Below are 70,913 nucleotides of genomic sequence, written 5' to 3'. Positions count from 1 at the left end.
CTTAAACTTCTCTCTGATTATTAACTATTTTCAGTCTACTGTTGTTAGATCTGGTTTTTCTCTTTCGCTATAATTTAACATCGTTCTTGTTTGGTCCCTTCACTGAAAATTGAAATGACATAGATGCTGGGTTCGTGTTTGTTTTTGCTTCAGATTGTATTGATATTTTCATGCTTGAAGTCTACTGATGCAAAAACTTCGGAACACCCACTACTAAATTGGCAAGCCCCGGAAAAGGGAACTGAAAGTATTGTGTCGCATTCGTGCATTCATGACCAAATAGTCGAACAAAGGAGGCAACCTGGTCGGAAAGTATACACTGTTACCCCACAAGTTTATGATCAGTCAGGCATACTGAAACCAGTTCACCGTAATGGTAGGGCACTGCTTGGTATTTCTGAGTCATTAGAACAACAGAAGGATGCTAAACAGCCCATCAGGATATATCTAAATTATGATGCAGTCGGCCATTCACCTGATAGAGATTGCCGTAATATTGGTGACATTGTCAAAGTGAGTTTTTATGATCTTTATTACAATAAAAATCTGTGAGTGTATATGTGGCTATTAAATGTAAACCTGTATAACTGATTTTGGTTCCTTTTATTTCATTTTATATTAATTTTGTTTGATTTTGTTTTTAACCAGCTAGGAGAGCCCCCTGTGTCTTCTCTTCCTGGATCTCCCTCTTGCAATCCTCATGGAGATCCTCCGATCTCTGGTGACTGCTGGTATAATTGCACTTTGGATGATATAGCGGGGGACGACAAAAGGCATCGACTTCGCAAGGTTTATTTCTAGTTGGTTCTTTTCAATGTTTATTATTTATTCTCAAGCTTTTCACAACTTAAATTAACAGTGGGATGGTTATTATAGTTTTCTTCAGTTTTTTCATACATTTGCTCTTTTGACGTTTTCTTAAGTCATTTTTATCAAGTCTGTTGTACAGGCTTTTTAGTGTATTTGTGTGTATATAGATTATGACTTATGAAACTCGTAATGATCACTTGTGGAATTATAATTTCATCCTTCTGTTCCAGGCTTTAGGACAGACAGCAGACTGGTTCAGGAGAGCCTTAGCTGTTGAACCGGTAAAAGGGAACCTGAGGTTAAGTGGTTATTCAGCATGTGGTCAAGATGGAGGTGTACAACTGCCTCGTAAATATGTTGAAGGTAATATTATGAACACCTGACCATGACCTATGATCTTTGTTTTCTGGACTCTCTACTTTCCCCCCTCAGAGATTACATTAACATATGCTGACAGATTAATTATTACATATGTTGATTTGTCAGAGGGTGTTGCTGAGGCAGATTTGGTTCTTTTGGTGACAACAAGGCCTACAACTGGTAATACCCTTGCTTGGGCAGTGGCTTGTGAGCGTGATCAATGGGGCCGTGCAATTGCTGGTAATTTTACTTTGTAATTTTGTATTCTATTAGCTGACCTGATTGTTTACGCCTCCCAATTAGAACTTGTAGCACATAACCTTTTATTTTATTTTATGCTTTCCCACAGGCCATGTAAATGTTGCTCCTCGTCATTTGACTGCTGAAGCAGAGACTTTACTTTCGGCAACACTCATACATGAGGTCTGTTAACGACTTTTTTTTTTTCTTCTTTAGTTACAATTATGAATATGAAAAAAAATGATTCATTTCTAAGTGAGAATTGTGATCTTGTCCAGGTTATGCATGTTCTAGGCTTTGACCCCCATGCCTTTGCACATTTTAGGGATGAGAGGAAAAGAAGGCGTAGTCAGGTTGCTCTTACAAAGTGTTTACTTTTTCAACATTACCCATTTACAGGAACTTCTTTCATGGTGAAAACTAAACTATTGTCTATTTCTGTTTGCAGGTTACAGAACATGTCATGGATGAGAAGCTTGGGCGTACTGTGACACGTGTGGTGCTTCCACGTGTGGTCATGCACTCACGACATCATTATGCGGTATTGAATTTTTTCCCCGTTGCTGAATGCGTAGTTGCCAAAATTACTTTGCCCGTTTATTTGTAATCTACAAGGAGAACAATAAATGATTGATATTGATGTTCATGTTTTTATTTCTTATTATTTTCTGGCAGGCATTTTCTGTGAATTTCACTGGTTTAGAGCTAGAAGATGGAGGAGGACGAGGTACATCAGGTATGACTGTTTGTTTCTTTTACATTATTTTTCAAACCACTTAGTTGTTTTCATGTTTTTATTTATATTTGGGAGTTTAATCATAAGTTTTATGATGGGGCTTTCATCGTGTAAATTATGCCGAGGAGATATTTAAGACATTCATAGAAATAATGTGAAATTATAATACCCAGGACCAGTGTGCTTATGTTATGGTAGAGAAGATAGTTATGCATGTATATTAATTGACGTGTAATAATGTAAAATTGATCTTGTTTGGTCTAGGCTGGGTATAGCATAAGTTGTATGAATGCAAGTATTTGATGTTATTATTTTTATTTAATTTCAAAGTACGAGAAAGAATCATCCAATGGTCTTGGTGATATCCTTGTGCCGTCACTTATTTTTATTATATAGTAATAAATTTTGACACACTATTCATTGATTGTAGGTTCACATTGGGAAAAAAGGTTAATGATGAATGAGATCATGACAGGTTCAGTGGATACTAGATCTGTGGTCTCAAAAATGACATTAGCTTTGTTGGAAGATAGTGGATGGTACCAGGCCAATTATAGTATGGCAGACCACCTTGATTGGGGCCGCAATCAAGGAACTGACTTTGTTACCTTTCCTTGCAATCTCTGGAAGGGAGCTTACCATTGCAACACAACTCAGGCGTCTGGTTGTACATATAATAGGGAGGCTGAGGGTTATTGTCCGATTGTAAGTTACAGTGGAGACCTTCCTCAGTGGGCACGTTACTTCCCACAGGCTAACAAAGGTAAATACTCCGTGGATGTATGATGGCGATTCTGTCAATGATCTGATTATATATAAATTGATTATATTTATTTGTTAACAATTGTGATTATACTTTGCTGCAAGTTATTTGTCCCTGATAAGTTGTATTTTAACATTCTTTCAGACTGTGTGACAAAATCCTTGTAACATATAAAACATGTGGCTATTAATTGTATGAATGCTTGTAATTTAGATGTTATATAAGCTATCTGCTAATCAAGTGATTTATTCCTTGATGCTAAATTTTGCTGTTTTGTTAACTTATCATATTTATATTTTTCAGGTGGACAGTCCTCATTAGCTGATTACTGCACCTACTTTGTAGCTTACTCTGATGGATCATGTACAGATGCTAACAGTGCGCGAGCACCTGATAGGATGTTGGGTGAAGTCCGTGGAAGTAACTCTAGGTTAACATCTAGTGCACTTGAACAAGTAGTGTTTTTTATGTTGAGAACCTTAATATGTTAGATAATTCTTATTCTCTTTCTCCACCTCACAGGTGTATGGCGTCATCGTTAGTAAGAACTGGCTTTGTACGGGGTTCAGTGACTCAAGGAAATGGATGTTATCAGCACAAATGCGTTAATAATTCGTTAGAGGTATATTTTGGAGGTTTTAATACATGTGGTGTGCATTTATTGGTGCTATAGTTACCATAATGGTTATTTACCTGATACATTCGGGAATGTAGAAGAACTGTTTGGTTGCTACCATTTTTCCACTGCAATCCTGTTTTACTTTATTAATCCAATTTTTCCTTCAGGTTGCTGTTGATGGTGTATGGAAAGTATGCCCTGAAGCTGGTGGACCTATTCAATTTCCTGGATTTAACGGTAAATCTTTGTTTCTATGTATTATATCTACATTGATTTGAAATGTAGGTTGATTTAAATTTAATGATATGTTAAATATGTTTTCTGTAGGTGAATTAGTATGCCCTGCGTATCATGAACTCTGTAGCAGAAACTTACTTCCTGTGTCTGGACAATGTCCTAAATCATGCAATTTCAATGGAGACTGTGTTGACGGAAGGTGTCACTGTTTTCTAGGATTTCATGGCTCTGATTGTAGTGAACGTGAGCTCATTTCCTACCAGCTATAAAGAGCAACTACAAATTTTTGTGATTTTGAATAATTTCTGATTGACAATATTTCTTGCAGGATCTTGTCCTAATAGTTGTAGTGGACATGGCAATTGCCTTTCAAATGGGATGTGTGAATGTCAAAATGGTTACACCGGTGTTGACTGCTCAACAGGTAATTCAGATAATTTTTCCGTTTCAACAGATATAAACACTTCTACCTTAGTTTGGGTAATTTACTTTCATTTCCGTAAACAATAAAGCATTATATTCAGTAGACCCTTGATAGAGCACAATATATATAACATTATGCTTAGTAGACCATTGATAGAGCACAATATATAACATTATTGTTATTTACATTGGTGTTTGCCTTGTCATGCAGCTGTGTGTGATGAGCAATGCAGCCTTCATGGAGGTGTCTGTGACAATGGAGTCTGTGAATTCCGCTGCTCTGACTATGCCGGTTACTCATGCCAGAATAGTTCTACACTTCTTTCTAGTCTTTCAGTTTGCAAAAATGTGCTGGAGAGTGATAGTTCTGGCCAGCACTGTGCTCCCAGTGAACCCAGTATACTGCAGCAATTAGAAGAAGTTGTTGTCATGCCAAATTACCATCGTTTATTTCCAGGTGGTGCTAGGAAGTTATTTAATATTTTTGGAAGCAAATACTGCGATTCGGCTGCAAAACGTTTAGCCTGCTGGGTAAGTTCCTTTCCTTTCCTTTCCCTTCCTATGTTCTTTTTTCATATTACCATTAATCGAAAATTAAAGAGACCGTACAATGTAATATTCTATATTTATCTGAAATTTACTCGGAACACATCCCTCCCCCTGCTGTTTAGGATACTTAGTTTCTGTTGTCAAAGGGTCGTTTCAATTTGGAATAATATACAGTCTGTGCCAACTATCTCCTACCTGAATTTACACTATTTATCAAAAAACTGAATTTGCACTATGCATTATCAGATCTCAATTCAAAAATGTGACAAGGATGGAGACAACAGGCTAAGGGTGTGTTATTCAGCATGCCAGTCATATAATATAGCTTGTGGAGCTTCACTTGACTGCTCTGACCAAACCCTCTTCAGCAGCGCCGAGGAAGGTGAAGGTCAATGCACAGGCTCTGGTGAGATGCAATTGTCTTGGTTTAGTCGCTTCCACAATGCTCTTTCTTTCAAATCCTTAAAGGGATTGGCTGTATAATATAGGTAGCTCTAGTGTTCTCTACCCCCTCACCTCAATTTTAATTTTGGCTTGTAATTTTTCTAGGTGTTAGATGGCACCTATTGCATGTGCCTTAGAAATGTAGGTTTCCTTCTGCATGACCCAATAATGATTAAGAAAAAAAATGTTGGGTTTGAAGGTTATGAGTCGTGGCATTCGAAGCGAAAGCCACTTGTAGAGAAATTGAAATTGTATGCGAAAGCATCAGAAAAAAAAAAGGAAAGTAAAGAAAGGTTTCTTTATATGTGTGAACAGATATTTGGCCGAAGGCCTTTAAATGAAAAGGAAAAATTACAAAAGACATATCTTGCATTTCTTCGGCATTTTCTTGATCATCATTTTATATGAAACAATTGCTATGCTGGATGTAAATAAACAAAGCAAACGCTATACAAGTGCTAGGTGAGCTTAATTTTGTAGGTCTTTAAAAGATATAAAAAAATTATTTAAACCTGAAAAGCAATCTCATTGTTTTATCAAATTTTATGCAACATCAGCCAAATATAATTGCAAATGATCTTTTGACATTTATTTTGATATTTTTTTTAATCCTCTAAAATCATGTTTTGATGATTGTTTTCACCAAGTTTTTACCGAACTAACGCAAGCTATCGTTTTTGGCATCTTAGATCATGTTTTAGTAGATCATCGTTGCATATTATGTTTTGTTACTACGATCAACTTTCATGGGAGCATCGCAAACTATCATTTTAGAGCGGAAAATTATATTTTGATGGACAAACGTTGAACAATTGAAAAAAAAAAGTTTTTATGAGATCATTGCAAAATATCGCACTATTATTTTTCATTTTGGTTTCAAAATTATGTTTTAACGCAAGACTAAACCATCATTTTAACACGTTTTGCCTCTAAAAAGTTAAAGTTTTCATAGAATAATCACAAGATCAACGCAAACCATCATTTAACCATTTTTTTTTTTTTAAAAAAAAACTTTGTAGATTTGAATTTTTAGATTTGGAGAAAAAATTACGATCAAAACAAAAAAAATCATACGAATTATGTTTGAAACCTATAAATTAGTATCATAAGTTAATAAATTTTGGGAAATTAAAACATTAAAGAAAAGCTCTCTATCATTCTCTCTCTTCGAGAGAAAACTTAGTTGTCGCTCACAATAAGAGTCCATTATTGTGATGTTAAGGGCATGCACAATAATAAGCTTGGCTTTTCTCGGTTGGAGAGCTCCTTTTTCTTGGTTATCCTTTCTTCCATTGTTGTGATGTTAAGGGTGCTCACTCCTCCAATTGTGGCTATTCCTTGTCCTTGTTGGTTGCATCACCGTGGGTTTCGAAGGTAGCATCCTATTGTTGCATTGGTGGGTGCTTTTGTTTTGAGGTCATCGAATTTCAAGGTGGTTTAGACGATACTTTGGTGTGTGTGTTTTCCTAGAGTGCCTTGGACATTCGGGAGATTGGTGCCACGCTCTTTGGGGGTGTGCTGTTGGGTTTCTTTAGTAGAGCTGCATTATTGTTAGGCATTGTTTTAAGTTTTCAAAATTGTATTTTCATAAATAATAACAAAAAAATAATTTTTGCAGTTTTCAAAATACAAAACACGTTTGGCTAATATTTTCTAAAAGGTATTTTTAGATTTTTTTTTTTTGAGAAAAATAATTCAATGTTTCACACCTTGACATGAACCAACCCCACCTCGATCTTGACAAGGACTCTAGACATTAGCCCGATCCTGATCCTGGGCCTAAGACCACGACCCAATCGTGGACCCAGTCTTTGACCCGACTCGAATTGGACCTGGACCCAACCCTGACCCCAGCTTGGACTCGGACCTAAACCTCAAAACTAGTATTCGAACCCCAGACCCTGGATGCTGCCTTGGCCTGGACCCCAGATTAGGCCCTAAACTCAACCAAAAACATGTCTCGGCCTGGACCCCGGACATCCTTCTTCATCTCGCACCACAAATAGAAGGGTTTTAAAATCCTGATACATTTTGGTAGTGTCAGGATAAAATGAATAAGGAGTGGTGTGAGCTTCCTCGAGAATTTCATTCTTAAGTACCACACTGCTTGGAACACAAACTCTGGTTTTATACAACAACATCCCATTACCTGACACTGTGAAGTCTTTAGCTTAAATAGATAAAACTTCTTCTCGAATCTTCACCATTCGGGATCAACTAGCTAGGCAGTTCTAATTCTATCTAACAAATATGATTGTAGTGTCAAATTATTAAGTTTACCCACAACAAACTCAATCCTTGATCTGACCTTGTCATTTGCTAGCTGAGGTAAAATCGTAACCATGCTAAATACTTGTTCGGGACCCTTTCTACTTAGGGCATCTGCCACTACATTGACCTTCCTCAAATGACAAAGGATTTTACAATCATAATCTTTAACTAGCTCCAACCACTGCCTCTATCTCATATTCAGATCTTTCTGAGTAAAAAAAAATTTGAGGCTCTTGCGATCGGTTTAAATCTCACACTTTTCTCTGTAGAGATAGTGTCGCCATATCTTCAAGGAAAAAACCACTACATCAAGCTCTAAATTGTGAGTTGGGTATCGTTGTTCATGCTCCTTTAATTGACAGGAGGCATAAATGATTACTCGATCAAGTTGCATCAAAACGCACCCTAGACCCTGTCTGGATGCATCACAGTAAACCACAAACTTCTTTATCTGATGGTAGTGCTAATACCGGAGTTGTAGTCAATCGCTGTTTCAACTCTTGAAAGCTTGTTTCACACTTGTCTGTCCATAACAACCGTTGATTCCTTTTGGTTAGTTCTATTAAGGGCGTTGAGATCCTAGAAAATCCCTCAATGAACTGATGATAATAACCAGCTAAACCCAGAAAACTTTTGACTTCTGTAACTATCTTTGGCCTTGGCCGATCCCTGACGGATTCAATCTTCCCTGAATCAACCATGATCCTATCTTTAGTGACAATGTGTCTGAGAAAAGACACCTGGGACAGCCAAAATTCACAATTTTTAAATTTAGCATAAAGCTTGTGTTCTCGTAATCGTTGCAAAACCATTCAGAGGTGTTGTTCATGCTCCACTTCTGATTGGGAGTACATAAGGATATCGTCGACAAACACTATAACACATATATAGAGGAAATCCTTGAATGCCCTATTCATCAGATCCATAAAAGTTGTCAGAGTGGTTAGTCCAAAAGACATAACCAAAAATTCATAGTGCCCATACCTAGTGCGGAAACCAGTCTTTGGAATGTCCTCCTCTCAGATTCTCAATTGATGATAGCCCAATCGGAGATCAATCTTAGAAAAGACCATCTTCCCTTGAAGTTGATCGAACAAATCATTGATCCTGGGTAAATGATACTTATTCTTGATAGTTAATTTGTTTAGTTCCCGATAGTCAATACACATGCGTAGGGATCTGTCTTTCTTCTTAACAAACAACACTGGAGGTCCCCAGGGTGACACACTGGGTCTAGAAAACCCTAAATCAATCATCCTCAGAAGTTGAATCTTCAATTCCTTAAGTTCAGCTGGAGCCATTCTCTAAAGTGCTTTAGAGACTGGCTCTGCTCTAGGTGCTAGGTCAATAACAAAATCTATCTCCCGTTGCGTTCGTAAATCCAGAAGTTCATCAGGAAATACATCTAAAAATTCTTAAACCACTTTAATGTCTTCTGGCTGAACTGATTCAGGTCGTGTGGTATCTAATACCATTGCCAAAAACGCTAGGCATCCATCTTGTAACAACTTTCTAGCTTTCAATACCAAGATCACTGGGATTCAGGATCCCTAAACTGATCCCACAAACACAAATGGTTCCTCGCTCTCGGGTTGGATGATCACCATCTTTTGCTTACAGTCAATACTAGCAGAGTACATGGACAAGAAATTCATTCCAAGTATGATATCAAAATTTGTTAAACTCAATTCCACTAAGTCAGCACTCAACTCTCTACCCTTGATTCGGATCGACATAGACCTAACCTACCTTTTGGAGATAACTAATTCTCCGCGAGGCAGTAGGGTTCCAAACCCTTTATCATAACTGTCAATCGGTCTACCCAATTTATCAAAAATTCAGGCCGCCACATACGAGTGAGTGGCCCCAGAGTCAAATAAAATAGAGAAATAAGAGTTGTTGACCGAGAGCTGACCTGTAACAACAGAGGGACTAGTTTTTGCATTAGCCTGAGTAAGAGTAAACACCCTTGCTGGAGCGAGCTTTGCTTTTATCTTTGACTCTTCTTTCTTTAGTTGCGGACAGTCTTTTTTGTAATGCTCAGGCATACCACACTCAAAACATCCCCACCATCTACACTCACTCAGATGGTGCTTCTTACAGTTGGGACACTCTGGATACGTGTATCAGGTTTCAAAACCACCTTAACGGTTGCCATGACCGTGGTTCCTTCGAAACCTCTTCAACTTACTCGAGCTACTAGATGCAGATAGTTTCTTTCTGTTCTAATCAGAGGTTGAGTCACGACCACCCCTACCATAACTAGAGGTAGGAAGAGTAGTGGCTCCACCAATAATCTGTGTCCCTCGGGACTCCTGAACGCACTCAACTGCGCCCTCTGCTCACAGTGCTTTTCCTACCATGTCGACATAGGTGGTATTATCATCTGTTATGATCATCAGGTTGTGTTTGATCTTGGGAACCCATCCAAATACTTTTCTTTCTTACTGAAATCAGTTGGCACAATTCTTGAGGCCAACCTAGCCAACCTATCGAACTGGGTTGTATACTCTTTAACAGACATATTCTCTTTTTAAGTTAGTTGAGTAAATTCTTTTCATTTTGCCCTACGGACTGCCTTGTTGTAGTACTTTGCATTAAATAACTCCCGAAACTCTTCCCAGGTAATTGTAGTGACATCTCAAGAAAGAGGCACCATATCCCATTAGACCAGGGCATCCTCTTGGAATTGGAAGGTTGCACAAGCTACTCTATCATTACCGGTGACTCCCATAAAATTCAAAATTTGAGTAATAACGGTCAGCCACTATTCGACTTTCATAACATCTGGACCTCCCAAAAAGACTGGAGGTGCCTACTTGCAGAACTTTTTGTACAGTGGTCCCATCCGATTCATAACAACAACTGGCCCTGCCTGCACAACAGAGGCAGGAGCCACCTACACCACAGGAGCAGGCATTGCAAGAGCACCCTGCTACCTCAGACGTCTGATCTCCCTCATCTTGCTCATTAATTCTTCCTTGTATCGCTGCAAACATGTTCTCCCAATCCTGAGTAGCCCGCGGTGGGTTAACATTTCCCCAACCGCGTGCTGTGCCTCTTGGGCCTCTGCCTCAGCCACGAATATTCACGGGAAACTGAACTCCATGATTGCCATTGGATCCGACTAAATTACCCTGGCTTCTCGTGTTTTGCCTAGCGTCCATTCTAATAGAACATCATGCGAAACCAAGAAATAGTCTGGTCAGATCGCGATCAAGAATAAATTACTAATTACCGCTTACTTCAGAAATTAAAATATGTGCCTATTCAACTATCGGGCTATAACATGCTTCCTATCAGGCTTTTCTTACAACATACTAATAAAACAAGCTACTAAATGAATAAAGGCTTACTGAACCTTGAGTCGAGCTTATCTCTGATGATGATTGTACATGTCGTGACTATCTTCAGAAGATAACCTGGTGGCTCTAATACAAAATTGTAACACCCTACTAGATTAGGCGTGTTATCGTGATTTTATATTAATTGTTCAATCCGTTGCTAATCAACGAGTTTGTTAAAAAACGTGATTAATTAAAAGTTTGCTGAATTACTCTTTAATTTGAAAGTAAATAACTTTTATATAAACCGGGATCCCGTATTTAAAATATTTACAACTATGATACAAAATGTTCGATACAAAAGTTGTCGCCTGACAACTATACAAAATACAGCCTGCTGTCCCAAAGATCGTATGCTCTAGGCCTAACTGTTCCGACATGTACAATCTTTATCCGCTCGCACTCACTGCTGTTCAGTTTTAGCTTTGCCCTTACCTACACATGTAAACAATAACTGTGAATTGACAGACTCTGTAAGAAAAACATAATCATAATATAAATATAACTCGGATTACAATTAGGCACCATACACCTAATCATAACCCTATCCCCGCATCCCACGAGATACTGAGTTTAGAATGTTCATACGACGGTACTATTAACCATAATATCAGCATATATTCAGTACTCTAGTCGTACTGATGTGATAGCGTCAATCAATACTTATACCAAACATACATTCATCGGTATCCAATATAACTTTATGTATACTGATACCGCTATTTCAATGTAATCTAGCAGGCAAACATAAACATGTATGCTAAACATATAATCACATATGCATATAATCATACTAATCTTACCGCGATTCTGAATTCAAGTGTGCCAGTCATCTTGAGTGGAACAGCTGCTCGACAATTTACAGGCCTCTAAGTCACAACATTCGTAAAATTGATAACTGATACGCTAAATTACTTTTCGGGGACTTAAAATTAAAACTAAAAGTTTCCCTATCGATGGATAACATGGCAATACCCTAAATATTGTAAAAACATGAAAATCTAGGGTACCCTAAACTGCCCCAACCAGTAAATCGGTTCCCAACCGAAAAACCAGTTCTGAAGGGTCTGTCTGGGGAGGAACTGGTAGACCAGTTCGACAGTACCAAACTGAACCGGTTGATCGGTTCAGTGTCTGTACCCCCCAAAACCACATAAAAACCTCAAATTAACCCCAAATCGTACCAAAACTTCCAGAGTACCTAAAAGGTCCATAACAAACCTAATCCAAGCAAAAGAAACAAGTAATAGCCTCTGAAATTGAAATCACCATTGAAGAGCAAAGTTTGAGCTCTAAAACTCAAACTTTGTTCAACCACCACAAAAAGCAACAAATCAAACTTGAATAAACTTAAACAACCACAAAATACCCTTTGAAAACATAATCAAAACAAATTTAAACCTACAGAACCCTAACCTTAAAAATCATGCAACAAAACTTAGTTTTTCTACCTTAAACTCAAGGAAAAAGAGAGAAGAGTCTTACCTCACAACCTACTTGAGCTACATCAGCTCAAAACTTCAGGAATTGATCAACAAAGAGGAAGAATCTTGTTGGGTTTCTTGGTGCCCTTGTGACTGACCAAAAGAGAGAGAAAGAGAGACTTGGATTTTCTTAATTTTTTCTAACTTGAATAAAGTGAAATAAGCTAATATTTACTTAATATCAATCTCAATAAATCAGATTATAATACTTAGTATTACTTTACTAATTTAACAAAAGACAAAAGCTAACATAAGGCAAAAGGCTATTTTGTCCTTATTTCAACAAGAAGTAATCTTGCCACCCAATGGCATTTTGGTCAAATTTAAAATCACAAATATTCTCGATATTTTCAATATCAATCTAAGTTGTCCCACTATTTTTAAAGTACTATACCATAAGAAGAAGTGACTCTACTGGCCAAACATCGCATTCCACTGTTACCGAGCATAAAATATGAAAAACATGAAATTTTACATATTGCAAAATTAGCACACCTAAAATTCAAATATATCTCCATAATTATGTAAATAATAATTAAAAGTCTAATTCTAAATTAAACTCTAATTATCTGCTAATTCTCATACTAAAATTAAGCGGTCATTACACAAGTAGTTTGTTGGACACTTGGACCAGATCTCGGTCTTGGTCATAATGATAATCATCTTTATAGTAGCTATCTTTGACGTACCCATCATCTTCTTCCACGTCACCCTCGACTTTAGGGTCTTCATCTTCAACTTGCTTGTGATGACGATCAGGGTCATCCCTTATGTTGCCAACTTCAGATGTATCCTCTCCTCACATGGCTCGGTTGGGAGTGCCCAGAGGGTGAGATTTTACATCATCCATGACAACATTGTGGTCTGCCTGAGGAATTTTTTCTATCACCATTTTTTTTGTGCAGCCACCATGGTTGAAGAAATGTAATGGCTCAAATCTTTTCTCACCTCTCAATGAAGGCACTAAAATATTTACCGAGATTTTGGAAAACTAATTAAGTGAAAGCTTTAGGAATTAAATAACTATTAAATAAATGAGACAAAGGATTTTACTTAGTTCGAAAGTTAATTATCCCTAGTCCATGAGTTAGTATATTAGCCTTATAGGCATTTGAATGTATTAGAAGTGGTGTGTATACTAAAAACCCTAACTCTGGTTCTCTATGTTTCTCTTGAAGAAGATGAAAGCTTAGAGAGTATTTTAGCAGAGCTTCAGCTATGTAATTTTTTGATCCCCCCTTTGTGAAGAAATAAAGGGGTTTATATAGGCTGAAGTTTGGGTACAAGTATACCCATGACCCGTCTATGATTTTCTGTAAAAACCCCACCCACTATTGAGGTAAAATACATAAGAATACAGACTGTTGGGCCCTTAAAAAGGTTTTTTCTCGTGGGGCAAAGGGTCTGTAAAAATGGCACCACTGTTGGTGTAGGGCACGTGTCGGGAAGAGGTTGCACCTAGTAGACAATACGCTCAGAGGAGCCGTCAGACAAAAAGGCATATTCAGAGGTGGTACACACACTACTATGGTCTGACACATAGGATAAGATTTGATCTTGTGTCAGAAAAGTATATCTATCATTATGTTCATCCGACTTTTGCCTCGTGACAAGCTTCTAGTTTTCCTTGTGCAATTGGCAAATATATTTAGTTTGTATAATGTTATTGTATTTTCAATAAATTTATTTATTGCTTTAAAAAATATCATACTTTTACTCAAGTTGGAGGTGCAATTTGTATTTGCATTGTCAAAGAATTATTTATTTCAAGTAAATATTTGCATAAAATATTAATTAACCATACATTTAATAATTATGTTAAAATAAAATTCGAAATTTATAAACAGATTACCATGTTTAACAATTTTGTTTATTTTATTTTATTTTATTTCAAAATCCAAAACCATATGACCTATTTATTTTGTACGGGATTGTTGCCTTTTGGCCCAAGAAGAAAGAAAACATATGAAACATGTTATTATTTTATTAAATAAATTTAATTATAAATAATAATTTTTAAAAAAATATTAAATTATTAAATTTTGATTAAATAGCGAATAATAAAGTTTTTAATTTAGTTACTAAATTTAAAAATATATCAATTTTTTTTACACTATATAAAAAATATGTTTGAATAAAAATATTTAAATCAAATTCAATTGTTTTTCAATCAATGAAACAATAAAAATGAGCAATTTTTTTTAATTAAATAAAAAAAAATTAAACATAAAAACTCTTAATTTTTTTTAATAATATCCATTTATTGATAATAAATTAAAAGTACACTCATATTTTTTTATATGTAAATATAATGCCAATAATGAAAACAAATGTGAAGATAAAATATCGTAAATAATAAATTAATGTCAATGATACGGTAGATCTTAGTATTTAATTATCAGATCCAATCCAATACATAAAAAAATAAAATATTTAGTTTTATCCGATCACATAGGAATGCTAATTAAAATTCGTACTAACACTTTCCTAAAAAAAAAAAAGAAAAAAACTCGTACTAACACATAATTTAATTTAAGAAAGCTTCCTACAATAGAATATATATATTAATAATTAATTAATTAATCAAAGGGATGACCCGGTTGGGCAAAAGGTGATCAAGTAATTCGACCCGGAACAGGTACAGGTACTGGAGGCATCGTCGTAAGCGTAACTGTACGCGGTTGGACACGCGCTCTTGAACATGGCCGAGTACTGAGTCGGCGAGCATGTTTGCGGCGTCGCGTGATCCCCAGTGCAGCAAAACTCCGGCGCGTTGAAAGCCGCGCACGCGCTTTTGCACGCGATTGTAGAACCCGAACCCGATTCCGTCACTCGGAGCTCGGCGGGGCAGTTCCCATTTAAGTCGTTGACGCAACCTGCGTACTGGCAATCTCCGGTTCCTCCGACGGCCTTGACTCCCATACCGACGTTGTAACCGTCGACGAGGCTAACGTCGTAGAAATCCTTGTCGGTTGAGGTCGACCCGATTGTGAACTCCACTAGGGTTACGGGCGGGGCCCCACCTCCGGTGCATTTTAGCGGGCCACAGTCTCCGGTCTCGCACTTTCCATTACCAGACTCGTCGAAGTTGCATTGGGTCCTGCCCCAGAACCGACCCGACCATCCCGGTGGTGCTGTGAGATGGACCGACTCACCGGACTGTAACACGAAACCTCCATCCCCTAGAATCCCCGCTCCGTTTCCGGATAGCGTCCCTGGCCATACTGTGTAGCTGCATTGGTTTTGGAGAGTGAATACAGTTCCATACCCCACATTTCCTGCAAAAGTATGTATTAGTACGTAAAAAACGTATATATATATATTAACGTAAAGATATATATGTAGTCTAGTACTACTAATAATATAGAAACAAATTAAAATAATTAATAGTAGTCAAAATATTACCTAAAGAGAAAAGAAGGAGCAGAAGAAGGTGAAAGGTGGGAGTGCTGGTAATGGCCATGGATGAGATGACTTTGGTGAAGAAGAAGAGCACTGTACGTAGGTGGGAGAAGAGAAGCTGAGGAAAAAGTTTGTAAATTGTGTTTGGTTTGGTGAAGATGGAAGTTGAAATTCGGGATTTGGAGGCTTTTTAACGTTGAAATTTGTGGGGCCTATTAAATGGTTATTTGGGCATGTCAACTTCGTCCTATCTTTACGTGATCAATTAAAGTTGTGGGTTCCTTTTTTTCCTAACAAATTATTATGGTGGTTTTTGTAGGAACACGTACGTAAGGAATTCTTTTTTTCCTTTTTTTTCTTTTGGTTTTTTTTTTTTTTTTAGGAAAAATGGTAACTTTATTAATAAGAAGATTCAACTATTACAATAGAAAGAAAATCAGCGGGAACATTATCTTCGCTAAAAATACGATCTGGATACAAACAAGAGCTACGAGCAGTTATTAACGTACTATTATTTAACATTTAAAAAAATTAATTGTGACTAACGGCAAATCGGCCATAAGAGAACGACAAGCCGCCACTTGAAGGCCCATAACCTATTCTTTTTTGACATCCCTCCATCCCTACTAACTTAGCTTTAGTATCTTAACTTGGGAATAAAAATTAATTGTATGGTATTAATTCTCTTTCAATTGGTTACTAAATATTATAATAGAAGAAATTAGTAGGGTCTACTTAAATTAAAAAGAAAAAAAGGAAAATATTCTCCATCCATATTTATAAGGAATATTTTCCCTTTTTTAACTTATTTTTTTATTTTTTATTTTATTAATTAAAAAATAATAAAAAAATATATCCTTCAAAAAATTATAAATAAAATCTAATTATATTTTTAAACAATGACAATTTAGTTAAATTTTAGCATTCTGATTATATTTATTAATTATATAAATAAAATAAAATAATTCTGTATGTTTAGCATAATAAAATATTATTTTAATTATTTTATATTTTAAACTCATTTATTTTTTTAATTAATTATTCTTATTCTAATTACAGTTTAATAATTGAATATCGAGTAATTATTTATTACACCGATAATTATATCTAGGAGTCATTCCCCTCCTATCATATTAACACTTTGGTCACCGGAATAATAATAGCAATAGAATCAAATTAAATTTAAAATGCTTACAAAAATTAATAAAAAAATTATTAATTATTTTTTTTTTAAAATAAAAAATTATTTTACCCCTTAAACTGTCACTAGAAAAATAATGCCCTTTTTACTTATAGGGTGTTAAATATACTCATTAAATTTTAGATAATTATAAACAATTATAGTATTATATTACATTCGGTCAATTTTCTTAATTATCTTATCGATACAGCATAATATTATATAATATTATCTAATTTAGTTTCTTACCTAAGCAATCTAAAAAAAAAAATTACAAATTTTATTTTGATTTAATCTTTAATATAATATATTTGAACTTTTTTACTTTGGTAATCAAATTTGTTTCCATTTTCAAGTTTTTCTAGAAAGTTTAGTTTATAAATATAATTTTTACGTTAAAATAGAGTTTTTAGTATATATTAGTAATTTAAGAGAGAAGTCTTAATTTTACTAATTGATAAAGTTAAAGGAGTATTTTTAATAATACTAATATTACAAAATCGCATAAGTGATATTTTAATTTTATTCTTTAAGAAAATTTTAAATTTTGCTAACTGATAAAGTTAAGGAGATATTTTTGATAACTTTAATATTACAAAGAACACAATCATATAAATGATAAAGTTGAGTGAGCAAAATATTTTGTTTTTCTGGCATTAGAATAATTTTTCATATTATTCTAAAATGAACTAGTGAACAATCCACTAAAATATTATACTTTAAAATATGAGCAAATAAAAATAATAAAATTATCTTTTTTCTATTCCATTGCATTTTATTATGTCCAATTAATCGTTTTCTTAATGTAGTAACTCCGTACACCTTTTAATTTTTTTTTTTATTAATTGTTTCTGGATTATTAAGAACTCCAACGTTTTAATTATCGTACGATAGAAAAATGATGGTGTTTTCTAAATGGGGTGGGGAAATCATAATGTGAAAATTGAAAAATCAAACGGCTAGAAATGGCATGGGTAAAACTATAGTATACACATATAATTAAAGGGTAAATACCATTTTGGACCCTGTGTTTTACAAAAGTTACAGATTGGATCCTGTGTTTTGTTAAATGACAAAATGGACCCTGCATTTTTTAAAATAGTAAAAATAAGACCCTGAGCTTAATTTTCGACAACTTTTTTTTTAATACAACCAACTTTAAGACAATGCTTAATACGAACAGATACAAAAAATGTAAACAGTTTTGTTATAGCACTTTTAGATCGGATTATAATTGAACTTTATTTTGACAAAAAATCAATTCAAGGTCCTATTTGTACTATTTTAGAAAATACAGGGTCCATTTTGTTATTTAAAAAAACACAGGGTCCAATTGGTAACTTTTACAAAACAGAGAGTTTAAAATGGTATTTACCCATAATTAAATGAACGCTTTATTTCAAGAAAGAAATACACATATAATTAAGCAAGCAAGAGTGCACGTGACAGGGAAGGAGGAAAGTATCATGTGACGTGACATGAACTCTTATCTAGGTGAAAAATCGTGGCAAACGTCAGCTTCTTCTAAGGCATTCTCTTATAAAACACCCACATGCTCAATGGTACTATATATATATTAATCCATTTTTTTTAATCATGTTTTCATCAATCAAATTGAATTATCATTTATGATCAATAAATTAATCTGAGTTTTTGAACGTTTATTGATACTGTAACATTTCCTTTGTGCAATATTGAATATTATCGATCATGATGACATGAAATATTCTCAAATAACAACTGGGAAAAAAAAATTACATAAATAAAAGACACAAATGGAAGTAACATATAATAATATATAGTCGTGGAACGCGTTTTTAGGTGTCTCTTATTTTTGTAAGGTGGTCACGAGTACTTGAATTATTATTATTACGGCCACATGATTGTAACATCTCTTGGGCTTAATTCGCCAAATTCCACCTAATTAAGCCTTTATAATTATATTTACATACAAACTTAACAAATGTACACCATTTGGACCCTTAATAATAGAGTGGTCTGAACAGTACTTATTGTCTTTTTTACTTTTTCACACGATTGTGTGATCTATATTATACAAAAAGTCCATGCAATATAAAACTTTGCCATCATTAAAATATGGTAGGGTTAGGTTAATACCGTCATAATCTTGTACCTTATAACCTAACTGGTTAATGTAAATATTAAAAAAGTCAACAAATGAAGGAGGAGTAGTCTGCACCACGCAAAGAGAGGTTTTGTTACTGTTTCTCACACTTTATTCTTTCCTATATATGTATGTTGAATATATTACAATTTATTGCCACCATTTTTAGTTTTCTTTCCAAGGCCACCAGTTCACAACCTTTCTCTTACTATTTGTTTTCTTTCTTGAAATTAAATGAGCTTGATTCATGCCTCAACACAGGCTTATTATAATGCCACTTTTTGTCCTTTTCGTATGTTAATTAGAAAATATTTAGGTTAATTAGTAATTTTTCTCTCTAAACTTTGACATGTAGTAAATTGTGCTCTTGAACTTTTTTGGCCGTTAAAAATTCCTCCCGAAGTATTGAGATTGTTAAATTTAAGGACTTTTGTCTAATTTTATTCAATTTTACTGTTTCAGTGATTGTTTATATACTAAAACATGCTCCCCAGACTTTGATATCTACCAAATCATGCCCCTCAAACTTTGATATGTACTAAATCATACCCCTTGAACTTTCATCTATGCTAGAATTTTTTTTACGAAAATTAGACAAAAATCCTTAAATTTAACAATCTCAATAGTTCGAGAGGAATTTTTAACGGCTAAAAAAATTCAAGGGCATGATTTAGTACATGTCAAAGTTCAGGTAGAAAAATTATTAACTAGCCAAATATTTAAGCCAATTTAACTAGAAATGGTTCAAACTTTTGGCAGGTCATGAGATGAAATTATCTAAAGGGAAAATTCGTGAAAATTAAAAGACAATTTAATTACATATATAACTTCATATAATAATCTTACTTTACAGCAAGCGAAAATTAATTAAAAGCAGAGGATTTGTAAATATATGTAAGCACAAACAACATATGTAGTTCGATCATCAAAAAAAAAAAAAAAAACAAAAAAAAAAGAAAGAAAAAGAAAACAAACAAGATATGTAGTTTATTTGGCTATCTTTTACTTCATCGATAAGTATATAGTCATTTCTTGTTTGTCTTGAAACAAAACAAAGCTCTAATAGAGCCTAGAAATGGCTTAGGCCGAATGTTCAGATTAGTAGCCGAAGCAAGGTATGCACAAGATAAAAAAATGTAGATTTTGGACCAAAGAAATGAAAAGGTAAGGTAACCAAATACGACAGTCAAAAAAATTACAAGCATGAAATTTGCCAAGCACTTGAAAGAAGAAAGTTCCTCTTGTGAAACTGGGTCAGGGAAATGGCTCTGAATCTTGAAATTTGAGAGTAACTTGTCCTTAAGATGGAATGAATCAATTAGCCAAGCACTGGAATCGGCCTCAGATGATGGAATATCTGTAACTGGGATACGCCTAACATGGATATGAACTTCTGAAGGATCTAACCCAAACACATTGTCTAAGAAAGAAGGGCAATTATTCTTGTAGGCAATAGTCACATCATAAACTGCAGCAATCAAATTGAGAAGAATAAGTTTAAACCCAAATAAAGAAAAAGAAAAAAGATTGTCCTTGTCATGATGTTTAAAAGTAATGGACAGAGTGAGGCTATTTGATTAGTAACCATGCACCAAATATGATTAGATCCTGTTATCCAAATCTCAAATATATGTGATATTTTAGTGAGGTGATTAAGACCATAATTGATTTGTTGTAATTGTTTTTTCTTTTTAATATAAAATAGAAAACAAATCACCTGCATCCAAGGAACCCCTTAAGACCTCTAAGCAAACGCAAAAACCTTTTGTTTTGGGGAGTAGAACATTGTACAACACAGGAAGTCCAACTTGTGCAGCAAAATTCTGACTGTTCTTGCATTTTTGTTCACTGTATTAGAAGTCAAGCAACTACAAGTTATTATGCTTTGTAAACAAGTAAAGGTAATTAAGTTAATAACAATATATTATTATGTCTCCAACCAATATCTAGATCAAGACTCAAGATTGTATTCAAAGATAAGAAAGATTTAGATCCCAGAAAGAAGAAGAAAAGACAAAAAAGAAATTAAGAGTAAATTAAAAAGAAAGAAAGGGGTAATACGTAAAATCAGTTCCTTCCGGGAAAATAGCTAGCCATAATGGATCTTGAGCATCAGTAAAAGTGGAAAGCATTTGGCGCAAAACAGGTTCATCAGATTCCCACTTTCTCTGTAGAGGAACAAACTCCAAAACATGAAATCCCCAACCAAACACAGGCAATTTCATGAGGCTGTCTTTGAGGACATACTTGATATGGCCAAGGCACCCTTTTCTCAATGCTAGATCCCATAGGTACATCCAATCAACCTCAGTCCTATGATTAGCAATGACCATAACTCGTTCCTTTGATGGAACAGTATCTCCATAGAACACAACCTTTGTTCTGTTTATCTTCTCAAACATAAAAGGCCACAAAGCCAGCCAAAGACTGAACGCAAAAGATGTTACTTTTCTACTCCATCGAATGCTTAAAAACCTCAAGATTACAGCTAATGGAGGGGCAAAGTAGACAAGGAATATGAAAGCAGTTGATACAAACACCACTAAACATATCAAACCCCTTACTAGTCTCAACAGGTTCAATGGTCGATGCTTTCTTGAACAAGTATTGGATTTCTCCATCTTCTTATTATTAATATTAGAATAAGAATATTAACAAAAAAAATAGCTGCAATGATATGGAGAATTTTCACGCTTAGAATATTCGAAAAAGAAAAGAAAAGTTCCAAACACAAATGTTTAAAGATTCAGAACAAGTTTGAATATCGAAATTGAACGTGAAAAATTGAGATGGTTTTACGTACCTGGGGTTTTAATCAGTGTGTGTTATTAAAGAATTGAAATTGGATTTGGAATTGGAATTGGCTGTTGTGAGATTTAATAAGTTTAATTCAAGAATTGGACCACCCTGTGTGTGTGTGTGTGTGTATGGTAATGGGAGTGGCCTAATGGCACTTTGGCACAGCACAAGTGCGAATCTGAGATATTTGGATTCTGCCTTTCTGGACTGGAGGGGTGGATTGGTATCACATACGCACGGGTATACCCATTCTAACTATGCGACTCCTTCGTTAAAAGTCGTCATGGTCGGATTGAATACGAATTTAACGATTTGTTGCAATTGCTTTTACGCAAATTGCTATGTCATTATCATTTTTGGTCTATTCATCACCATCAGTCAAATCAATTTTGTTTGTTATAAAACTCTTATGAAGGAAAAGAAGAAGGTGTAAATAAAGAGAGAAAAAGAAAGTAAAAGAGAAAAAAAAAAAAGTAAAAGTTGAGTTTCACTTAAATATTTTTATACGAACATATTTCTGATTTAGTATAAAAGGTGATATTTTTTTTATATTTTTTTTAATTAAGTACTTAGACTAAGCATGAAAAATCAAATTTCTTTTTTATTATTCGTTATTAGATCAAAATTTGATGATTTAATATTTTTAAAATTAATATTTATAGTTAAATTTGTTTGATAACAATTCATGGATAATACCCATTAAAAAATGATCCTGATATAAATATGTAAATAGTATTTTCCATTAATGGTAATTATTATTTACATATGTCATTGAATGTTTATAATAACTAACTCATTAAAAATTTCACTTATCAAAAACTTAGTAAGACAAAAACTCAATCAAGGAAAAAATAGAGCAATACGAAATTATTCCCCTTCGTTTTGGCATTCTTAGAGATCTTTTAATTGACGCATTCCAATCTTGTGAGAATCATCTTCTCGAATGTTGATGTTAGCAATAACCTTGTGAATATATTTGCAAGATTGACATTTGATTGAATGTGTTGGACACCAATATAGCTATTCTCTTAAAAATCATATGTTTAGTTTTATCTCCCTTTTAGTGTGCTCTCATTTTAGTTGAGCGATGCAAGAATCTTCATAGAGGACTGTTTTTACTTTTTTATTTGGTGTTAATCTACGTGTTCCCTAAATATATTGTGTCAGTAATCTCAATCGTACATATTCTCTACTTGCTTCATGAATTGCAAGTTTCTCAATATGATTAAAAGTTATATCCTTAAAAGCTTTGTCAAGAAAACCCATACAGTAGAACAAAACCTAAGCTAAAAAAACAGTAATGCAATATTACATATATTCTTTTCATACAAATGTTTATAATTATTTGCAAGTTGCCTCGTTGAAAATCTTTCAAGAAAAATTCAGTGGGACAAAACTTGAGCTAAGAAGAAAAGAGTGTAACATGTACATGTCTTCCCCTCATGCACATAATCCAAAAAATTTGTGTTGTGATAATATATCTCATAAGATTATTGTTTATAATATCATCACTTTTAAAATATCACCATATATAACCTATGATCACATATTTACTATAAGTACTCTTCGAGAGTGTATGTGTGAAATTCTAAATTTTGGATGAGGGTTTCTAGAAACTTCATATTAATCCAACTTATCGAATCATTCATGTGTGTATATGCAACATTGTTCATACCAAAGTTTAAAATTTTAATAAAATATGAACATAATACATTGATAATAATAATAATAATATAAATTTTAATTTGCGATAATGATTATACTCTAAGACCATGTATCTATTTCATTCTCGTTATCTAAAATTCTTTATGCATATAAAGTACTTCATGACTTCTTTACTTACAATTTAATCTATAAACAAACTATAAATATTGTTTAACGAGATTTTCGAAAACTCTATATAATAGAATGAATAAGAACTAAGAAAATAAATCAACTAGATGAAATAGAGATAGAAATTTTTACGTTGTTTGGATATTAATGAACCCTAGTCCATGAGTCAATTGCATTGGGCTAAGTAGCCTTGAAGTATTACACCAATGTTCTTGACATGCTTAAGAACCCTAGCTTTTTGCTATAGTGCTTGAGTCAATTGCATTAGATCTGAAAGTAATTCTTAGATAAAACAACAACAATAAATAAAAACAAGACCAAAGAACCCACACCAACGGGAGAGGGAGAGGCATCCCGCCACCAGCAGGCTTTTCCCACCGAAGGGAACGCAAAACCCAACCACCCCTCCATCTTAGCCCGTCCCCGAGCTTCAAAAGAAAAGACAGAGGGCCAAAAATGCCAACAACGACCAAGCGAAGACCACTAACACTGTTGGAGGCCCATCGGAGTCTCCTCCAAAACTCAACCGTTGTAGACCACTAACCCCCAAAAAGCTCGACCTCCCCACGATGACAACTCTAAAAAAGCATCCATGTCATCAGATTCCCCATGCTTGTCGTGCAAGGAACCATGGACAAGACAACCACCAACAAACAATCCCTCAGCTAGAGAACACTAAACACATAGCTAGGCCGGCGGCTAGGTCCCTAGCCGAGAAAGGAGAAAGGAAAGAGATGAAACCCTAGCATAAATAAATAAAATTAGAAAGAAAGAAAAGAGAAAACTCCGTGTATGTGTTGCCACCCATCCTTTGACTTTTTTTATTTTTCTTTGAGAGTCAAGATCATAAGAACAATATTCAAATAAGTTTTCCAAGTACAAAAAGATTACAAATGAATTTTGATAGAGTTTCTGCTAACAAGAGAGAGTGGTCTTCCATTGTTGTGATAGACTCATATTTATAGTGATATTTCAAACATACAACAATAAATATTGTATAATTATTACTCAATCAAATCCCTCTATTTAAGGGTCAATCTTAAACCGATTCTCCAAAGATTTGTTGTTGTTTTCTCTGATCCAAACTGCTTATTGACCATACCTTATTGAGTAGTCATTTACGTACATGGCTGATGAATTATTGCTTACTTAATCAGAGTCTGTACTCTCATCGACTAGGCGTCAGTTGGCCTCCCTAAATAACCAACGACTAAAGACATCTTTTGGCCCTCTTGGACGATCGCCGACCAAATGCTTCAGGTGGTTGCTCATTCTCTTGAAAGATGTGGTACCTATAACCTGACCAACCAATTAAATTAATCTAACCTGTCATGCCACGTCATTCATGCCAAAAATTGAGATAACAAATAGGGGCACATTAATGAATATATGTGTACAAAATACATATAGAATGTGGAATGTCAAAGCCACTGTTCATATCATCAGTAAATTTGGTCTTTGCCGCCGTGTTCATCATACACTGAATGTACTTCTTGAGGCTTTTTCCTGGCTGTTGTTTAATGTTCGTCAAAGAATAACTTTTAGGTCGAAGTCTTTTACAGCTATGAATTGTTTCTTGAACATTATTTGCAAATCTTTCGAATTACGAATTGATTTGGGGTATAACCTTTTCCACCAGTCTTCTGTGGATTTTGACAGTGTTAATAAAAAGGCAGAGGCACTTTGCATCATCACTAGTTTTTGCTACCTGCATCATTCGACTATACTTGGATAGATGGTCCTTGAGGCCCGTTCTTCCTTCATACAATTCTATCTAAGGCATTTTGAAGTGTTCCGGCAACTGTACATATCTATGATTCTTTTCACACATGGTTCCGTATCTTCCTCCTCCGAGTCAGACACATTTCCATTTTGCTTTCGAATTTTTTTTTTCTGTCAGCTTTGTCATTCTCATCCCTAACCCTGAGTTTGCCAACACAAAAGCTCCAACCACCCAAGTCACAAGTAATTGGTAGTGTCTTAACATGATAATTAAATGTCACCCCACACATAAATTTGATGTTGTGTAAAAAATTACCTCCCATACTCTTAATAGGATAAAAACCGAGTTTTTGCAAATGTCAATTATATATACGAAAATATAATTCTGTATGCGTCTGCAGAAGCAGAAAGTAATTCTGTTACTGTAGAAACCAGTTTTGCAGTGACAAAACAGAACAGACAGAATATAAAAATATTTGCAAAAAATTAAATAATTTGACACAAGAGATTTATACATGGTATCAGTGTTCTCCCGAACACTCCTAGTCCACGGGGCCACGCCCAGAGAATGAAATCAATTAATAAAGTATCAAAATTACAAAGACAGTTGACTTAAACAAGTTTAGACTCCCTCTAAAGTATTGCCGCAATCCTTTGTAATCCACTTTATGAATCTGACTTCTGAAACACCTTCAAGCCCGAACTCCCTTCGTCTTTGAAGTGTGAGTGCTTACTTCCTCCCGAAGTAAGGCTTCAACAAGTCTTCTCCCGAAGACCAAAGTGCTTACTTCCTTCCGAAGTAAGGCTTTATCAAGTCTTCTCTCAAAAACCAATCTCTTGTTCAATCAAGTCATTCTTCACAAACTCTAGGACAGAGTAAGAACAGAAATAAACTACTAGAACCTAGATGAACAACTAGGCTCTCACAAAACAAAGAAAACTCTCTGCTCTCAAATAAGATAAGTGCAAAAAATGAATAATGGAAGATCTAATTCGAATGGCTGATCTATAGGCTCTATTTATAGAACATAGAAACCTTAGAGACAGTCACAAGATCGAATTTACAGCTGTACAAAAACTTTCCTAAATAAACACGATCTGCAGCATCAGATTCGGATGCTGACGCAGCAGATCAGACCAGAAACGGGAAACTTGCTATAACCAGATCCGATCATCTATCAATACTTGATTCCTGCCAAAAATAGATTAGATATTCTGTTTGTATCAAGACACAATCGAAATCAATAAGGAAAAGGAAATAATCAAATTTTCCTTAAAAAACCAACTTTTCATAAGAGAATTGATTCTCTTACAAGAAGTTTCTAAACAAAGGAAAGTCCAGCTGAAAAGGGCATCTTTCCTAACATAGAAAAGAGCAACTAAAAACCGAATATACAAGGTAAGAAATCGGGTATGAATGCAAAACAATCTTACATAAAAGAAAAATAACTAAACATGCAAAATTTTCTTTTCATATTAAAATATACGTACAAATTTGAAAGTGTCCCCTAGTGTTTTTTTTTCTCATTTGATTATCCTCCAAACCAGAAAAAGTTATTTACAATTTATCATGCAAACTCGTATATTTTCACTTTTCTATTTTTTGGTCAACTAAAAAAAGGAAAACGTTTGTATGATTTTTTTTTTGGGGGTTAAAAAAGGTTTGTATAATTAATTAGGGGTTAACTTAACTAAATATTTTTATTTGGTTCCAATATAGCAGCGTCCTGTTCCCGTAGCAGCTCGGTAGATTTGATATTCACATTTTGGAGGTAGAACTGTACAAGGATTACAGCGTTGAGAATTGAGTTACACACCCAAGCTCCAATCCCATTACACCCACCTTTCCGGAAATGGAGAACAACAACCCCAATATGGCATATCACATTGAATCCCACTGACAAAACCTGACAATTCACTTCAAGTTCAACCACTGGGACTGGGAGTGTGAAGCTCGCGCCACCTCCCACCCAGAAACGGTAACCGTACACTACCGTGTTAACCAAGGTAGTGAAAATTATAGCCAGAACTTGAAACGACTGTGAGAATTCCAGCCACAGAAACGGCGTCAGAACCAGGATCGACTGCCGGATAAGGTTTGACGAGCTCAGCTTCCGGTAACGGAGGATTGTGATGAATGTGCGTAGCAGGTGGAGGAACCGAGAGAGGTAGAACACGTACGACCAGAAGAACACGCGCCCTGAAGATCTCGTGCCTATTGGGAAACAGAGCAGCCACTGAAGAGGGGTTGTGGTCTTTGTACGTGGCCACAACCACCGCGTGTCTCGAATCTCGGCGGCGGCGGAGACCAGCATTCCGACGAAGATGGTAGCTGAGATTACTGCCATGGCGAGGCTGTGGACTGCTGGGATTGGCCCGAGTGAGACGGGTTTAGGTCGGCGCCTGAGTAGGAGGGAGAGGATGAGGTGGAGAGCGATGGCGGTGACGACGTAGGTGGCTATTGCTCCGAATACGAAGGACCACGTGGAGCCCCATGATTGAGTGGGGCTCCACCTGAAGCCGACGATTTTGGGGTGTTCCGATAGCCAATACTTGATTCTCTGCATCAACAATATTAATAATGATGTAATGTGCATTTTGTGTTTTGAAGGGTGTTTTGAGTGAAATAAATATATTAATAATAAATAGATTGCATGAATGGGTGGTCTGTTTTGTAATTTCCAGCAAGTTTTGAATTTTCTTAAACGAGATAGTTTCGAGAAACTATAAAAGATTTGGATGAAGAAAAGAAAAAAATGAATAGATGATAAAGTCAGCAGAGTTATAAAGAATAAAAAAATTTATTCTTTAAGAAGTATTTAAGGTGTGTGGGGAGTCTTAATTGGTGACTTTTAATGAAGACATAACACACATATTATATAATTTTTCTAGAATATCAAATTCAATATAATAAGGTCGGCGGCACCTTATGATAGTAGGTTTTGCCTCTGTTATTTATTGGCTATTTTATGATTTTTGACTCTCAATTTTTACTAATATTAAATTTTCTTTTGTAGAATTTATTAGGATTACATCGTCCTTTATGAATATTTTAAAATAGTTTTTTTTTTTAAAAAAAAGATATTGTTGAAAATTAAATAATGTCATATAAATTTCAAAATGAAAAAGGAAAGTCATTTAGCTAAATAAATTATTCATTAATTCAAAAAATATACATTGCTAATTCATGTGTAGTAACATTGATTGTCACGCGTACATGAATTTAGACACTCCTAGAAATATAAACAATAAATTTGCAACTTCTTCTAACAATGAATCAAACTTATTGAAATAAGAACATGTCTAATAGCAATGGTAGACTCAGGAATTTTACTCAAGAGCATCTTTTTAATTGATACAAATTTGTATTTCAATGTTAAATGTAGTATAAAGTAACAATAAAAATATTAAATTTAATTATTAACACACTAAATATAAATTTTATTGATAGAAATTGAAAAAGTAAAATTTAAATAATAAAGTAACATGATTTTATTGGAATTTAAACTTATGACCTTCATTATATGTACGAAATAGTTTTACCATTATACCAAAGCTTGTATTATGTTCATAAATATCACTTTTATTTAGAAATATATGTTGTAATTAGCTAAAATAGATATATATATTTTTTTCGATTTTTTTTTCAAGAGGGCGACTGCCCCACCCCGCCTCTATGGTCTCAAATAGTTTTACCATTAATGGTGCATCATTTTACCTAATCGGTGTGAAATCTTTACATTATTTTACTTTAATAACACATCAAATTATGTACCAAATTAGTCTGTGCTAATTCTACAATATTAATAGTGTTACTGTTAGATTTTGAATCTACACTAATTTAGGGTGATTTTAACCCTTATTTTATTTAATTTTAAAAAATAATCTTACATTTTAATCTCCAAATTAAAATTTATCACAAAAATAATAATTAATTTAAAACACTAACATAATGAAAAATATAATATAATGATAACAAAAACAATAATATTAAATAAAATAAAAGTAATATAACACTACGTAATAAAACTAAAAAATTAAAAATAAATATTAAGTAAAATAATAATTTAATAATAAAACATTAATAAGTTTATTGTTTTTGTTTTTTGCTTAACATTTAATAAGTTTAAAAAATTATAGTAGATATTTTATTTTATTAAATTATTTTATGATTTTAAATTCTTACTATCAAGCATGATATACTTATTATAAAATAGTTATTTTAGGTTATTAATATAAATATTATAAAATTTGAGATCTTTTATGTAAAATATATTTATTTTGTAGAATTTTTTATGTGAATTATTGGAATTGTTATATTAAAAATAAAAGATTCTATACCAACTTAGTGTGTTTATTAAAGCTAAGAATATCTTTGATCAAACACAAGATACATCTGCAAAGGAATTAGATTGAACAACATGTGTATGTAAAAAAAGATAATAAGTATATTTTGACCAAAGGATTTCTCTCTATTTTGAGAGGGTTGGATTTTCCAACGGACGTGTAATGTTTATTTCTGAGTCTATGGGGATGAATGGATGATGTCCTTTCCCTCAGGTCTTTTATGTGATTGACTTACTATTTTCTGTGTCTGGGTACTTGGGTAGTAGTAGTGATTTAGAGCATGTTTGGTATTGTTTTTTGTTTTTTGTTTTAAAAAATTATTTTTAGAAATGAGAACAAAAAATAGTTTTTGAAGTTTTTAAAACACAAGTCACGTTTGGTTAGTGATTTTTAAAAACAATATTGACTAAAAGTGAATTGGTTTTTAAAACAGAAAACAACATTTTGTTGTTTTCAAAATTCTTGTTTTTTGTAACTTTATTTTCTGAAAACTGTTTTTAAAAAACAAGACTAAACAAGCCAAATTGTTTTTAAAAACAATTTTCTGTTTTTAAAAACGAAAAACAGTTTTTTAGTTATGATGCCAAACATGCACTTAATCTTTCTTTGTCCCTTTGTCTTTCGATCATTGTTTTTTTGTAAGGTGTTGATTGTTTTTCAAAAGGTTCGGTTGTTGGATTGTGTCTCTTTGTGGTGGATGTGTACTAAGTACTGGTATTTACAGAGGCCAACTCAAGGGATTCTCTTGCTCAAGAGAATGTCCTTTTGGGGGAAGTTCAAGAGTTAGGAGTTGAAGTTAATGTTTCTGACCAAACTCAGGATGTAAATGGCATTGAGGATGGTCAGGATGATAACTTTGCAGATAATATTCAGGAGGGTAGTTGTGAATTTAATGATGCTTTAAATGGAAACAAAGATACAAATAAGGTTGATAATCTTAAAACTTTGAGGCAATCATTCCTTGACTCTTGTACTCTAGAGCTGGAACTGGATTTTGAACTCAGCGAGGAGATCGCTAGAACAGGGATTTTGGCCTATTTTTTTTTGAAGGAAAAGGCATCTCTAGGTCTCATCTCAAAGATATACTCTTTGGTATATGAAAAAGACATAATGGCAACTGGAAGTTTAAGACCATGAGACATGGGCTATGGGGTATCTTTTTCAATTTGTAAGAAGATTGCGTTGAGGTTCTAGATAATAGACTGTGGTTGATCAATGGGAAGATGATGATTATCCGTGAATGGCCTTAGGATGGTGTGTGGAGTAATGTGGACATGGGGAAGGCAGTTTTTTGAGTTCAAGCGATGGGAATACCTACTCTGTATCTGAATTGGGTTAATACTCCAACCATTGTTGCGAAGGCACGGGTCTACAAGGGCTTTGATCTCGCAGATCAATGAACGATTAAGCAAAGGGGCTTTCTTAAATTCCAAGTTGAAATTTCTACGTACACCAACTCATTTCAGGTTTCTACTTGGATATTAAGAGAGGCAAGAAAGAATGGATTCAATTTCGATATTATAAGCTACCTAAAATCTGCTATAATTGTGGTTACTTGGGCCATGATAAGAAGTAGTATGTGAGACCAATAGCCTTTGTGTACCCTCTTGTTGGTGATCCTGTCCCTGCTTTTGGTCTGTGGATTAAAGCAAAGATTGCTTTTTTAAGCTGTTTTAACACTAAAAATTACCTTGAATGGTTCAATAACAAGGAAGGAGATTTCGGGCCAAATGGTGAGTTCAGATTTGAAAAAAAAATTGGCACACTCTTTGTCAATAAAGTTGAACCCCAGAATTCTAGACAAAGCCCCTGTCACGGTTTTCCAAACGACTTCTGCTGATTTATCTTTCATTGGTCGATCTTTATAGAAAGTCATCAGAACTACACAAAATCACCCAGGTGCAAGATATGGAAATTATTTAAAAGTTGATGAGAAATAACCTGTTAATATGGTGGAGAAAATCGATGCTCTTAACAGGGACTCGTCGTTATCATCAAGAAATCCTCTTCAAGCTAGAAGGACCAAGTCAATCTCCCCTAGTTTCTTGCATAGACATTATATGGGAAAAAATTGTGAGGATCGAGATAAGAAGATCCTAGAAAAGTTTTCTTCCTGTCCTATCCCAACTCCTAATGATGCTAGGGTCATAACAACGATCATGACCAATATTAGGCCCACCTATGAGCAGATGGTGAAAAGCCCACATGTTAATTTATGCAAATCTAGGAGCCCACATAAGCACCCTGAACCTACTCATTTCCCATGGCCCATTAATGCTGGTGATACGGGCTTAGCTGAAGAACTCATGGGCCCGCCCCTTATAGACAAATTTGAGCCCACTCTTACTCTTTTCCATGATCCAGTTGATGTCTCAGATCACGTTCACCACTGTCCTCGACAAAGGAAGAGAAAATTTGGTCTCTCTCTAGTTCCGTTTGTCCAAAGAACCCCTGACAATTCTCGTGTTTTTAACTCTAAGACTCTAATTTCGCCTCCTTTTCCCCCTAATTCGTCTACTGCTCATTTTTCCATGGGAATTGGCATTACATCTTCTTCCTCCAAAAAGAAGGATAAGAGAAGAAAAAAGAACTCAAGACCAAGTAATTCGACAGTGGATTTCAAGAAAAATATTATTTTGGATTCGAGTAAAGAAGAGGTGATGAAGAATTTTACAAGCGAAAGGAATTTGGTGGATGTTAGGATTGAGAGCATCCATGATTTTCACTTGGGCGAGAAGGCGTCCCTTACCAAGCCCCCCAAACTCAATGTGGATCTTATCTTGGAATTGTTGGGGACTGGCCTTAGGGGTCTGGGTGAGGAATCACAGGTCGGAGTGTGTCTTTCTCATGGAAACTAAAGTTAACAGTGAAAAAAGGAGGGTACGACTAGAAGTTTGGGGTTCACAAATTGTATTTGTATCCCTACAAGGGGATTGCAGATTGTTACTGTCTGATGTGGCAATATGACACAAAAATTCAATTTATTAAGCATTGTAAGTCCTTCTTTGAAATAGTGTTGTGGGATCCTGATGTTAGATTAGGTTGGAGATTGATTACTCTTTATGGTACTCCCTATGAAGATGCAAAATGTGTTTTCTGGGATGATTTGAAAAGGTGTGATTCTTGGGATGGTCCTTGGCTAATTATTGGTGACTTAAATTGTTTGAGAATTGCTGAGGAGAAACTGGGGGTGTTAAAGCCTCTTGGCGCGATTGCAAATATCTGAATGGTTTCCTAGATCACCATGGATGAATCAACTTAGGACACAAGGGGTGTAAATTCACCTGGCAGAATAATAGAATCTCAGGGAGTGTCATTCGAGAGAGGTTGGATAGAGCAATTGCTTCCTTTGATTGGGTTACATTATTCCCACAGGGTGGAGTAATTAACTTTTCTATTTCAATCTCGGATCATGCTCTCATTCTATTTGATTCTCTGCTGAATAGAAAGAGAGGTTTCTTTCCCTTTCATTTTTTCAAAGCATGGACTACGGTGGCCTCATGTAGAGAAGTTGTTCTCTCTGTTTGGAACAATACTTCTCTAGATCCTACAAAGGGCTATTTAAAAAATGTGGATAAGATTAAAAGTGATCTAAGGGTATGGAGAAAGGATAATTTTGAGGACTGCGATAAACTAATTACTAGGTTGGAGGATCAACTAGCTTGGATTCAAAAACAATCTGTCAATTTGAAGCTATGTGAAGAAGAATACTTTATTCAAGAGCAACTTCGAGAAGCTTGGAAGAAAAAAGAAAGTTTGTGGCGCCAAAAGTCGAGGGAAGTCTGGTTGCGTTTGGGAGATAGAAACTCCAAGTTTTTTCATGCTTCAACGATTATTCAAAGAAGAAGAAACCAGATCCTGAGCTTAAAAGACCATGAAGGGAATAAGTGCGATGACAGAAGGAAAATGTCAAGTATTATAGAAAATTACTTTTCTGGTTTGTTTTCTTCTTGCAACTTGGTTATTCCTTTGGAGCTAGAAGATTTATTCAATAAGAAAATTGGAGATGAAGATAATGCTTTCCTGTCTCGAATCCCTTCTAGTAAGGGATACTGTGTTCGATCTCCATCCTCTTAAGGCCCCAGGTCCGGACGGTCTCTCAGGGTGTTTTTTTCGTAAGTATTGGGACATTGTTGGTAGGAATTTTTGTGATGTGGTTATAGATTTCTTCCGTATGGGATCTATGAATTTGAATTTGAATTCCACCTTCATTTATGTGATCCCAAATTCTAAGAATCCAGAGAGAATTGAGCAGTTTAGACCCATAAGTTTATGCAATTTCCTTTATAAGGTAATTACAAAAATTTTGTCTAACCGCTTAAGACCTTTGATGGATGTTTTGGTGTCTCCTTTTCAATATGATTTTATTCCTGGAAGATGGATTGCTGAATCTTCCATTCTCACTCAAGAAATCGTCCACAAGATTTACCATAAAAAGGGTAAAGGAGGTTTGATGGCTATTAAACTCGATATGCATAAACCATATGATAAGATGGAGTGGTGCTTTCTCCATAGAGTTCTTTTGGAAAACGGTTTCAATGAGAAGAACTGTAAAATGATTTTGGAGTGTATGAAAACTATTTCTTATTCAGTTATTCTCAAAGGGAGCCCATTGCAAAAGTTCTGTCTAAATTGAGGTCTTCACCAAGGAGATCTTCTTTCCCCATTCCTACTTCTCTTCTGCCAAGAAGTGCTATCTAAGATTCTTGTAAGGGCTGAAGATAGGGGTCTCATCCATGGTATTAAAATTTCAAGAAATGCCCTGCCCATCTCGCACTTGATGTTTGTTGATGTTACTATTCTATTTGCCTGCGCTAACAAAAATGAAGCTCTGAAAATTCTCAAATGTTTGTCTTTGTATGAAGCATGGTTAGGTCAAACTTGTAGCAAGGAAAAATCTTCTATCCTCTTTTTAGGTAACTTGGATTCGAACAAAAAAGCTTCAATCCAAAAGAATCTTGCCATCTCTCATGTTAGGGGCGATGAAAGATACTTGGACAATCCTTTCGTCTTTAAGAGGAGGAAAAAGGATGAGTACATTAAGTTAAAAGAAAGCATGGTTAAAAAAGTGGAAGGTTGGAAAATAAAATCTCTTTCATACGCAGGGAGGTTAATTTTGATCAAATTGGTTGCTAATTCCATACTGATATGTGATGTCTACAAACAAGGTCCACCTCTCTACTTGCAGGGAAGCTGATGCTATAATTAGGAAATTTTGGTAGATTGGCAATAAAGAGAACGATAGATTCATGGCCCTAAGGTCTTAGGATTCTTTGTGTCAACCTAAGTGCTCTGGAGGATTGGGTTTATGTAGATTTGAAGACATAAATAGAGCCTTATTGGCAAAGCTTGCGTGGAATCTCACTGGAAGCGAGCCAAAACCTTGGGTTAGATGTGTGTTAAGTAAGTATTTCTACCATGATAATTTTTGGTCCGTCTCTCCCAAAAGTTGTGACTCTATTCTATGGAAATGTTTGCCGGATGTTAGAGATATCTTGAGAAGAGGGTCAGTGTCCTTGACGGCTTCAGGGGAGTCCATTGATCTCTGGCATCAAGCTTGGATTCCTTGGTTGGAATTTAATGATTTCAAGGATCTAATGGAGGATTTGCGTTCAAAAAAGGTTCACAGTTCCTACCGATTGCAGATATCTCCCTTGGAAACTCTTGGAATACTGTCATGGTTAGTCAGATTTTTGGGGATCAACTGGGTGCTATGATTGCCAAAATTCCTAGAATTCCCTACCTACATTCAGATAGTTTGATTTGGAAGTTAAAGAAGGATATGATCTTTTCAGTTAAGGAAGCTTATTTAGTTAATCAAGCTCATCGTTTTGACTCCAAAAGAGATATTTGGGGGTGGATTTGGAACACAAACATCCATCCCAGAATCTCAATGATGCTTTGGTGTGTTCTCAATAATGCTATTCCTACATTCTCTAAGCTCGCTTTTGTTTCGTGTAAAGGTGTAGAAGAGACATCTTTGCACTTGTTTCGTGATTGTCCGTTTACAAGGGCTTTGTGGTTTGATGGACTTTTACGTGTTCAAATTGACTTGATTCCAGGCAACTCAGTGATCTCATTTATGGAAAATCTTTTAGAAGTGCATATGGGAGTTAAAAGGACCACTTTTTTTTTTTTTTACTTTTATTGGCTGTGTTTTCCTTGAGTTATGGCACTTTCGAAATAGTATTAGGTGTAATGGAGGCCTTACAAAGGTTGATTTGCTGGTGCAAAAGGTGTGTTGGCACCTTTTCTAAATTTTTGGCCCTTTTGAAGAGTATGAGGGGGAAGTAGGCTTGACCCCTAGGGTTGGGAGGGAGTTAGTGCAACTTCCTATTTCTCCCAGAGATAAGGCACACTTTATTCTCTATACTGATGCTTCGTGGAAAGATGGAATTGCAAGTATTGCCGTGATTGCCATTAATTTGTTGGACTCTTCTTGGGATTTTTCACTAACAGAGTAGGTGCTCAGTCAGCTCTCGTAGCTGAAATCATTGCGATTTCTTCAACACTTACTCGTGCAACTAGAGATAATTGGAGTAATATCGATATTCTTTCTGATTGTCAGTTGATGGTTCAAGCTCTTGCTTCTAAAAGGGCTCCCCCGATTGGGGTTGTTTAGGTTTATCACTTTCAATTTTAGATTTAACTAGTAGTATCTCTAATTGTAATTTATTTTTTACTAGATGTTTTTTTAACTCCTTTGCAGGTGGACTAGCAAAGAGCGTTAAAATTTCTAGTCAGTTGGCTGGTTTGTATCAAGGGGAGGAAAATCTCACTATGATTCTCGTCAATCTCTTTTAGTTTATGAACTTTTAGTTCTTTAAAAAAGAGAAAAAAAAACAAAAAACAAAAACGTCCTGACTAGAGGATCCAATCCAAAGCCCAATAATTGCATACATTTGGATAACTGAAAAGTTTTTTGTCAAGAAATTAGAAAAATAGCTGATAATAATATAAAAGACATTAAAGATTTATGAATATTTTAAAGTAAGTTTTGATTCCATTTCAAAAAAGAAAAATTCCCTCAAAATAAATCTAGTTTTATTTTGGGAAAATTTTAGTATTATACCTATAATATAATCAATTAACAGAAATAACCTTAATTAAAAAAATGTACCCTAATAACGTGACACGTAGGCTTCTCCTACCTGAATTGAAAAAAAAAAAATAACGGAAACAAAAAAAAACACGATCGACCATACGCGCCAAAAAATTAACAAAAAACGGAATATGAATCTTACAACCAGTGCGTGAAATACAAACGCACATACAAGAACATATAAATTCACGATTTGTTAGTTTTCAAATCAATTTGAATCATTTTTACAAAAAAAAAAAAACCATTAACGACCAAAAAAACCTTCGAATACAACCTGACATTCAATAATCAACAAATCAAAATCAAAAAACGATTTCGAATCTGTCTACGATTTCGATTCTGTGTTACTGTAAGTAAAAAACATAGACAATTCTTATTAGATCCTGAAAACAGAAAACACCATTGACGAAGAAAAAAGCTTCGGCAACAATCTTCAGTATTTCAATCGAAAAGCAACAATCGAAGCTGTTTCTCAACAACATAAAACGATCCTCAACACAACACAGATTGCAGAGATGTTGCTGGCCAAAAAATAAAACAATGGAGAAAAATTGTTACCTGCAGAAAAACTTGTTGACTGTGCTCTGTTCTTCGCGCAACCAAAAATAATCATCGAACAGAAAAAGGTAATCTAAAACTTTGTTGTAATAATTCAATCCATTTTCTACTGCAATACATACCAAAACCAGCTACGTATGCAGAAGCTTTGCTGTCCTTCTTAACAGATTCAATGTCACAATCATTCTTAACAAACTCATTATACATCTCAAAAATCTAGGCAGCAAAGAAACAATCAGTGGTATTAACAAAAGAGTTTACACTCTCATTGTACTTTATCTCCTTTCTCAAGTAGTAAAAACAAACATCCAAATGCAGCATTAGAAAAAAAAAAGTCAAAATAAATTCATAAAAAATCAAATATAATGTAAAAACCCATTTAAAATCAAACATAAAAATAAAAAAAATAAATGGACTAACCGAGCATGACAAATTTCTTCCAGGAGTCAGCAAATCATAAAACCACATCTTATCATCAATCTTCATAATTGCAAAATCCAACGGGACTTTCAATTTCCTATCACGTTCTTTAAACTTTTTAATCTTGTTCCTATCATTGAAACCGACCTTAAACCACTGCTCAAAAAGTTTAGACTGAAGATCATCAATACGGTCAAGTGCAACTGAAGAAAAAGCAAGCAACTTAGATTGTTCTCCCTTTGGTTTACTACTACTCCCAATAGAACCAAAATCAGATGTAAATGGACTCCTCAATGCAGATCCAATATTGGGAACCCTCTTTGCAAACTCATAAGAATTAGCTTCTAAATTCTTTTCCTAGAAACAAAATGAAACAGATTAATACATAAACAATAATAAACAAACCAATATACAAACAAAAAAAGAAACACTTTGACCAACTGTTAATTCCATTAACATTATACGTACCTTTTTGAGGCTTCCTTCAATAGTTTCAATTTTTTCATTAATGATCTCCATGGCTGACAAAGTAATACTATCTTCTGTACCTTGACTATCAAACAACTTAGGAGATCCAATGACACCAGCCACAACAACATCAATTGCAGATGAATCAACCATATCTTTTCTTGCTTCACCACCAACATCATCCTTGGTAACTGATCCACCTTTTTTAGATTTGTCATCACCCTCATTAATTCCCTTTATAACTTCCTTGACAATAGAAGAAACAGCATCACCACCCATACCCTAAAAAATGAAATTAACATATAATGAGAAAAAAATAAAAATAAAAATAAAAAGATGAAAAAAAATAAATTAAGGAAATAAAAAATAAAATATACAAAGTGGTTACCTGGTCATCACCATCATCTTCATCATCCTTTGATTTCTTATTTAAATCTTTAAACTTAGCATGATCATCTTCATCTTGTTTTTTCCTCTTCTCTTTATCAGCATTAGCATCGGGCTGAGATGAAAGAAAACCCATTATATCAAAACTTGGAACATCATCATTATCACCCTACAAAACATATATAAAACTTATTGTTAACCATAAACTTAAATAAAAATATAAAAATATTTACATAAAATAACAACAAAATTGTAAACAAAGTCAAAACTTATAGAAAACACAAAAAAATATGTAAACAGTAAAACACATTACCTGTAAACAGTAATACTGTAAACAAGTACATGTAAACAAATTTTTATATAAAAACACAAAATCAAATAGAAAACAAAAACATTACCAGTAAAGCAGTGTGTCCTTCTTTAACCAAACCACCATCTCCAACATTTTGTAAACCTTCACCCTAATTAAACATATTGAAAATAATAATGATATAAATAAAAATAATTAAACATAACAAATAATAAATCATATTAATTAGTCTTTTAATAAATCATATCCATATACAAAATAATTTCTTTTAACAATAAAATACAAAACTGTAAACAACAAAATATTTATAAAGGAAACATGAACAAAACCTCTACAACAGTGTCTCCCTCATTAACCAACACACCACCACTTTCAGCAAGATTTAAAACAGGATCCTGTTACAAACAAATAATTAAAAAGAATATGAGAAAAACTAAGTAATCATAAAAAAGATAAAACTACTTAATATTGCAAAAAAAAATAAAACTCATTAAAATAAAAAACTATTTACAAACATACAATAGAATAATCTTTAACATTTTCAGTAACCAAATCTACATCATCAACCTCTTTCATAACTAGATCCTGAAAAAACAAACAAACACATCAATTATAAAATAAGAACTTTAAAACTATAAAATAAAAATAAACAAGTAAAAAAAAATAAATAATCATATTTACATCCTTCACTGCCAAATCAACATTAACACCATCTTTCAAACCAGATTCCTGCATTAAAACAAATATTAATAAACATACAAACGAATAATAGTAAGACAACTAAACAATTAACAAATGGATAAACACTCACATCATCACTATCACCACCACTATCATCACGGATATCCACGACACTCTGAGAAGCTTTTAAATCATCAAACTTTTCTTTCAAGTCATTAAATTTCAAATCCAAGTAAAATTGCAAACTTTCATCAATCTTAGAATCTATGTGGGAAATCATATTGAGTTCCAACTCCTTGAATCTACACTTAATATCTGATGTAAAACCCTCAAAAGACCCATCAAAATGTAATTGCTTTTGAATTACTTTTTTAACGTCCCTCCTTAACTCATTTAAAATAGAAGATTGTAAACCAATCGCACCAACTCGATCAACATCAACATCTGAATCTTCCTTCTCAATAAACTCAAGACCAGATAGATTAAGCATTGATCTCTCTTCATCTGTAGGAAATATATATTCACCTTTCAGCTATCACGAAACAAAACAAAAAAAAAATAAACACAATTAGTAACCAATAAACTTCAAAAAATAAAAAAAAAATGTAAACTACATAATATCAAAAAAATAAATAAAAATGTACCTTAGGAGATGAAAAAACTTTTCTCTCAACAGCACTATTATTAGGAAGACCCACATTCAACCATCTACAAATCCTATATTCTGGATCACTATCATATTCACAAAAACCAGCCTTCTGACAAAGAGGAATAGTTTCGTAAATCCAAACAAGAAATGCATAAGGAAAACAAGGCAACTTGTAAGTCCTCGAAGATTCTTTATCAATAGCCTTCGCTTTCCCTTTACGCTTATCAATAAGCTTAGAACCAATATCTTTTCCTATTTTTTTCTTAGGTACACCCCTCAAACCAATCCTCAAGTTGTGTAAAGTTTTCTTAAAAACTAATTTTCCCCAAGGAAAACTCTCATAATCACCAATCCCAACAATATTGAGTATTTCATTAGGAACCTTCTTGGAATTAGGGCTTGTGAACAAGCAATTAGAAACGAAATACAACACCGCCATCTTAACAGCGTATTCGTCCAACTTAAAATCACTATACCTAAACCTCTCCTCCACAAAGATCGATCGTTACTTGTTGATCACTAAAATACTTATCCACAAATGCATTCTCCTTCTTTGCATAACCACTCATATCAGAATCACCAACACATAATAAACCAGTCACAACAGCAAACTCAGCCAAACTAAACCTGAAATTTTGAGAACCAAATTTGAACCACATTTCATAAGGATTTTTCTGGTGTACCTCCCTGTGCAAAGCACTGTGAATCAACTGAGTTTGCATTGCAATTGGATTCATGTCCAAAAAATGTCCAAAACATGTCTCACGAAACAGCTTTGCTTGAGAAGGAGTCAATTTACTATTGATAATGGCAATAACATTGTTTTCATGGTTAGGAAAAAAAATTATTCTTCCACCAACCCTATCCTCATGCTTGAAATATAACTCCCACTCCTAAAAAATTAAAATAGTAATGACATACAAAAATTAAAATAAAAAATTACAAATAAACAAAACTATGTAAACAAAACAGTCAACATGCCAACAATAATGAAAAAACATAACATTATTGTTTACTCCTGAAAATAGCAAAGTATACAAAAATACATAAATATTAAAAAATTAAACTAAATCATATACAAAAATATTAACCACCTAAGAATAACGGCAATCATTTGTAATTGAAAAATAAACAAAAACAAACACAATGGACCCAATGTCCCCAACAACTACAGCAAGCATTTGTATGTATTTTGCTTGATTTCTAAGTGTGTGAATTAAAAAACTGTATGAATACAAAAGTAAACAATAACATAATAACAAACCAAATAAACTAAATCATATACAACAAAAAATATAAAAAATAATAAACACCTAAAAAGACTTCAAAATAAAAAATAAAAAAAAAACAACCTAATGTCATACCTAATGTCAAAATAGATCACGGTAAACTTATTAATATATAAGTTATGGCAGTAAGATAGTGAAAATGTGTTAAAGTACTGAATGTGTAACATTTTTATTCAACCATCTTTTATTATTAATATTTATTGGCTTTGATATACAAAAGTCATATTGTATTAAATAACAAAGAAAACTATGTAAACAAAACAGTTGACATACCAACAATAATAAAAAAAAAACAGAACATTACTGTTTACTCGTGAAAATAGTAAAGTATATAAAAAAGGTTAGTTAGTTTAACAATAACAATAACAAAAAAAAAGAGGTGTTCTAAAATCTAAATGGTTAGTTAGTTTAACAATAACAACAAATCTCTCTCTCTTATTTATATCATCAAATAAAAGGTTTGATACTAAATTTACTTATATATATGAATAGTACTCCGTGATTGTGTGTGATTTATAAATAAAAATGGTTCATATATATATATATTACAAGTTTTTAATTTGGTCAACTGCCGGTGGACCGTTGTTGATCCAACTACAAAATCATGTGTCCAACCATGTTGTTTTCTTTTGTTTCTTTATATATAATCTACTCTACTATATTTTTAGAATTCACGAGAGGCCATATATGTCAATAAACTAAATCATATACAAAAATATTAACCACCTAACAATAACGGCAATCATTTCTGTAAATTGTGCTTGATTTCTTAATATAAATGTAATTGAAAAAAAATAAAGAAAAATACACACTACGGAACCAATTTCCCCAACAACTATGCCAATCATTTGTATGTATTGTGCTTGATTTGAAAAGTGTGAATTAAGAAACTGTAGGAATAGTAAAGTATACAATAACATAATAACAAACAAAATAAACTAAATCATATACAAAAAAAAAATATAAACATAATAAACACCTAAATAAACTTCAATAAAAAAAAAAAAAAAAACTAAAAATACAAAAAAATTAAAAAAAAAAAAACAAACTAAAACTTAAATATACAAACCAAAACAACACTATTAACACTAACAGATAAAACTTAAAAACGAAAAAGAAAAGAAAATCCACTCATACATATACAACATCAAATTAACAAATGAATATGCCCAAAAATTGAAGATGAAAGAGCATCAACAAAGAATATGAAAAGGAAATAAAAGAATCTCAAACAACAAACCTAAAATGAAAACAAAATATAAATATATATATATGTGTCACCCTACTCAGGAAACAAGAAACAACTACCAAAATGAAAAATAAAAATCAATAAAAAATTAAAAAATAACAACAAAACCTAAATCGATAATAGAAAAAGTTATAAAGAATACCTAATCCAAAAAATCTCATAAAAAATAAATAAAAAACTGAAAAATAAACAAAAATAAGAACACATACCTTCATCGATTCATTGTTCTCAACTTCTAGATCATCACTGTCGTAGAAGTCCTCATCATATTCAACAACTTGTTTCAATTTTTTCAAAGGCCGATCGTCAGTAACCTTCTTGTTTCCACGATTATATTGCTTCCTCTTCACTTCCTTAACAGAAACATCACCAGAGCCCTCAGAACCACCAGAAAGATCTTCATTGTCATCTTCAGAAATCGTTTTCTTCATTTTTAACTTGTCAAGAAGAAGCTTCGATGAACCAGATGGAGAAAGGGAAGAACGAGTATTAACCATTTACAATCAGATTTTTTTGAGAAAGTTTCAAATGAATAACCCTCTATGAAACTGCCACACTAAATAGAGAGAAATTTTGAATTTCAAAACTCTCTCTAAAAAATACCCACACTAGAAATTTCTCAACCTGAAAAAAAGAAACCCACTAAAAAACCCTATAAACCGCTCCCTCCCTCTAACTAGACAATATACTTACAAGTCTACAAAATAGGGAGCAATTATCATGAATATCAAAAAACGTGATACCCCTGACGCGCGTGAGATGCAAGACGTGGGCTGATGGATAAGAAGTGACAACACTTGGTCTGACGTCACTTGGGAAACGCGTGGCTCAATAAATGATAATTAAATATAAAACGGTAATAAAAAACGGTAAACTTACCCAAAATAATAGATCACGGCAAAAAAGGAAATTAGATCAAAATAAAGGCTCCAAATGTAAATTTTCCTTTTATTTTTCTAATAAACGATTTTAACTTTTTTAATTAAAATATATATATTTATGTGACACATGCACAAGCACAGCATATCTATTATATATTTTAAAATATGTATTTATGCTATGATTTATTAAATTTGTTTTTATTAGTTAGGTTTTTTATTATTATTATTTATGAGTAATACAAAGCAAAGCAAAGGAAATGTTTAACTTCTGTCATAAATAATAAATGTAGCGGTACTATATATTAATTAATTTTAATTAGATGTAGAAAATGATTGGATTTTGGATGCGCATGTAATGTAAAATGAAAAAAGAGCATTGCTATTAAGTATCAGTGGTACTTAACATTTTCTCGACATGTTGCGTTGCGATTGGTTAGTGATACTCCCTAAAAGCTACTATATTAAATTATATAAGACCCGATACTTAGTTGAATATTGACACATAGAAAGGTGTTAAGGACCACTGATGTGCTTTAATATTTCTCAATGAAAAATGTGTGATATAAAACCTAATTAAAGTTCTCCCACGCGTCATGGATGATGCTGAGAAAGAGATGAAAAAGAAAATATTATTAGTCATAGCATAGAATAAATGAGCAATTATTATATTGATAAACATAATTTGACTATTTATTTATCCAACCGTATGATTTACTCATTACTTACTTAGACTTGTAACCAATAGTGTTATATAGATAGGATATAGGAAATCTATATATAGGGGAGACTCACAGATAATATTTTATGCATCTCACATTTTTTTTTCTTTCTTTAGTCATTAGAAGATTCCATTACTGCCGTACGATTTTTCAAGAATAAAAAAAAGAGTTTCTTCCTGTGATAAAAATGAAATAAAGTATAATTGAGGTCAGGTGCAACAAAGCAAATTTCAAACAAAAGAACTTGATGACGTGCTTCATTAATTATAAGAAAGAACAAACTCGAGAATGGTATTTATACAGAGAAAGAATTAGTTACAAGTAGTAACTCATAACAGTTAGCAAAAACCAAAACACAAAACTAGCACTAACAGTCCTACCAAACACTAACTATATCTAACAATTTTAGAAGAATAGACTTAGAAAACATCACCAAAATAGCAATAACCTCAAATAAGACCGAGAATTAGACGTATCATTGAATAATAGACTCAGCAAAAATAAAGTACTTGATACAAATATCATAGTAAAGCCACCAAATTGTGCTAATAATAGCAAATAGAGCATATTTAGCTTAAAAAAATGAACTACCACATGCTATAGATAGGATAGGGCAATTATGCAAAAAAACAAAATATCTTAGAAACCATTACAACTATGAATTATATCTTGAAAAGTGAGACCAAAGATGAATCAAGCAGAACTTGGTCATTAATCTTATGAACAATGCTCTGACAATCCATTTAAAAATCGATCTTGATTAATCCAAGCGTGCAACACTGAGCAACTACTTGTCTAAGAGCTAGCACCTCAGCAACTTCTGGGCCGTAACTTCCTATCACTTTACACACTGTCAAAACTATCACATTCCCACTCCCTGTTGGTGCTATAAATAAGTTTCCGTCTAAGCTGAGTTTTGTCAATGGCCTTGAAGTCCCTCGGGTCGGCCTCAATACCTCCTTTTGTAATGGACTCAGGATGTTAATGTAACTCTACTTTCATATAATATAAGCCATTTTCATTGTTATATCCAGTTTCCTAACTATTATCATTTCACTTTCACTGGCTTTTATGGAGCTTCGCATCATAATAATTGCTCTAACACATGGCAACTTTTAAATCGCCTTGGAGACACTATTCAAAATGCATCATGGCTTTTAATAGGTGATTTAACGACTTCCTTTCACCAGCCACTACTACAAAATAAACCTTTAGTTTTTTTTTCAGCAAATTAATAAAATTTTAATAAAAACATCTACGGAATCGGTTATTTTGTAATAACTAATTCTGTAAGTAATAATTTTTTCAATTTTAATGAAAAACCCTACGGAGTCGGTTATTTTGTAATAGCCAACTTTGTAGGTGATTTTTTAATTTTAATAAAAAAACACATATGGCGTCAGTTATTTTGTAATAACCGACGCCATGTCTTTATTATATAACCCTCTCCAGCTATCGTCTTTCTCAAACCCTAAAATAACCAGCAACCCTTCTCCTCTCAAACCCACGAGACTCTCGCACAAGCACTCCATTCTTCCTTTATTTCTTCATTTTTCATCTGTTTTTACCTTTTTTTTTAATCTTGTATTTTTCATACCCAAAATATATTCGGGAGTTTGATCTTCTTTTGTTTGGTTTTTTAGGGTAAATCGAGCTTAGAGGTGGTGGTTGTGGTGGTTGTAGCTTCAGTCCCCGCTTTTGGTGGAGAAATCGATGAATCTCAACGTCCATTAAGGTATAAATATAATCTCTAATAATTTTATTAATGTAAATTGCTTTATTTTTTATTTTATAAATTTTTTTTAGGGTTTTCCCATATTATTAAGGTTCTGTCCTTGTGGTTGTACATGGTGGCCGAATTTTGGTCGGTATTGGTGGCTGAATTTCGATAATAAAGTAAAAATTTAAACTTTAATAGTATATATGTATGTATTTTGTATTTTATTGAATGTGTATTACATGTATACATATTTTGTTATAGTATATATTGTATGTATATGTATTGTATTGCATATGTATGTATACAGATATTGTAATTATATTGTATATTTTTTTCTGTATTGTATATGTATATATTGAATATTTTAAACAAATAGTTTTGTTAAATATTGTGAATGAAAATGACTTAAGAGAGTATTAAAATAAAAAGTTTAAAAATTAATTCTATTTTTTATCATTTTTTTTTATTTTCAATTTTATTCATGTGTTTTTATTTTTTAGTAGCTAGTAAATAGTTAGTTACAACTACTTAACAAGTTACTAATTTTCATTCCTATATATTGATGTATTTTTATTACTAACTAGTTACTCATTAGTAACTAGTTAGTCATTAATTATATAATTAATAAGTAGTTAATAAAGAATTTTTTAATTTTGTAGTATTTTTTTACATTGTAGGTCGTGAAGTCAATTTGTAAGGATCTGACTTATTTGGTGTTGATCAGTTTTTAGGTAGATCGAGGTATCCATTTACTAACTTTTATTATTAATTAATCATGAATGTTTAGTAGAGTTTGAATATCTTAAATATTCATCCGTAGTGAAGTAGGCTTTGCGATATATTGTAATGCGGACAGATGGGGTGGAATAATATGCATGTTAGAATAATTTGAATATCTTACATATTCATCCATAGTGAAGTAAGTTCTGCGAATACATATACTGCGGTCGAATGGGTGGTAAATTTTTGTATTGCTAAATGTTGTTGTGATTGTTTTATATTATTTTAGATTGTGGTTTGTTGTTATTAATGACTTTAAATTTTTGTGGAACATTCAATTATAGTCGTTATGCTGCTGAAATTTTAATAGAATTAGGACTAGTTACTAATTAGTAATTTAGTATATTATACATAGTTACTAGTTATTAATTTTATAAGTCTCGAGGCGTGATTATATTGAAATAATATTTCAGAATACCTAAAGATGAATAAAATGCCACATAAAATTCAAACATACCAAAGATGTATTATAAAACTTAAACTAAAGTAAAGATAATTATATTCTAGAACTATATTCCTAAATTCTATTATCCTAGAACGTACTTGACTCATAAAACTTGAATTAAAATATTAATGGAAAATGCAATGATGATAAGAAATCATCTAAGTCATCATCACTTGTTTTATCTTATTTTAGATTATTTTTTGTTGTTATTAATAACTTTAAATTTTTTGAGAATGTTCAGTTATATCCATTATGTTGCCGAAATTTTAGTAGAATTAGGATAAAATTATTCCATATAAGTTTCTCTTAAACTTGGTTGTTAGGATTTTTGTTATGGATAAATCATGGATGCGTGAGGAGCGCCGATTGTTATATAGTTTATAATTTAGAGTAAAATTAGTTACAATTTAATTACAAATTATATTTAGTATACTATAGTTAGTTACTTACTAGCAATTTAGTTAGTTCTGCGATATATTGTACTACAGTCAGATCAAACGTTTGAATATCTAAAATATGCATCCGTAGTGAAGTAGGTTCTACGAATACATGTACTGCATGCGATCAGATGGATGGTAAATTTTTTGTGTTGCTAAATGTTGTGTTGTGATTGTTTTATATATTTTTTAATTGTATTTTGTTGTTATTAATAGGTTTACATTTTTTGAAAACGTTCAATTATAGCTCTTATACTGTTGAAATTTCGGTAGAATTAGATATGCTTTCTTTAACCTACTTTAATAAGAATTAATAAATACATACATAAGAATTCTATTAATTTATTTTAAGCAAAACAACAAATTAAAATATTACACATTATTTATATTATTCAAAATACTAATTATTATAATAAACATAACTTAAAGAATTATAAAAATGATACTAATATATTAGAAAAATACAAACTCATATTATAAAATTTAAATGTATAAAAATACTAAATTACATAAAATTTAAATATGACATATTATTTATTATTCAATATACTAATTATTATAAAAACATAACTTAAAAAATTATAAAAATGATACTAAAATAAAAATACAAACACGTATTATAAAATATAAAATATTAATAAAAAGATAGCTTATATACATACACTTAAAGTAATGCAAATGTGTTTTTATTTAACTTTACAATTTAATTTTTATTTATACTTATTATATATAATTTATACTTAATTTAATTATGTTAATAATAAAATAATATATATGAAAAAAATAAAATTAGATTTTAATTTAATAAAAAAAATAATGTTAAAACACAAAATTTTAAAACTGAAAAAAAAATCATAAGAAGCCCCTATGGAGTCGGTTATTCTCCATAGGGTCCCTACCGTACGGAGTCAGTTATAATAATAGATGGTTATAATAACCGACTATGTAAGGACCCTACGGAGTTGATTATTTCATAATAATCGACGCTATAAGGAGCCTATAATGTCGGTTAGTTTTAACCCCTATAACATCAGCGTCAATAGCAAATTTTGCCAAAATTGACGCTAAAAGGTTTTAAAAACCGCCTCTAAAGCCTAATTTTATAGTAGTGAGCTGACAAAACCGAGGACCCATTTTTCACCTTGAATTAGCCAAAGCCAAAAATTTGAGAAATAGAAGGAAAGGAGATCAGAAAAATATGCGGACTATAGTATAGGTCGGATGTTTTCGTGAGTAGTAAGCAGCAGATCTCCCCTAATTTTGGGAAAGCTGGTGACCGCGTGTGAATTCTTTCAAGGCAAGGGGCGGCCTCATTTGACATTGTTTTTTACTCTGATCCGGTCGAGCTAGTTTTCGTTTACCAGTGCGTAGGTGGTCTAAGTTCCTATGACCGAGTCTTTTTGGCCCCTGTGAACATCTTTTCTTAATGTATTAAAGAGGGCCTCTCTAACCGGTGAAAAGTGGTGGGTGTCCACTAACGGCCATTCCTGGCTCGGCTCCGATAACGCAATTTCGGGAGGAGTCGGTAGTTGGGTACTGGATCCCTTCGGACCTAGAGAATGTGTAATGATGGGTCGGGGTTTGGTGAACCAACTGGTCACTCTTCTAGTTGAAGTATCAGGTCAACGGAATCCCCCTCGAAGAAGATAAAGAAAGAGGGGATAGGTCCCGTTGAGCTCTTAATAATCATAATATTTTATTCGTCTAAATCTAAATGATAACAAAAAAAATGATTTTTTCGGATGTTTCAAAAAATTTTAGTTTCGTTTTTTATGATATTTTTAGAAAATTAACTTTAATTACTTGATTCAAAACATCTGTTCCTCGATAGTATTCGTCCATACTTTATTTATGGAATAAATCTAGGCGCTGTTAATAGACGGCCTTCGTTCTTGTTTAAGAAATTCTTGGATACTTTCACTCTTCATCGCACTCATGGCCACAGCAGTCCCTATACCTGGACCAACAAGCAGTCACATTGTACTCACATCCAAGAAAGATTGGATTGGGGTATCTCAAACCTTATGTAGGACTCCTCCTTCTCCACGGTGCACCTCTTCCATGGAGACTTTTTTGGATCTGATCATCAAACTTTAATCCTCTCCCTTCAACATGTTGAGGATCGTATGTGTTGCGAAAATTATTAAATACTACACAAGTGCACGCAATCAAGTAGTATACTCACGCAAGTGAGGTCGAACCACAGGGAATAGGATTAATTACTACTAAACTATACTTATAATTCTATTTGGCAAATCAAAAGTATTTATGATTTATTTTCAGGATTAAAACAGAATAAAAGTAAATCCAAAACTTAAAGAAACAAGTGAATATTAATCAAGATGAGATATTAGGGAGGAGAATCCTGTTGTTAAGTTACCAATGTTAATGCCTAATTGCTATCCTTTTCTTGAAGTGAATGACAGATTATAAATTAACCTAACTCTTTTCAGATCTTTTAGGTTCTAAATCTCATGCTCTCTAATTAATCTATTAATTAAACCAACATGAAATCAACATTAAGCAATAATCTATTCGTCACAAAGGTTATGTAAATACTTTCGTTTCACATCAAAACCTAGACTATCAAATTTTAGCATTCTCAATTCTCACTTTTCAGATTTCGAATTGAGATCATTAAACATGTAAAAGGTGATCAATCTGGCACATGGAATTAAACACAAATATAGATAGTATTCACAATCAAGATGGAGGAATGACAATTATTTATTAACTAGGCATAAACTTAAACAACATTCATCATCCTCCCTTAATGGGAAATTTAGCTCATAAAAATAATAAAAACATCCATGATTAAATCTGAAACAACAATAGACATAAAAGAAAGAATAAAGGGTAAAAGAAAGAAACTAGAAGGTGATACCGCTCCGGGTCTTCAGATAGCTTCCTCTCCACTTTCATCCACTACTCAGGTCTATTTCTGCTTAATTTGACCTTCTGAGTCGTATTCCTTATATAGCGATAAAAGGTGTGCCTCCAATTGAGAGAAAAATAAAAATTAGGTCAAAACTGCACTTTCCATACCTAGTCGCGACAAGCCTATAAGCTGGTCGCGACTACAGGCAAAACTCAAAAAACCGAGTTTCTGCCAAATCTTCGAAGTCGCGACCAGAGTCGCGACCACAGAAAAGGGTCGCGACTTGGCTCAATGGTGGTCGCGACTACTGACATCTCTTGAGCAGATTTTTTTTTATTTTTCGCCAGTTTGTCTCGTCTTTTCACCAATTGACTGAATTTGAACTTTGACACCCTGGGAACCTGAAACAATGAAAATCAAGCGTAAAACTGCTCCAAAAGACACCAATGGACGAGAAAATGCTTACTTTTCAAACCCGAAACATAGGCTAAATATAACCTAACAGTATGCAGCCTCATAAGCCTCGATTCCACTTCGACAATAGTTGGTTAGTCGAGAATGGCTTCAAGGCTTGCCTTCGTAAGGCTTGGGCCACCACTCTTGATTCCTGTGATCACAATCATATCTCTTATCTTCGTCACAAACTTCAACATTGTGCTCACACCCTCTCTGAGTGGCAAAAATCGATCGGGCCTCCTCTTCCACACCAAATTAAGAAAGTCCAATCTCAGCTACAGGCTGCTCAAAGTCATCCTCAACCCACTAATTCCCATCTTCTTCTTTTTCGCCAACTTCAAGGGGACCTTGATCGACTCCTTTAAAAGGAAGAAGAGTATTGGCAGCAACGCTCTCGAATTAACTGGCTTAAGCTTGGTGATAAGAACACTCGATACGTTCATCAATTTGCCTCCTCAAGACGTGCCAAGAACAAAATATGCTCACTTACACAATCTGATGGCTTAACTGTCACCGATACTCAAAGCACTTTGACCCTTATTGAACAATACTTCACTCAACTCTTCACAAGTCAAAATCCTAACTGTGAGCAAATGGATTAGGTTCTTTCTAGTATATTTGAAAGGCTTACTGCTACAAAATCATTGTGTTTGGAATCTCCTTTCACGCCTGACGAGGTTCGACAAGCGGTGTTCCAACTGGCAGGCGATAAATCCCCCAGACCTAATGGATTTAATGGCACATTTTTCCAAAATAAATTAGAATCTCCTAAGGAATGATGTCATCCAAGCAGTTCTTAGATTTTTGAACGAAAACACGAATCTAACATCTATCAACAATACCATCATTATCCTCGTCCCTGAAAAGAGTCACCCACATTCCATCACGGATTATTGACCACTTAGCCTCTGCTCTACATTGTATAAAATTATCTCCCGCACCCTGGTTAATCGTCTCAAACCAATTTTCTGCCGTATTATTTATCTAGCCCAAAGTGCTTTCCTACCTAATCGCTTAATCTTTGACAATATCATTATAAGGCAAGAAGTCACACACTCTTTGACTCATCGCAAGCATAGTAAAGTGGGTTGGATGGCTCTTAAACTTGACATGGCTAAGGCATTTAATTGCATGGAATGGAACTTCCCCAGAAAGGTCATGGAAAAATTTAACTTCCCTTCCAAGTTCATCAATCTTATTTTGACCTACATCTCGACTGCCACCTTTACTTTTTTTAATCAACCAACAGCTTCTTGGATCTGTCATCCCCTCCTGTGGCATTCACCACGGCGACTCACTCTCCCCCTATCTCTTTCTCTTATGTTCTGAGGGCCTCTCATCTCTCATCTCTCAGAAAGTTTGTCAACGCCTTCCACGGAAGCACGACATTGGCTTAAGAATTCCCGAACGGTGCCAATCATCTCTCATTTATTCTTTGTTGATTATATCACTCTTTTTAGCGCTACATCCCTTGTTACTGATAACCATATCAAGGATCGCCTCCATGATTACAGCCTGGCTTCGGGTCAACTTGTCAACTATGATAAATCCTCGCTCTATTTCTCTCCTAATACCACTGATGTGATCAAAATCAAATCACTTCCTTACTCAATGTGCCTATTCGTGATTCTATTGAGAAATACTTGAGTCTCCCTCAATCCTTTGGCCGCTCAAAAAAGGAAGCTTTCACGTACCTTTAGGATCATGTGTGGTCCTATTTGAATAAGTGGAATTCCACCTTTTTATTAGAATTATTACATAAAAAATATAAATTGACACTTTATTTACAAAAATACCTCTATAAGGTGTGAACAATATTTATACCTTTTACGTAATTTTAATTACCAAAATATCTCTTACACTATCACTTACACAATAAGATGATGGTTATTGCGTGGTTGCATCAGACGAAAGTTTCAATCAAATGATAGTTGCAGGGTATTTGGCCGAAGGTTGCAACAGAAGAAAGTTTCAACCAGATGAAAGTTTCTGGGTGGTTGATGGATGGTTGGCCGAAGGTTGCATCAAACGAAGGTTTTAATTAGACGAAATAATTGTTAGCAAAATATTTATGCAACTGTAATGCACTTGTAATGCAAGTGTTATGAAACATTAAAAATCATAACAGTATTTCCACGTACGTAACTCTATCTACATGTCTCTTTATGATTTAATATGAACAAATCACCATTAGAAATTTAGAAAATAACGAAAATTTACTAGGATAAACATTTTACTATAGTATTGATGTAAGTTTTTTTAGATTATACTTGAGTTGGATTGTTTGGGAACTTCAATTCAGCTTTTTGAGATCTACCTTTCATGGATCTGAAAATTGAAGTCAGGACACTAGTTTTATGCAAATTAAACTGGATTTCCCGATTAAATTTTAGTTTCGTAGTAGTTTTTCGACATTTTTTTTTATGAATTCGAAACAACCCCTGTTTTGATTGATTCTGGTCGTCTTCTCAGGTGAAGTCGCCAGAATTAATGGTGATTCTCTTTGTAGTTGAATTTTCGCTTCGGTTGCATTGGGTTGTTGCGTGGTTGCGCGATAGTTACTCCGGAAGCATGGATCCTGGGTTGAATGTGTGTGTAAGTGGTATTTGTGTAATTTTTTTTTATTTGGACTGCATATTTATTTATTTGGCCGGCTAAAAATATTTTTGTAATATTTTTATTTTTTTTGTTAAAACTGAAAAAAGCCTAAATTTATTTGAAAATGTCTTAATGAATCTTAAAAAATAAATTAAGTTTTAAATTATAAAAACAAAAAACAGCCACCAAATAAAGCACAAACAGCCACCAAAAATGATACTATTAACCCGCAATCAAAATACAAATTAGACACCAAAAATAGTTAAACAAAAGCTAAACAAAATAATCTATTATGCAAATCTTACCCATAAATATTAAATTATTAAAGGGAAGAAATAACCTTGATATCTGTACCACTACCACATGTGTTTTAGTTGACATTTATTAATTAAAATGACCTTTTGTAACCAAATAGTAACTTAAAGGTGTTATCATTAATAATTTAATTTGGGGTTAAGTGTAATTTTTGCCCCCAAATAGGAAATTTTGTCTGAATTTTTTATTTTATTTTATATTGTATAACCAAACCAATTGTTGAATCACAATAAAACTATTTTTACAAACTTCAAAATTATTGGAACCCCATAAGCAAGAGAAAGACAGGAAATTACAATTATTCAAAGATAGAAAGACATTTTAGTTACTAACTAAATTAATAAGAACAAATGCACATGTATTGGAAGACAAATGCCTTAGAAAGAAGAGAATTGGTGGTCAAAGAAACACTGGTCCTTTCCAATCCAACTACAAAAACAATAAATAATAGAATGTAACATGCTATACGCATCTATTTCTGGGTAACAAACACATGACTTTAATATTGTCAATTTATGAGTGTCCAATATTACAGTAAGCGATAAAACATAAAAGAGACATACACACTTTCACCCACTTCTTTAGATATCATGAGTATATAAGTTATCCTTTATACCATTTCAAATAGATATAAATTTGTTAACAAGTGATATTACAAAAGTCCACTTGAATAATAATAATAATATATTTTTAAAAAATTATATTAACTTTTTTCCACACTTCACTTTCCACGTCTCAAATGTAATATTATGTTTTGTCAACTAAACGTAAACTAATCTACTAAAGTTAGTTTAGTGGTAAGAGAGGGATGAAAAAAAAATCCGTAAACAAAATTTCTTTTCTAAATATGACGAACTCCGCCCATAATTTTTCTCCTGAAATTTTTAGTTTTTTGTTATTGTGAAAATTTTTCCCCATTCTTTTTTTTTTTTAACAATTTGCTTATTTGGTTTAACTTATTAAACGTACAAACAAAAACTTTAAATTATTATTTATGTATTATTTTTACTCTTGATGACTGTGTCAAACTAATATTATGTTTTTTTTTTTGGAGTATAGAAACTAACATTATGTTTATACTATATTAACAAATTTTTAAAGAAAACGGTCAATGAAATGAAAAAAGGATATTTGCAATAATTTTTTAAGTTTAGAAAAAAAAATTTACAACATAACAAAAGTTAAAAGGTGAAATTCTACAGGGGTCTATTTGTTCTTGAATACTCTTACTAAAGCATGGTTGGAAAAATATTATTCAAAATATTTTACTAATTTTTTTTTTCTAAATATTTTTGTATTACACCATGTATAAATTTTTAAAATTTTTTTATATCATTTAAATATTATGTATAGTTTTTTTTTTAATATATTTATTCATATAAATAAAAAAAAAAGTAAAAATCAAATAAAAAAATAAAAAGAGACAAGGGAAATTATTTGTAAAATATAGACAAACACTATTTCTCATCTCTATTTTTTTTATATTTTACGAACTATTTTAGCTTGAGATGTAAGTTGAAAATTATTATTTTTTATTAGACCTTAACTAAATATAATAATAAAATAATTTTAATTGATAAATCTCTTTTATAATAAAGTACTAAATATAATCTCACATAATTTATCAAAATTAGAGTTTCTAACGCACATAATTAGGATATAACCTATAAAACTGGATATAAATTAAAGAGTAATAAAAAAAGGTAAAAATTAAAATAAAAAATAAAAAGTAAGTTTACAGTGTAATTTTTTCCTTAAAATCTAACACGAATATTTTTCTAAAGAAAAGTCTAACACAAATATTTTTGGGATTTTTTCATAAATATAGGAAAATGTAATAGAATTTACTTTTTATATGACATAAATAAGTAATGCAAAAAAATACGAAATTAAAAAATTATTAAAGTTTAAAATATGGGAAAAAACAATAAATAAATTTGGTAAAACTTGTAATAATAAGTTTCACCAGAAAAGTCACCAGCGCTGGAAAAGACCAAAAAAGTCGCCAATGCCAAAACAGTCGTTAGAAAAGTCACCGTCTCCGAAAAAGTTATTAAAAAAGTCACCAGAAGTTGATGTCTCAGATATAAATAAAAATAGAACCGGTTCTATAACATAATAAATAAAAATAAATAACAAAAAATAACTCAAGCCGATTATAATTCAAATATAACCGACTTGGTAGCATAATGAATAAAAACAAACAACACAAAATAACTAAAACCAGTTATAATTAAAATAGAGTCGGTTCTATAACAGTGTTATAATGAATAAAAATAAATAACACGAAATAACTCAAGCTGGTTATAACTAAAATACAACCGGTTATATAACATAATGAATACAAACAAGTAACATGCAATAACTCAAACCGATTACAATTTAAAAAAATAGAAAATCAGTTCCTAAAATACTGAAACATAAATTAAAAATAAAACTAGTTCCACAATAAAATATCTCATAAAATCGGTTATAATTTTTTTTTTAAAAAAAAAAGTGAGAATCAATTCTAAAAAAATATTGAGGCATAAATGTGAAAAGAACGAGTTCTATAACGAAAAAAGATAAACACAAATAATAACTCAAATATAATATAAAGAATTCGGTTTTATTTATTAACTAGTTTAAAATTTGATACAAAAAACTGGTTCCGTAAAACAACTAAGATATAAACTCACACACAAGAACTAGTTAAATAAAATAACTTAAAGAAAAACACTCATTCAACATGCTCCAATCCACCAAATAATTACACTCATACCATATCTACTCCAAAAATGTCCAATTGCCAAACTCAGTACGGAGTCAGCCCAAAACCATTCCTCCAAAAACAACACTAATAATTACAATATTTTTTTGTTCCTTTCTTTTTTGGACCGAAATAAAAAATTTACAGAGACTAAACCTAAAAGAAAGATAAAAAAAATAAAAACTGGGAAAGAAAAATAATAATAATATTGAAAATTAAAAATTTATTGAATTTGCACTGTGTAACATATGCATATTCCTTCCGACACCACCAACTTGGTACCTTGACCCAGTGAATTCGCAGTGCAACTTTCTAGTCACCTTCTTCATCTTCCCCTTCATCTCTCCCTCTCATCATTTGCAACATTCTCTTAGCCTTCTCTCTAATCCTCTCACTCCCTCTTTACTCAATTTTCCTCAACACCTCCACAGCTCTGGCTTCCTTAGCCAATCCTCTGAACCTCATGCTTCCATGGCTGAGCAAACAGAGCTACAACACAGTTCTCTCGAGTCTACTCAGAGTTCAACTTGTTCCTCCTAAGTATATTTTTACAAGGCTCTTCACCTTAAAATATGAGATGATTTAGAATTTTGAGCTTTGAGAAAACTTAAAACATTGGATCTCTACTTTTTTTTTTTTACAAAAATATGACATAAAAAATTCATATAAATGTAAAAAAAAAAAAAATCCATAACCCCATGGTATTATTTATTTATGTCATAAAAAAGTAAACTCTTAGAACCGGTTATATTTTAATTATAACCGGTTTGCATTATTTTGTATTATTTATTTTTATTCATTATATTATAGAACTGGTTCTATTTTTATCTATATTTGGGACATTTACTTCTGATGACTTATTATTTATTTATGCCATAAAAAAGTAAACTCTTAGAACAAGTTATATTTCAATTATAACCGATTTGAATTATTTTGTGTTATTTATTTTTATTTATTATGTTATAGAACCGGCTCTATTTTTATTTATATCTCAGACATCTACTTTTGGTAAATTTTCCAGTGACTTTTATAGCGACGGTGATTTTTCTAACGACTTTTCCAGTAACGTTAATTTTTCCGACGACTTTTTCGGCAACAATAACTTTTTCGGTGACTTTTCTAGCACCAACAACTTTTTTGGCGCCAATAACTCTTTCGGCAAAATTTATTATTATAAGTTTTATCAAATTTATTTATTGTTTTACAAATATGAGATTTCCATATTTTTTACAAAAATGTAGCATAAAAAAATTCATATAAATGTAGAAAAAAAAAATCTATTACTTTTTATTCATACTATAAAAAAGTAAATTTTTATAATTTTTCCATATGTGTAATTTTTACAATATTTTTTGTTCATTTGAAAAACAAACTATGACTAATATTATTTAAAATCTATCAGAAAGAAGAAAAAATTATGCCTATTTTGCCGTACATGGCTCATATGAATGTTATTTGTGAGATTTTTATTATTTAGCAGCTACTAAATTTTAATTCTACGATAGAATTTTTATAATTTAATACAAGAGATGCTCTCCTTTTCTAAATAAAAAAGTTTTCCAAATTTAAAAGAAAATTTTTTGAGGATTCCATCTTTGAGCTGTGAAATGCTTTATATAGAACCATTTTGTTCCCGAAAGTAGGGCCTTTTGCATTCCACACATAAAAAAAAAGGGCTATTTTCAAAAATATGGGAAAAATTATTAAGGTTATGATAAATATGGCATAAAAAGTAAATACAATTATCTAACCAATCAAACTAAAAATATGGTTTTTTTCTAAAAAAAACCATACAAAACATTAAAAAGAAATCTGAATTTAAAATTCATAAAAAATAAAAACTTAATTAAATTACCATAAAAAATATTAAAATTCCCTTCATATTTATTTTTTTTTAAAAAAATAAAACAAATAAAACTATAGTGATTGCCGAAGTTGTCACTCGTGCTGGAAAAGTCACCGGAGTTTACTGTCGGCACCGGAAAAGTCGTCGGAGTAGTCGTCGGTGCCGAAAAAGTCGCCGGAGTTCTTCTTGGCCGAAAAAAGTCGTCAAAATTAGCATTGTCATTTGGAAAAATCACCAAGAAACCGGTTTCTTGATGTTAAAGCGGTTTCTTGGTGATTTTTCGGTAATTTTACCAAAGGACAATGCCAAGTCCGACGACTATTCCGGAGTTTGATGTCCTGCCGAAAAAGTTGCGGAGTAGTTCACGGTGTTGGAAAAATCGCCAGAGTTATTGTCGGCGTAAAAAAAGTCGTCAGAACTGGCATTGTCGCCAGCAAAATCATTAGAAAAATCACCAAGAAAGTGGTTTTTTCATCAAGAAACTGGTTTCTTCACCAAGAAAGTGGTTTCTTCATCAAGGAACTAATTTTGTTACACAACAATAATAAAGATTATGAAAACAAAACAAAAATGATATACACTGAAAATAATTGAAACCAGTTTCATCAATCAACCAAATAGAGAAAAAAAATACAAAAAAATTACCAAGAAAGCTGGTTTCTTCATCAAGAAACCGAAAAAACCAGTTTCTTGGTGATTAGCCCGATAATTTTTAAATTTGACAATGACAATTTTGACGAATTTCCTAGAGTTTATCGTTGGTTGAAAAAGTCATAGGAGTAGTCATCGGTGTATTAGTCGTCGTAGTTGCTACCAACGCTAGAAAATTCGTCGGGCCATTGTCGTCGGAAAAATTTTAGGAAAAATTACCAAAAAGCTGGTTTCTTCATCAAGAAACCGAAACCGATTTCTTGGTAATTTTTCTGGCGACTATGCCAATTCTAATGACTTTTTTGAAGTTTCTTGTCGGTGCGGGAAAAGTCGCCGGAGTAGCTGCTAGCGTCAGAAAAGTCGTCAGAATTGGCATTGTCAACGGAAAAATCACCAAGGAAACCGGTTTCTTAGACTTTAAGAAACCGGTTTCTTGGTGATTTTTCAGTGATTTTTCCGGCGAAAATGCCAATTCCGATGAATTTTCCAGTACGGCAAGAACTCCGACGATATTTCACCGACCGCTACTCAGGTGACTTTTAAAACGCACTTAGACAAACTCCGGTGACTTTTCCGGCATCAATGACAAATAAAACTTCCTAAACAAATAAAAACAGTAAATATGGGATTTAGAAACCTAATTACATATATATGGCATATCAAATACCATACAAAAACCTAAAAACAAAAAAATACCATATAAATTGGCCAAACTTAAATGTGCCATATTTATCATAAGAACTTTTAAAATCCCATACTAAGTGTAATTTCCTCAAAAAAAAATTACAAAAATATGAAATTTTAAATATTTTTACAATTTTTTTTATTTTATTTAAAGAAAATATGGTTTTTTCATGTTGATTTTTATATATTATTTTTATTTTTATTATTTAGATGTTATTTTCATATTACTTTTATATAATTTTTATAAAAAATCGTAAAAATATAAAAAAAAATTCTTTAAACGTAAAAATATAACTTTTTTTTTAAAACATAATACATAATTATCCCTTCAATTTTTTTTTTTGGTTAAGTTAAACAATAGGCAAAATAAATAGATTATTTATGAAGAGGAGACGACGTCGTTTATGATAATTGGCTCTCTAAGTAAGTAGTATGCAACAAACCAAACTAACATAACATAGGAAAGAAAGAAAGAAAGAAAGAAAGGTGAGATTGTGCCTTTCAACGTTCAAACTTGTTTTGGCAGCCCATCCTTCATTGCTATTATTAATTCTTTCCCAGTTTTATTTATTTTCTATAAATTTCGTCGAAACTTCACTCTTTCTCCTTGCTTCCAACTACCCCTCTTCCCTCTTCCACTGGGTCCTTTGCTTTCCTATCCAATTCAATCCATCTCTTCGCTCCATATTTGATTATTTCAAATTCAAGGTTAGTACTTTCTTATTCTCTCTCTTTTACTTCTCATATTACTAGGTTTGTTTTTGGTCAGTAACGTCACCATAGAATTTTTTATGTCGTCTGCTAATTACAAACAATTTACAATTGTTCCCTTATATTGAGTTTTTCTTTTACCTTTATCTGTTGTTACATTTGGGTTATTTTAATTTGTTATTACTATTAATTGTTAAGGTTTTTTTTTTCGGCTAAGTTCGATAGATAGATATTTATTGCCCCCTATTTAAAGACTTGAAATGGTTGGTGTACCCAGTTGCGTCTGGTTGGAAAGGATGAGTGGATGTAATGGGCTTTCATTGAATTTGCTTTTGTAAAATATATCAATTTTTCATTTTGCCAATATCTGTATGGATAAAGGAATGGTCCTTCTGGTTGTTATTTTTCCATTTAAAAACATATTGTGAAAAATTGCAGAGGTTTTGTTGACCATTGTGCTTTAATTTTGAACTTTAAATTCAAGATTTGTATAATGATAATCTTTTTGAGTTGGGACGAGGGGCCATTTGGATATTTTGCTCTTTGATTAAGGTTTTGAGTGTTGAGTGTTAATTGAGTTTGTAATACTTTTGGTATAGGACTTGGAAGATTTTGGGTTCAAGAGCAGAGGGATGGCTAGTGGGATTGGTGGATCACCAAGCAGGCCATCCCAAGACCCTTCTTCCTCTGCTAATAACAATGGTGATGCAGGTAGCTTTGAATGCAACATTTGCTTTGAGTTAGCTCAAGATCCGATTGTGACCTTATGCGGCCATCTTTTTTGCTGGCCTTGCCTTTACAAATGGCTTCACCTTCACTCACGCTCGAAGGATTGCCCAGTTTGCAAGGCCCTTATTGAGGAGGAGAAGTTGGTTCCATTATATGGTAGGGGAAAGTCATCAACTGATCCAAGATCAAAGTCAATTCCTGATGATAACATTCCACACCGTCCCACGGGGCAGAGGCCAGAAACTGCTCCTCCCCCAGACCCAAATGAGTTTCGTGATCATTACGGAATCATGGCAGGCATGGGAGGCATGGCAGGCTTTGGAGGTTTTGCTCCATTGGCAAGTGCTAGAATAGGGAATTTCACATTGTCTGCAGCTTTTGGTGGTCTAATCCCATCTTTATTTAATATTCAGATGCATGGTTTTCCTGATGCTGGAATGCACGGTGGCACAGCCGGTTTTCCTCATGGGTTTTCTAATTTATTTCACGGTGGCAATGTGCATAGGTACCATAGGCACCCAACTCAAGGACAACAGGATTATTTTCTGAAAAGGCTGCTTGTGTTTGTTTTAATATGCGTCGTTCTTGCTCTTTTGTGGCAGTAGATTAAGAACGCTGTCACGGCTGAAATTGCTAACGGTGGTTACCTAGGGTAAGCATATCTTTAAATCTGTTAGCACATCTTGTCCTTGATTTTCTTTTTCTACTAGTATTCTATTCCAGGAGATGATCACATAGTGATTTAGAGAAGCTTTTTATTTTCTGTTGTTGTTTATGTTTTTCATCAGTATGTGAAATATGGCTTTCGTGTGTTCGTTGTTTGTAGTAGATGTAAACTAATGTATATGTATACACAATGTTGTTGATGGGCGAAATTTTGTGTGTTCTCTTCACTAGGATAGATAAGTGCTGTTGTGGTAGTCATGTAACTCTTATGCCATTTTGCTGTTTTGTTTTTTCTTCTTCTTAGGTTGTGGTGAATTTCACAAACTAGCTTGTTGATTTATGAAACGGATTCTACTATTTCTGAAGTTGCTTTCTTCGAATCGTTGATATTGGAGTTAAATTTTTATAGTTGTGTAGTGTTTTGCTTTCTTCTTCATTGACAAGAGCAAGGACTGCGAATCAAATGCTAGTTTTTTTAGGGTGCATGTTAAGATTTAGGTAAATACAAATGATTTCAGTTTTAATAGGATATCATAAAATTAGCTTTCTTCAATGTAAGGTTATTGACATTTTTGTGTTACTGCAAGAGCAATGGAGAGGTGGTTCTTGTTTTGGTTGAATGTCAATACATAGTGTTGTGCAAAGTTCGTTTTGGGGTTGGTTCCGTTCGACGGTAGACAGTTCTGTTTTTCACACTAATCTTTGAAATGTAGCTCAGTTTTCTCGTTTCTGTGTTGAAATACTACTATATTTGTGTTTTCATCAATCTATTGTTTATATAGAAGATTTAAAAGCTTAAAATAATGAAATTCTGGTTTAAGATAGTTTACTAATTGAATAGGGAAGATACTAGCATGAAACATTTTAAATGATCGAACTATATTCAAATTCTTAGTTTTGGTCGGTTTAGTAAATGTTGTAGCAAAATCTGAGTCTTTACATTACCATCTGTGATCCTAACCTTCAAATTTTGCATTCTATTTTTTATACTTTCAAATAATTTTTATAGTTCAAACTTCAAACTTCAATAATGTTAATTTCAACATTAACTTGGTTATTGTTATTAGGCTTTCCAATACATTTAAATTCCCTACTTATCAGATTGTTGTAACATTTTTATGTTAACTATAGTAATTTATCATCTTCTGCACTTACCAAAATACATTAACATGCAGAGAAAGAAGCTATTCAAGTTCAAAATTCCAATTCATCAAGTCCATTTTCATGATTTCCCTCTTTCATTAACTTTTTTTTTCAAGCACTGATTGTTCATTACGTTTCAAAACTTGCTAAAACAAATGGCCTCCTTTGAATGTGAGGGCGCGCGCGCACACACACACACATGTACTAGTATTTTTTTTTTATTTAAGCGTTTATATATTACACAATGTATTACTTGGGACTCGAACCCTCTTATGTGTTAGAGATTTTATAACAATGGAAGAAAATTAAGATTTATTACAACTCTATTGTAAAATAATACAAGGACTAAAATCAGAGATTGATTAAATATATGTTACAATACATATATATATACACTATATATATTACATATATATATATATATATGAAAGGTAGAAGAGAAGATTACAACACATGTAATATAATATATGTATATATATAACAAGAGAATAATATATATATATAAACACTCACTCACAACCTTGAGTGTAGATTAGTGGGGATCACCATGACTTGAACAAGGTATTACACCTTTGTCCAAAAGCTTATTTCCCCCTATCTCTAAGCACTAAGGGAACTCTCTAAGAAATAGCTTTAGGAATTATCAAGCCTTAGGGTTTTCTAGCAATGTGCTTTTTTGATAGAAAACTTCATCTCTCAATGAGCACATTAGACTCCTTTATATAGTGTTTAGGTGATCACTCTTAGGATTCAAACACACCATCTCATTTCTCTCATAAAATGAGCATTAATATAGTTTGTAACAACTATATTTCAAACCATTTGAATCCTATCATCAAATTGTGTAACATCTCTTTTATTACACAATATTATGATCAACCAAAAAAAGTTACAAAAGCAATTAACTTTGTAACTCTTCTCCATGTTATAAAGTGTAGGTTACAATTTTAGGTTAAATAAATTATATGTTACACAATTTATTTACCAAACACCTAATACATATTATTCACATAATAATATATATTATTACATTTTAATCTACACTTATTATATTATAAAATAATATAACATTATGGTCACTTGAACTAGCCTAAATCACGTAATAGTTAGTATCTACGTGCATTATGTTATATTTATTGTGCCAATAGTTAAAATTAAAATATAGTCAAGAAATCAACATCTTTAAATCAACATATTTAGTTCATAAATGTTAGCTTAAAAAGAAATTGTAGTCCAATTAACTATGAAGAATATAGTCCACATGAAATTGATTGTATACATTTAAGTATTCATGCACTTGTTCCATTAAAAATTCGTTCAAGCACGCAATAAAACTCTGCTCTAAAGGTTGAAATGCAAATAAATCTACAAGCTCACTTTATACAAAATGAATGGAGTAATTTATTTATTTTTTCTTTTTTAAAGAAGAATTAGCTAAAACTATGCATAGTATTGATGATTCATTTGTTATAAAAAAATGTACTTCGTTAATTTTTATTATGGGTAAATATTATCATCTATGTTTTACAAAAGCTATCAATCGGATTTTATTTTGTTAAATAATAAATTGAATCATATATTTTGTATGATGATACAAAATAATACCATGAGCTCAATTTTCGTCAATTCTTTTTCAATATAACTAACCAGATTCCAATTTCTAACACGAGCAAATATAAAAATGTAAGTAGTTTGATTATAACACCACTAAATTAAGTTATTATTAAATTTTAATTTGATAAAAATTGAGTTTATGATACTATTTTGTATCATTTTAAGAAACACAAAGTCTGAATAATCATTTAACAAAATAGAAAGTACAATCGATACATTTTGCAAAATACCAAGTGTAGAATAGTGTGATAATTTCTCGTTTAGTAATTTTGTTTATATTTGTAGGCATTTTTTCGAATTTTTTAATTTGTTAAGGAGTGGGGCGTGCTATTTACAAATATTACAGTTTTATTGTACTTGATTTTTTTTGAAAGAAAGACATAATCCATTAAGATAAATCCAATGTTATAGAAGCACTCAAAAATCGTGGACAAGTATCCATCCAAACACACTCTCCTAAACTAGTGACAGCTGTTGCCAGTGTGTGGGCAACACCATTCACCGTTCGCAGAATGACACTGCAAGAACCACCACCAACAACAACTAATAAAGAAAAATATCTAATAAAATTAACTGAAAACTAAAATTAAAATGAAGCTTATTAATCCAACCAATTGTCACTGTAGAATTACTATTAATAATGGAGATACTGAAACTATAATGATGTGCGAGAGTCAAGCCCAGACGAATAGCAAGCAGCTCCGCTACATTAACAGAAAAATCACCTACCACTCCATATGACCACACCAATCAAACCACACCTGCAACATCTCATATCACTCCCTCCAATCCAAGAAAGCCCCTCCCTAGAACCATCGAAGCATCAGTCGCTAGAGCAAAGAAATTAAAAGGAGGTGGTATCCATCGAGTAGGTCGGTTTACAATTGGGTTTGCAAGGCCGAGTCTCAAATGAAGACCCCGCCAACCATACTCCTTAAACTTTGACAGGTTACTATGGGATAAATCTAGAATAACATCTAATCTCGACTGTTTATTGCCAAACAATACTGAGTTTCGATTATACCAAAACCACCAAAGAGTTGTCATCATCAATTCAAAAATTTCACGAGATAGCCTATCAAAGATAAATAGGAATATTTCCTGCATTGGTCTATGTACACATCGACAGAGCACCAATCACACCCTCAATCGATGCCACACAAAAATCAAATTAGAGTAGGAAAAAAGAGCATGCTTAGGAGTTTCAGATTCTTCTCTGCTTCATGAACAACAATAAGGTACCTGAACTTTCTAGGAGATAAGTTGAGTTGCTACTTGTAATGCCAAACAAAAATTTTCACCTTTGGTGGCATAGCAAGATTCCATACTCCATTCCACCATCGAATTAACCTGGATGAGTTTGCAACACCCTCCTCAACCTGAAGCGATCATGCCAACGAGTAGCCACTCTTAACATTATAGACCTTATCTCGATCATAGTGCCAGCACCACCCATCTTTTGCTGCTTGCCTCGCTAATGGAATAGACAGAATTATATCCACATTCATTGGCAAGAAAACCTGTTGTAGCTTCACCACATCCCAAGCACCAGAGGGAAGTATAAACTCACTTACTCGACAATAATCATAATCATCCTCGTGATTGGCTTAAAAGACGTCGGACGTGGGAGCCAAGGGTCCTTGAATGCCCAAACTTACATTCCATCACAAATGGATCTCCGAAGACCGCATTTAAGCAACTCTAATCCCCAGATCAAACTTGACCAGAGATGACATGAACTATCCTTCTAGTGGCTTCTAAAATAGAGAAATTTGGAAATATTTATGTTTCAGAATTCAAGCATATAAGGAATCTGGGTATAGAAATAATCTCCACACTTGTTTAGCCAAAAGAGCTTGATTAAAAAGTTGAAAATCCTGAAATCCTAGCCCACCAATTACCTTAGGCTGACATACCTTTTCCCATCACCCAAGGATTCTTCTTTTGATCAACATAGGAGCCCCGCCGAATTATCTGACAATTGATTTTAATTTTTCACATGTTGTCATCGGGAGCTTAAACACACTCATCATATAAGTTGGAATAACTTGAAGAATAAATTTGATAAGTATCTCTCTGCCACCTGCTGAAAAGAAACTCCTCTTCCACCCTCGTACACGTTTCCTCACCTTCTCACAAATCTCCTTCAACGCTCATTTTTTTATTTCTACAAATTACCATAGGCAACCCCAAGTACTTGTCATGAGTAGCCAATGATGTTAATCCCAATACTCTCAGAACCCCATCTCGATCCTTGCACTACTCGGACTAAAAATAATAGTAGACTTCTCAAAATTTATCTTCTGACCAGAAGTTGCCTCATAAGTTAGAATAGTTTCAGTATCACCTCCATTAGTGTGATAGTCAGTAGTCCCGTGATCCGTAAAGAGAAATACCAAGTAAGCTGTACAATCCCACATCGTCTGGGAAAGGCCAAGTGGGATGATTCTGAGATTGTGTAAGTATGGCACTACACAGTTGAAGAGGGCTTAAATGGATTGATTAGTACTACCTATATCAACAAAGTGCATCTTGTTTTTCGGTAGCCCATCACGAAAGAATTCCACGGTTAAGCATGCTTGATTTGGGATAATTTCAGGATGGGTGACCTCCTGGGAAAACTAGGAAGTGTGCAAGTGAGGACAAAGCACGCTGGAAATACTCGTGTTAGTTTGTAGGGTTAGTCGTCATTCTATGAAGCAGTCAGAGTAGCGTACTTGTGTATAAGAGCCATTATTCTACGGGTATAAGGGCCCAACGGAAGCTTGAAGCGGGGACGTTACAAATGGTATCAGAGCCTTGACCCAGCCAGAAGTGTGGTCGATGAGGACGTCAAACCCCGTAAGCGGGGTGATTGTGACAGTCAGTAGTCCTGTGATCTGTAAGGGGAAATATCGGGTAGGTTGTACAATCCCAAATTTCCTGTGAAAGGTTAAGTGGGATGATTATGAGATTGTGTATGTATGGGACTACACAGTTAAAAAGGACTTAAATGGATTGATTAGTACTACCTATATCAACAAGGTGCATCTTGTTTTTCGGTAGCCCATCACGAAAGAACTCCACAGTTAAGTGTGCTTGACTTGGGATAATTTTAGATGGGTGACCTCTTGGGAAGTTTTTCCAAGGAGTGTGCAAGTGAGTACAAAGCATGCTAGAAATACTCGTGTTGGTTTGTAGAGTCAGTCGTCATTCTATGAAGCAGTCAGAGTAATGTACTTGTGTATAAGAGTCATTATTTCGTGGGTGTAAGGGCTTAATATTGAAGCGGGGACATTACAATTAGCCCTACTAAATACAAGGCTATCATCTACAAAAAAACAAGTGAGTAACACGTGATCCCGATCTAGAACACCTAAACCCCATCAGTTCAGATTTGGCCTCTGCAAGAGAGAACAACGAGGACAACGATTCCGCAATGAAAAAGAATAAATAAGGAGATAAAGGACATCCTTGCCATAATCCTCTTGTTGAAATCACTCGACCTTTAGGATGACCATTGATTAAAAAAGTATACTCCAAAGTCGTCACACAATCCATAATAACCTTAATCTAGCTCTCAGCAAACTCGAACTGTCGCATCATACTGGCCAAGAACCTCTATTCCATCCGATCATAGTCATAAATCCTCTTCTACCGTTATTTCTTTTAAACAATGAATGAAGTAGCTCCAAACTAACCATAATATTGTTAGGGTTGTACAGAAATTTTCGTAAACCGCCCAACCCGAATAACCCGACTAAACCAAACCGACAAAACCGAAAAAAAATACAAACCGACATAACTTGACAAAATTCTAAACCGCCCAATCTGTAAATTGGGCGGGTTGAATTTTGACCCAAACCGCCCAATGAACCCGCCCAAACCGATTTAACCCGATTAAGAGTTTTTTTTTTTTTTTTTATATATTATATATTATATAATATATATTAAAAAAAACCCAATCCCTAAATTGAATTTAGATTTGGAATATTATGTATTTTATGTTATTAATTTTTATTTTAGTTGAATGCGAAAAAAAAAAAAAAATCCTAATTCGGTTTGGGCGGGTTAACCCGCCCAACCCGTCGGTCGGGTCCAGAATTTTTTTTTTTTAAATTGGGCAGTTTGCATGCAGAATTTTATAACCCGATCTTTATGTCGGGTTGGAAAATATATACTATAAACCGACTAAACCGACCGATGTACAGCCCTAAATATTGTCATGTATCGAGCGCTCTGGAACAAATGCATTTTAGAAAGATGAGATGAGAGGGTATGTTGTAACGCCCTAAATAATTAGGCACGCTACCCAAAATGCTTATGAAACCCTAATCCCCTAATCGGGGTTACTAATTAAAATAGCGCTGAATTTACACTTTTATATTAATCAGAATGAAAATAAACTTGTAATATATTTAAACTTTTCAAAATAGCTGGGATCCCAAAAATATTTACAAACTTATTACAAGTTCTTTCTTACTAGCCGACCTAAGCGGCAAAACAGAATACAAAAAAATCAACACTATTAGACCCATAACCTGCTTGGTCTGAAGTGGCATGAACATGTACATTCTTCGCCCTGCTCCTGAAACTCATGGCTGATCAGCTAATGCCTTACCCTTTCCTGCACAGTAGAGCACCCGTGAGCCAAGCCCAGCAAGACAGTATAAATCATAACAAATATAATATGCTCATTCACATATGTCTGTATAGCACAGACCTGATCATTATATCAACACGCCCATTTATGTCTACGTGTCGTAGACCTATGTGTTACGCTCACACATCTAATTAAATCTACGTGATGTAGACCCACGTGTTGCTCTCACACGTCTAATTACATTAAGGCCTTAGAAGTGGTTCATCTCGGTTATAAGTACCGAGTCCAACCTGATTATGCCTTGAGCGCATAATCCCTAAATCTCATTTCAATTAACATGGCATGGCATTTATACACATATTTCACTAGGGTAATAACCCTAGGCTATTAGACCGTTCCTATAAGGGTAATAACCCTAATCCCGGTTACTAAACATTCATGCATATCATTCTCAACATAAGCGCCACTGCGCATACTCTACGTGCTAATCACTGTCTTACCTGTTGTCCCGCAATAGTAGAGATTCCAAATCCCCGGGTGCTCCTGACCAGGTGCCGGTAATCCTAGTCACAATACCGGGATTTACACAAATAGGGTTAATCCCTAAATCTCACTTCCACAAAAATATAAAATTGGCATCCAAATCACATATAATCACATAGAGCTCGAAAAGAGCTTTCCAACGGTATAAAGAATGTCCCAAACGGAGTCCCGAGTCAAAAGTTATGGCAAAAACAAAAACTAAAAAAAAATAGCAATCTGTTATTATCGTGGTCGCGACCACTGGGTTTAAAAACCCAGAAAATTCAAATTTCAGCTTCGAAAATATGCCAAACTCACCCCCAATTCAACCCAAACATGCATATATCTCAAAATCATGAAATAGAGCTGCTAGCATATCTCAGAGGATCAAAAACACATATCTCATGCATCAAATCCCATAACAAAAACCAATATTCAGATTATATAAACACAAAATTCATGCTTTACACTAGCTATACACAAGCTCAAGAACTTGAGTTAAGAATCCTTCAAACTCAACCAATTTCCAACAAGAACTTCCTTAAAACTACCCAAAATAACAGCTGCTAACAACCCTAGTTTTCAATCTAAAAATCACATAAACATATAAGATGCAAACCACATAATCCAAAGCTTAATTCATCTACAAATCATCAAAACTCATCAATTATAACCCATGCACTTAAGATCATAAATCATGGCTACACAAACATAGATTCAACCTCAATTCACAGCAGCAAAACTAACAAGGAAAGAGGTAGAAACTACCTCAAGTTCTTCACACAAGCAATTCCACAACCTTTCCCAAGATCCAAGCACAAATTACACCTCAATCTTGAAGAGAAATGCAAAGAAAATGCAAATAGAGGAAAGAGGGAGAGAGATTCGGTTTGGGGCTGAGAACAAATGCAAAAATGATCTTTTCTTTACTCAATAATCTCATTGTTGCAAAATAGACTAAATGGTCAAAATGACCAAATTGCCCC

At 33.2% G+C, this 70,913-nt stretch overlaps 8 protein-coding genes across 12 annotated transcripts in view; 2 read left to right on the top strand and 6 right to left on the bottom strand.

Annotated features, from left to right (window-relative positions):
- Positions 1-5,544, top strand: part of LOC115700406 (uncharacterized) — a 6,693-nt gene extending 1,149 nt beyond the window's left edge. Inside the window, exons 2-17 of the mRNA XM_030627961.2 lie at positions 154-513; positions 649-789; positions 1,041-1,173; positions 1,297-1,410; positions 1,520-1,593; positions 1,689-1,763; positions 1,859-1,951; positions 2,086-2,146; positions 2,577-2,909; positions 3,213-3,339; positions 3,432-3,531; positions 3,696-3,765; positions 3,856-4,008; positions 4,094-4,189; positions 4,400-4,719; positions 4,984-5,544. Coding sequence (XP_030483821.1) covers positions 154-513; positions 649-789; positions 1,041-1,173; positions 1,297-1,410; positions 1,520-1,593; positions 1,689-1,763; positions 1,859-1,951; positions 2,086-2,146; positions 2,577-2,909; positions 3,213-3,339; positions 3,432-3,531; positions 3,696-3,765; positions 3,856-4,008; positions 4,094-4,189; positions 4,400-4,719; positions 4,984-5,220 — 2,487 coding nt within the window. The 3' untranslated portion in view covers positions 5,221-5,544. The remainder of the gene's footprint in view (positions 1-153; positions 514-648; positions 790-1,040; positions 1,174-1,296; positions 1,411-1,519; positions 1,594-1,688; positions 1,764-1,858; positions 1,952-2,085; positions 2,147-2,576; positions 2,910-3,212; positions 3,340-3,431; positions 3,532-3,695; positions 3,766-3,855; positions 4,009-4,093; positions 4,190-4,399; positions 4,720-4,983) is intronic.
- Positions 5,545-7,877: 2,333 nt separating this feature from the next.
- Positions 7,878-9,500, bottom strand: LOC115696579 (uncharacterized mitochondrial protein AtMg00860-like). Its single transcript, XM_030623475.1, has 3 exons — positions 9,368-9,500; positions 8,775-8,857; positions 7,878-8,192 (listed from the first exon to the last, which is right to left on the bottom strand). Exons 1-3 carry the CDS (start codon positions 9,498-9,500, stop codon positions 7,878-7,880), a joined length of 531 nt encoding a protein of 176 aa, XP_030479335.1.
- Positions 9,501-14,520: 5,020 nt separating this feature from the next.
- Positions 14,521-15,856, bottom strand: LOC115700397 (pathogenesis-related thaumatin-like protein 3.5). Its single transcript, XM_030627956.2, has 2 exons — positions 15,686-15,856; positions 14,521-15,558 (listed from the first exon to the last, which is right to left on the bottom strand). The coding sequence occupies exons 1-2, from the start codon at positions 15,741-15,743 to the stop codon at positions 14,864-14,866; spliced, it is 753 nt and encodes a 250-aa protein (XP_030483816.1). The 5' UTR covers positions 15,744-15,856; the 3' UTR covers positions 14,521-14,863.
- A 4,096-nt stretch (positions 15,857-19,952) lies between these two features.
- On the bottom strand, positions 19,953-22,044 carry LOC115700391 (probable 1-acyl-sn-glycerol-3-phosphate acyltransferase 4). Of its 2 annotated transcripts, XM_030627952.2 has the most exons (4): positions 21,791-22,043; positions 21,049-21,654; positions 20,705-20,835; positions 19,953-20,455 (listed from the first exon to the last, which is right to left on the bottom strand). In XM_030627952.2, the coding sequence occupies exons 2-4, from the start codon at positions 21,606-21,608 to the stop codon at positions 20,013-20,015; spliced, it is 1,134 nt and encodes a 377-aa protein (XP_030483812.2). In that variant the 5' UTR covers positions 21,609-21,654; positions 21,791-22,043; the 3' UTR covers positions 19,953-20,012. The 2 variants fall into 2 exon arrangements, with proteins under 2 accessions (XP_030483812.2, XP_060963196.1); XM_061107213.1 differs by having other exon boundaries at positions 21,049-22,044.
- Positions 22,045-26,755: 4,711 nt separating this feature from the next.
- LOC115700382 (elongation of fatty acids protein 3-like) lies at positions 26,756-28,027 on the bottom strand. Its single transcript, XM_030627944.2, has one exon. It carries the CDS (start codon positions 27,936-27,938, stop codon positions 27,033-27,035), a length of 906 nt encoding a protein of 301 aa, XP_030483804.2. The 5' UTR covers positions 27,939-28,027; the 3' UTR covers positions 26,756-27,032.
- Positions 28,028-37,446: 9,419 nt separating this feature from the next.
- On the bottom strand, positions 37,447-40,751 carry LOC133031877 (uncharacterized). 2 transcript variants are annotated; one of them, XM_061105629.1, is made up of 8 exons: positions 40,259-40,751; positions 39,745-40,146; positions 39,615-39,662; positions 39,453-39,518; positions 39,263-39,328; positions 39,022-39,084; positions 38,625-38,792; positions 37,447-38,518 (listed from the first exon to the last, which is right to left on the bottom strand). In XM_061105629.1, the coding sequence occupies exons 1-8, from the start codon at positions 40,700-40,702 to the stop codon at positions 38,147-38,149; spliced, it is 1,629 nt and encodes a 542-aa protein (XP_060961612.1). In that variant the 5' UTR covers positions 40,703-40,751; the 3' UTR covers positions 37,447-38,146. The 2 variants fall into 2 exon arrangements, with proteins under 2 accessions (XP_060961612.1, XP_060961613.1); XM_061105630.1 differs by having other exon boundaries at positions 38,625-38,738.
- Positions 40,740-43,726, bottom strand: LOC133032405 (uncharacterized). Its single transcript, XM_061106337.1, has 2 exons — positions 43,011-43,726; positions 40,740-41,156 (listed from the first exon to the last, which is right to left on the bottom strand). The coding sequence occupies exons 1-2, from the start codon at positions 43,296-43,298 to the stop codon at positions 40,740-40,742; spliced, it is 705 nt and encodes a 234-aa protein (XP_060962320.1). The 5' UTR covers positions 43,299-43,726.
- Positions 43,727-60,359: 16,633 nt separating this feature from the next.
- Positions 60,360-63,530, top strand: LOC115700360 (uncharacterized). 3 transcript variants are annotated; one of them, XM_030627938.2, is made up of 3 exons: positions 60,360-60,668; positions 61,271-62,052; positions 63,242-63,530. In XM_030627938.2, the coding sequence occupies exon 2, from the start codon at positions 61,304-61,306 to the stop codon at positions 62,003-62,005; it is 702 nt and encodes a 233-aa protein (XP_030483798.2). In that variant the 5' UTR covers positions 60,360-60,668; positions 61,271-61,303; the 3' UTR covers positions 62,006-62,052; positions 63,242-63,530. The 3 variants fall into 3 exon arrangements, with proteins under 3 accessions (XP_030483798.2, XP_030483793.2, XP_030483787.2); XM_030627933.2 differs by lacking the exon at positions 63,242-63,530 and adding an exon at positions 62,371-62,431; XM_030627927.2 differs by lacking the exon at positions 63,242-63,530 and having other exon boundaries at positions 61,271-62,431.
- The last annotated feature ends 7,383 nt before the right edge of the window (positions 63,531-70,913 follow it).

This window comes from Cannabis sativa, chromosome X (assembly GCF_029168945.1).
Source record: "Cannabis sativa cultivar Pink pepper isolate KNU-18-1 chromosome X, ASM2916894v1, whole genome shotgun sequence".
Taxonomy (NCBI): Eukaryota; Viridiplantae; Streptophyta; class Magnoliopsida; order Rosales; family Cannabaceae; genus Cannabis; species Cannabis sativa.
This window is presented reverse-complemented; position numbering and strand designations above follow the sequence as displayed.

What these genes read in the sequence shown, in the direction of transcription:
- LOC115700360 (XM_030627938.2), top strand. Translation starts at nt 61,304, where the DNA reads ATGGCTAGTGGGATTGGTGGATCACCAAGCAGGCCATCCCAAGACCCT.
- LOC115696579 (XM_030623475.1), bottom strand. Translation starts at nt 9,500, where the DNA reads ATGCCTGAGCATTACAAAAAAGACTGTCCGCAACTAAAGAAAGAAGAG. An exon ending in TAGTCCCTCTGTTGTTACAG is followed by an intron (nt 8,858 to 9,367) that starts GTCAGCTCTCGG and finishes AAGAATTTTTAG; the next exon opens with ATGTATTTCCTGATGAACTT. An exon ending in TAGCACCTAGAGCAGAGCCA is followed by an intron (nt 8,193 to 8,774) that starts GTCTCTAAAGCA and finishes TGGCTGTCCCAG; the next exon opens with GTGTCTTTTCTCAGACACAT.
- LOC133032405 (XM_061106337.1), bottom strand. Translation starts at nt 43,298, where the DNA reads ATGGTTAATACTCGTTCTTCCCTTTCTCCATCTGGTTCATCGAAGCTT. An exon ending in AGAACAATGAATCGATGAAG is followed by an intron (nt 41,157 to 43,010) that starts GTATGTGTTCTT and finishes TTAATTTTTTAG; the next exon opens with GAGTGGGAGTTATATTTCAA.
- LOC115700382 (XM_030627944.2), bottom strand. Translation starts at nt 27,938, where the DNA reads ATGCACATTACATCATTATTAATATTGTTGATGCAGAGAATCAAGTAT.
- LOC133031877 (XM_061105629.1), bottom strand. Translation starts at nt 40,702, where the DNA reads ATGGCGGTGTTGTATTTCGTTTCTAATTGCTTGTTCACAAGCCCTAAT. An exon ending in ATGTTAAAGATTATTCTATT is followed by an intron (nt 39,329 to 39,452) that starts GTATGTTTGTAA and finishes TGTTTGTAACAG; the next exon opens with GATCCTGTTTTAAATCTTGC. An exon ending in AGGGAGACACTGTTGTAGAG is followed by an intron (nt 39,085 to 39,262) that starts GTTTTGTTCATG and finishes ATGTTTAATTAG; the next exon opens with GGTGAAGGTTTACAAAATGT.
- LOC115700391 (XM_061107213.1), bottom strand. Translation starts at nt 21,608, where the DNA reads ATGGAGAAATCCAATACTTGTTCAAGAAAGCATCGACCATTGAACCTG. An exon ending in CCGGAAGGAACTGATTTTAC is followed by an intron (nt 20,836 to 21,048) that starts GTATTACCCCTT and finishes CTTCTAATACAG; the next exon opens with TGAACAAAAATGCAAGAACA. An exon ending in AAGGGGTTCCTTGGATGCAG is followed by an intron (nt 20,456 to 20,704) that starts GTGATTTGTTTT and finishes TGATTGCTGCAG; the next exon opens with TTTATGATGTGACTATTGCC.
- LOC115700397 (XM_030627956.2), bottom strand. Translation starts at nt 15,743, where the DNA reads ATGGCCATTACCAGCACTCCCACCTTTCACCTTCTTCTGCTCCTTCTT. An exon ending in GCTCCTTCTTTTCTCTTTAG is followed by an intron (nt 15,559 to 15,685) that starts GTAATATTTTGA and finishes ATACTTTTGCAG; the next exon opens with GAAATGTGGGGTATGGAACT.